This window comes from Beta vulgaris, chromosome 7 (assembly GCF_026745355.1).
Source record: "Beta vulgaris subsp. vulgaris cultivar EL10 chromosome 7, EL10.2, whole genome shotgun sequence".
NCBI classification, from domain to species: domain Eukaryota; kingdom Viridiplantae; phylum Streptophyta; class Magnoliopsida; order Caryophyllales; family Amaranthaceae; genus Beta; species Beta vulgaris.
Window position 1 is genome coordinate 43,728,785 of NC_079208.1, and position 52,496 is coordinate 43,781,280.

The 52,496-nt window shown below is 35.9% G+C and overlaps 2 protein-coding genes across 6 annotated transcripts; both read left to right on the top strand.

Moving 5' to 3' along the window:
* The first annotated feature begins 16,303 nt into the window (after positions 1-16,303).
* Positions 16,304-18,566, top strand: LOC104908923 (cell division control protein 45 homolog). The gene has a single exon (XM_010698093.4). It carries the CDS (start codon positions 16,558-16,560, stop codon positions 18,379-18,381), a length of 1,824 nt encoding a protein of 607 aa, XP_010696395.1. The 5' UTR covers positions 16,304-16,557; the 3' UTR covers positions 18,382-18,566.
* A 14,333-nt stretch (positions 18,567-32,899) lies between these two features.
* On the top strand, positions 32,900-40,242 carry LOC104908920 (hypothetical protein). 5 transcript variants are annotated; one of them, XM_010698091.4, is made up of 7 exons: positions 32,901-33,171; positions 33,265-33,316; positions 33,628-33,868; positions 33,974-34,034; positions 36,754-36,869; positions 37,784-38,045; positions 39,694-40,242. In XM_010698091.4, the coding sequence occupies exons 3-6, from the start codon at positions 33,629-33,631 to the stop codon at positions 38,036-38,038; spliced, it is 672 nt and encodes a 223-aa protein (XP_010696393.1). In that variant the 5' UTR covers positions 32,901-33,171; positions 33,265-33,316; position 33,628; the 3' UTR covers positions 38,039-38,045; positions 39,694-40,242. The 5 variants fall into 5 exon arrangements, with proteins under 5 accessions (XP_010696394.1, XP_010696393.1, XP_048503985.1 ...); XM_010698092.4 differs by lacking the exon at positions 33,265-33,316 and having other exon boundaries at positions 32,900-33,171; XM_048648028.2 differs by lacking the exons at positions 32,901-33,171; positions 33,265-33,316 and adding an exon at positions 33,323-33,496.
* The last annotated feature ends 12,254 nt before the right edge of the window (positions 40,243-52,496 follow it).

The following is a 52,496-nucleotide window of genomic DNA, read 5'->3' on the forward strand; positions in this document are numbered from 1 at the left end:
TCCCAAACGGTGAAAAATCTGATAGTTTGGGTCCTTAATGTACCCTTAACTCCACTTTTCTTTCACTTGCAACATTTTGACTTTTACTATTTATGCACTTAATTTGACTAGAATATTGGTAATATTATACATTACAAATTTTAGCGTGTAAAGTGTTACGTTGTTGGATTCATCTCAATAAATATTACAAGATTTCAACTTCTTATAACTTTACAAGTATATAATTAGAGATATTAATAGTCAAGTTTGTACATCGACAAGTGTGAAATTCAAAACGTTGCAAGTAAAAAAAACTTCTAATTTTCAAATGACCCAATTTGTTAAGAACCCTAATTTTCACAACAGGAACATAAATTGTACTTTGAGTTGTTAGAATTGGCAAACTTTCTTGAAATTACAATCAATAACAACCCTAAACGCCTAGTTTGGATTTGTGAAGATTGATTTGACAAAAGATTGACAAATTGTGTTTGAAGTTGGATGATAGGGATTATATGCAGAAAAAATCGAGAGACAAATGTGAAGCGATTAGGGAAAAAAAAATTGAAAGTAGTCCCAACTTAACAAAAAAAAAATGGACGGATGCCATTTAGAGGTAGCAAAACCAAGATTTTGGGACAAGAAAGGTAAAATTAGAAGAATTGTTTTTTTGAAGGTAGTTACTTCAAAAATGTGATATAACAAGAGTAGTAAAAACCAAAATTTCCTTGGAACTTCGTAAAGTGCATAATTCATGGGGAGATTTTAGATTATTTCCCTTAGTTTTCGAAAATTCTAGAGTGTGGAAAAAACAAGTTTGAATTACAAAGACCCCAAGATTGGGGCCTGGGGAAATGGAGAAAATGTTGGCCATTTAGCTTATTTTGTAATGTAACTCAGGAGATATTCCTCTCCTTGATGAGCTGGCATTTTCTGTTATAAGATTGTTAGTTTGTTATAGAAGTCGTTATAATTCAGTTAGCTAAGCAGTTAGTTTTCTTTAGCTTAGAACTTCTTGTATAAATAAATCTTTAGGCTGTAATTTTCTTTTGAGAGTTTATGAAATAAAGATTAAGAGTTTCTCTCTCTAATCTCATTGAGATAACTTTCTGTTATCTCTTCATGGTATCAGAGCCACACGCTCAAATATTGATCGAGTTCTTCGATTTTTTATTGTATTCAATCAATTCTTACAGAAATCAAGATAATTCTTGCTGAAATTCTTCAATTCCTTAATTCAAATCAACGTGTTAGTTGATTATTTTTCAATAGAATCAACAATTTGAGTTGATTTTCTCCAATTTTAATCTTCATTTGCAAGATTATTCAATTTCTTGATTCTGAAAATGACAGAAACTTCTCAAAATTCTGTTTCTCAACCTCAGACAACAATGCTAGGATATACAGACAAGTATTTCTTAGGATCAGGAGACCAACCTGATCAACACCTTGGTGCTCATAAGCTTAATGGTGATAATTTCCTTACTTGGAATCGTGGAATCAGATTAGCTTTGGGAGCTAAGAATAAACTGACATTTATTGATGGAAAAACTCCTAGACCTCCATCTAATTCTGAAGAACTGCAGAAATGGTTAAGGAATGATTACATGATTCAGTCATGGTTACTGAATTCCATGGACAAAGTGATTGCAGAAGGATTTATTCTTCAACAATCTGCCAATCAGTTGTATGAAGAAATTATTGAAAGGTATGGCCAATCTAACGCACCTCAATTGTTTGAATTACATAAACAATTGTCATCTATCTCTCAAGGTTCTGATTCTATTGTTCAATAATACTATTCTAAACTGAAAAGAATTTGGGATGAAATACAATTGTTAGATGGATTTCTTGATTGTGATTGTGGAGCATTAGAAAAATGTTCTTGTGGAATTTTAAAGAAAGTTTTAGCTGCTGATCAGAAACAAAAGCTAATTCAATTGCTGGTTGGATTAGATAAAGGATATGATACTGTTACAACAAACATATTAAGTATGGATCCTTTACCTAATGTGAATAGAGCATATTACATGCTTTTACAAGTTGAGAGACAGAATAGGCTTAATGTTCAGCAAGAATCTTCACTACAAACCAGTGCATTTGTGTCTATGAGACAACAAGCACCTCAGGGATCTATACTACATGCTAATCCTTCTCAGTATGACAGAAGAGATGGGAAGAGATTCAAGATTGATAAAACTAGTAGAAAATGTGATTATTGCAAGAAAACTGGTCACACTATGGATCAATGTTTCAAGTTGACTGGTGTGTATCCAGATTGGTTTCTTAATATGAAAAACAAGTCTACTGGTGTTATTATCACAAATAAATTGGCTGCACATGTTGGAGAACTTGGTAATAGCACTGAATTTGCTGGCAATACACCTTTAGATCTTTCTGAAGGAGGTGTTAATGGTTCTACTACAACACTCAAGTTGATTCTGCTCTTGTCCAAGCTGTTTACAAGAAATGATGAAGATGGTGAAAGGTCAAGCTTCTCAAAATGCTTCAGACTTCAATCATTCAGTAAACTTTGCAGGTATAATCACTGCTTCCAATGCTAATTCATTGCCATTTTTGCATGATAAAATAGCTTGGATTGTAGACACTGGAGCAACAGATCATATGATCTGGGATAGAAGCCTATTTGCTTCACATAATTTATTACATACACCTATTAAAGTTGGTCTACCTGATGGTACTACCAAGTTAGTGCATATAACTGGCACTGTTCAACTTACTGATAAAATCATCTTGAAAAATGTATTGTTAATACCTGATTTTACTCACAATCTTCTTTCTGTTAGTAAGCTTTTGTCTCAAAATCATTTGCTTGCTATATTCACATCTTCTTCATACCAATTTCAGGACCCTACAACTAAAGATATTCTGGCAATTGGCTATCAACAGGCTGGCTTATATAAGTTCAGTACTGTTTCTTCCTCTTCAAACTCATCTGCTGTTGATCTAGCTTTGTTTAATAAAAGTTTCCATGTTGGCATTTCTGTACCTAGTTTTAGTATTCTACATGCTAGACTAGGTCACTTATCAGTACAAAAAATGTCAAAGCTACCAATTTCTTTCAAACAGAATAATATGGCAGATTTTTGTTGTGAACCTTGTATATTTGCTAAGTCTCATAACTCATCTTTTCCTATTTCTACTTCTCATGCTGGTGCTATTTTTCACTTAGTTCATGTGGACCTTTGGGGTCCATATCGACACTCTTCTTTATCAGGTGCTACATACTTTTTAACAATACTTGATGATTTTTCAAAACTACTTGGACTCATTTGGTCCATTCTAAAACTCAAATACCTACTTTGCTCAAAGATTTCATTGCTTATGTTGAGAATCAATTTGATACTTCTATTAAAATCATTAGAAGTGACAATGGGACTGAGATTTTTCAGGAAGCTTGTTCTTCCTTGTTTGCTAGCAAAGGCATTATTCATCAAAGAAGTTTGCCTGGTAAACCTCAACAAAATGGCAGGGTTGAAAGGAAGCATAAGCATCTCCTTGAAACTGCCAGGGCTCTAAAATTTCATGCTGCTCTTCCAAATAGATTTTGGGGTGAATGTCTTTTGGCTTCTACTTACCTCATTAATCTCATGCCTTCCTCTGTGTTACAATGGCTTACACCATATGAATGCTTAATGAAACAACCACCTTCTTATGATCATTTGAAGGTTATTGGTTGTTTGTGCTATGCTTCTTGCAAATCTTCTGACAAGTTTGCTCCTAGGGCTAAGAAATGTGTTTTCTTAGGCTATCCCTATGGACAAAAAGGGTACAAACTATATGATTTACAATCTCACAATATCATTCTCAGTAGAGATGTTAAGTTTCAGGAAGATATTTTTCCTTTTAAAATATCTTCTTCTTCACACACTGATTCTTCTCCACCATCTACTTCTATGGTTAATCCTGCATTACATGATGATGATATTCCTCATTTTTTCTCACCTATTTCTTCTACATCTCCCCTACATACATCTTCTAACACATCTTCTCCTATCTCTCTTGATTTACCTACTGACCAATCATCTTCTTCTCTTAATTCTCCTGCACCACCTTCTACTGATATTGTTATTCCATCTTCTAGCACTCAGGTTACAGAACCTGTTTGTTCTCCTATAAGAAGGTCTTCTAGACAACCTATTCCTTCTACAAAATACACAGATTTTATTCTTGCTAAACCTCTTATTCCTCCTTCTCCTTCTTCTAATTCTTCTTCCTTTAATGTCTTTCAATGTCCTGAACTTTCTTCCTTATCTACTGACCATCTTGCTAGCTTAGCAAATGTTCTCTCTACTATTGAGCCTTCTTCTTATGCTCAAGCCAAGACTGATCCTAGATGGGTGGATGCTATGCATAAAGAGTTGGAGGCCCTTGAAAAAAATGGCACTTGGGATATTGTGGATCTTCCTAGTGGTGTTAAACCTATTGGTTGCAAGTGGGTCTATAAAACTAAGTTTAATCCTGATGGAACTGTGGAGAGATGTAAAGGAAGATTAGTTGCTCGTGGTGATAAACAGATTAAGGGCAAGGATTATAAGCATACTTTTAGTCCTGTGGCCAAGTTTACTACTGTTAGAACAATTCTTGCAGTTGCTGCTGCTTGTCACATGGAAATTCATCAACTGGATATTAATAATGCCTTCCTCCATGGCTTTATTGAGGAAGATTTGTATATGCAGCCTCCTTTGGGTTACACTAAGATCAAACTAGGTCAAGTTTGTAAACTGAAACGTGCCATTTATGGCCTGAAGCAAGCTTCCAGGCAATGGAATTTAGAATTGACTAAGTTCCTTCTTAGTCTTGGTTTTATTCAATCTGTGTATGATTACTCTATGTTCACTTCACATTAAGGTAATTCTTACACTATAGTTGTGGCCTATGTGGATGATCTCTTAATAGCTGGCACCCATCTTCCTCAGATTCAGCATTTGAAGGATAAGCTACATGCTGAATTCACTATTAAAGATTTAGGCCCTCTCAAGTACTTCTTAGGTATTGAAGTTACTAGAGATGCTGCTAGTATTCTTTTGAATCAAAGAAAATATATTTTGGATCTTCTTCATAACACTGGTATGTCAGATTGCAAGGCTGTAGCCTGTCCTTTTCCTCAAGTTCTCAAGCTCAGTAAACATGATGGTGACTTAATGACTGATCCTGAGCTTTATAGAAGAATCATTGGTAAGCTGTTATACTTGAACATGACCAGGCCCGATATTTCTTTTGTGGTTCAACAACTTAGCCAGTTTCTATGTACTCCAAGAGTTCCTCACTTCCTTGCTGCTCAACATGTTCTTAAATACTTAAAGGGTACCTTACATCATGGTCTGTTTTATTCAGCTGACTCTACATTACAAGTTCATGGCTATTGTGATGCAGATTGGGGTTCTTGTCTTGATTCAGCAAGATCTCTCACAGGTTATTGTATTTTTTTGGGTACTTCTCTCATATCTTGGAAAACTAAGAAACAAAAAGTGGTTTCTAAAAGTTCTACTGAAGCTGAATATCGCAGCATGAGTCACACCACAAGTGAACTCACTTGGATCAACAATTTACTCACTGATCTTCGAATTCATGTTCCTATTCCTGTGCCTTTGTTTTGTGATAACAAGGCTGCTCAACACATAGCTGCAAATCCTTGTTTTCATGAAAGAACCAAGCATTTGCACATTGATGTTCACTATGTCAGAGAGAATGTAGAATCTGGCTTCATAGCAACTCATCATGTTAGTTCACAGATGCAGCTAGCTGATTTGTTAACCAAGTCTCTTAGACCTGCTCATCATAAATTATTAAGTTTCAAGCTAGGCCTGTTTCTTCTATGCCTTCCCCAAGTCCTGCTTGAGAGGGGGCTGTAACTCAGGAGATATTCCTCTCCTTGATGAGCTGGCATTTTCTGTTATAAGATTGTTAGTTTGTTATAGAAGTTGTTATAATTCAGTTAGCTAAGCAGTTAGTTTTCTTTAGCTTAGAACTTCTTGTATAAATAAATCTTTAGGCTGTAATTTTCTTTTGAGAGTTTATGAAATAAAGATTAAGAGTTTCTCTCTCTAATCTCATTGAGATAACTTTCTGTTATCTCTTCATGTAAATATACAGAAAGCCAACCATGGTGAGCCAACAGCATCACAGAACAAGACCGAGAAGAACCCATATATGCATCGTCGTGAGGATCCTCCAGCTCAGGCTCGTCCTGCACCAGCTAAATCAGAACCACAACAAAAGGCACAGTCAAAGGTGCCTCATGGTGCTTGGAAGGATGTAGGTTACAATCGTCGCATCATGGGTTCTCTAAAAGGTTCTGATGCAGCTGGCGGGGCGAGGAGGGAGGTCGTCAACAGTTCAAGGTTTCCTCTACTAGGTAAGGATATGCTTGCTAGAAGAGATGGGGATTTAGCTAGTGCCCGTGATCCGCATGTTTATGGAGGAAGTACAAGTTTACCAGTTAGGCAAGGAAGTTTCAATGGAGATGTTGTTCAATTAGGCGAAGGCAAATATGATTTCGTCAATAGTGCAAGGTTTTCTCTACTAGATAGGGATATGCTTGCTAGAAGAGCTGGGGATTTAGCTAGGCCCGGTGATCCGCATGATGCTTATGGAGGAACTACAAGCTTAAAAGTTGGGCAAACGGGTGGCAATAATGGAAATGATGTTCTTATAACCATAAAAACCGAAATCCCACAGGTTGGTACTCGGTAGTATCTCCATCCAAGATAGTAAAAGTGTATAATCTTGCTGTCAAAAGAAACGAAAAAAAATTGAGTCAATCTTTCATCACGAAACAATTTAAATAAAGTAATTGTAATAAGTATTTATATAATTGATAGATTGAAATAACAAATTATGAAAAGGTTATATTTCTATATGAATAGTAGTATCATTTACGAGTATAAGATTCATATATACTATGTTTATATACAGTTACTATTATCATATATATATATATTATATAATTTTATAAATAAATAGAGACATTTGGCATTTGAAACACGTCATGTATTGATTTTTGGGTGAATTTAATTATTCACCTTTATATGTATATAGGGTCGGGGTTTCCACGTGAACACTTTTTTAACCAATATGTAATCTATTTTAACTAATTTATAAACTTTTTTTTTCCCTTGCAAGGTCAATTTTCCTGAAGGAATATTATGTAATATCTTAAAAATGGATTAGATCTTCACTAGAAATATAATTGCACAGTTCTCGCATTCTCATGTAGAAAGTATTCTCATTCTCATGTATATTATATATATATATATATACTCGGATAATTAGATTTGTTATTTGTAAACTTTTGAGTTCAATGTCGCGGCGGAAAATAGATTTTCTTGCATTGCTTTAGCCTTTCGCTTTGCTTCCCATACACTAAAACATATCCGCTGTTTTATATGTATTCAGTACTCTCATCAGTCTTCATTTTCTTTTTGGGTTTTGTTTACTATTACCAGCCAACCCCAACTGTCAGCATAAAAGAAGAGGAGAGTACCGGCGACAATGACACTATGTCACTATCGGATCACCTCACAAGCAAACTCTTCACTCCAACCAAAAGAAAAAAGGTTAGTCCTGTATTTTTTTTATTCATATAAGACATGAAAGAGGTACAAAGTACACAGAAGAGGAGGGAGAATTCGAACCTATGACATATCGTTCACAACACCTTAATTTTAACCACCAGGCCAAAACATCCTTGGTAGGTTGGTCTTGTATCTTATGCCATTATACATGCTCTAGAGACCCCAATATTGTAATCTAGCTAATTTGTATTTCCATTGTCTTTGTTGGCTGTTGTGTCCTTTTTCAGAAGGGAGGTTGCTTTATTTGGTTTGGATGGTAGTAAGCCAGTAAGAGCATCTACAATGGTAAGTTACAATCACTTGTAGTTTTGTGTGCCACATAAGATTTTCAAACTACAACATTTTCAAGCTACAACCTCTCCCACTGAAAAACTACAACCACTTGTAGTTTTTATAGGTCCCACATGTTATTTACTTATGGAAATTGAGAAGTAAGTAAGATGAAAAGGTATAAGTAAGGCCCACAAAAAATTAAACAAAGCTACTTGCTTTGTGGAGTTACATGATTTTGTCAAGCTACAACCTCTTTTCTACTCCAATAACAAAGCAAGTAGCTCCAACTTTTAACAAATTGCAAGCAAGGACCTAATATGAGCCGCTGGAGTTGCTCTAATGCATCACTGATACGGATCAAGACTCCCTACAAGGCTACAACTGTCTTTACCATTCTATAACCTACACACTTTTAAGGGGTCGTTTGGTTCGAATTAGGGAATGGAAACAGAGTGGAATGGAGATAAGGGGTGGAATGACAATGGAATATGTTATTTTTAACATTTGTTTGTTTTAACTCAGGAATGAAAACATTTTTCTACTACTCCCTTTCTCATTGTTTGGTTCACATTTCTAATGGATTCATATTTTTTAATATTATCATAATACCCAAAAAATTATAACTTTCTAGAACACGATAATTTCCTACCCACATCAAAATAATTCAATCTCACTTCATGAGTCAAACAAAATTGATATACCTAAAATAAATATTTTTCCGACATACATGAAAACTTAGGATCAGAAAAGGCAAAAAAAAAAAAAAAAAAAAAGGAGACAGCAGGCACTATGGGTATGTTGTAATATAATTTGTGTTGAATGTAAGGGCTACACCGTAAGGTCTGTTTGCGATGTAAAGGAGGACATTTATCTACATCTCATTTTTTGTTTTTCAGAGTGAGATTTATTCGATTACGGAGATAATATACACTATACATACGAAAAAACATCATCACTTGAGATATTGTCAAATATAGTTCATACATATTTTCGCCAATCTCTTCGATTATACCGCCGATTCGAACATCCGCCATTGTTGATTTAAGTGAAAGTGTTGAAATTTTAACAGAGAAATTCGTCAAATTTTTGTAAATTTGGAAACCCTATTTTTTTTTGGATTTGTTTTGAAGACATGGAGGAGAGAGGGGTGCGAATAGAGGAGAAAGAAAGAGGTGCGAACAGAGGAGAGAGAGAGGAGAGAGAGGGGGTGTGAACAGAAGAGAGAGAGGAGAGGGAGAGGTGTGGACAGAGGATAGATAGGAAGGTAACAGATTGTTTCCTTTGGTGAGAGGAGGGTTTCAAATTAATGGATTCAGAATTGGGCTAGTAAGGGAGTAAAATAAGTTAGCAACCCAACCAAACATATTAAAAGGGAGTCTATTACCTCAATCCGTTTCCAAGCCCAAAAAAACCTCCAACCAAACAGGCCCTAAAAGAGATCAAGACTCCTTACAACTATCTTTACTTAGGGGTGAATCTAGTATTTTAATTTTAGGGCTCCAAAAATACTTATTGAAGGTTCTAATTTAACATTGTATTATTTGTTTCTTGAATAATATACATAAACATCATAGATAAAAAATATCTATTAATGATTCTAACTTGAAATCCCTGTGAATGCGTTTTATAATCTATCTACACACTTTATTGGTTTTAGTTTAAAATAACGGTTTTACAATTGAGATATTATTATTATTTTTACTAGTTGTAGATCATGATCATTCTAGAAGAAAAAATATGTTGTTGAGCCAAAACAAATTAATAAGCAAAAGAACTTTGAGAAATATCAACTTTTTTTAGGAAAATTCCTAAAATGTTAATTTTTAAGTGGTGTCAATCGACCTTACTATCATAAATCTTATACTACCTCTGTGTTTTGAAGGTTTCAATATCGTGACTATTGTATCTATTATTCATGTATCAACTTTGATCGAACATTTATCAACTTTCGAGACTTTACACTTATTTTACTCAAAGATATGTGTTGACAAGCGTGCAAGTCAAATGTTACATCCTTTTAAAAATAGATGAAATCTTTCTAAAAGTTCTTTATGGTCGTGTTAAAAATTTACATGAAGTATATATTTAATTGCTCTTAAAATTTCAGAGTTAAAACCCATGCAATTTGTCATGCACCTATTGTTGGGGTGTAAATATAGGTCCAAACCCAATAATTGATCCTAAATCCTTTACCCTATAACCAAGCCCTATAACCCTACTTTTAGTAAGAATGGGCCCAAAAGGAGAAAGGATCAAGGCCTCTCATGTCCAAAGGACCTCCATGTTCAAGAGCCACTTGTGGTGGATTCGTCAAAATTGAGTTTAATATAGCCAAGTTGCAGATTTTTTTTGAGAGGAAAAGCTGGGAGGGGGAAATAATATTAGATCAATGTCCGCCAAAGTGCATATACTTTGAGGAAAGGAAATGTAACCACACACGTTTAAAATTACATTGAATCTCCCAATGAGCTAACAGATGGGCGAAAGTATTACCCGCTAGGGATGGCAATGTGGCGGGTCTTGGACGGGTCCACCTGGACCCAAACTCGTTTATTTTTCGCATATCCAGACCCGCCCCAGATCCGCTGGGTCTAGATTTTTCATACCCAGATCCGCTAGGTCAAGCGGGTCCATGGGTCTTAACTAGGTCCTAAATGGGTCCTTCTTAATTTTAAATTTTCATCACATTTTTTAATATATGTAATAATTAAAACTTTTCGCCCTAATATATATAGATTCCTGTATCCATGGTTAAAGCATTCTCTAAACAAAATTTTAAGAATTAACTCATAAAATATTAAAATGTTACAACTTACAAAGTTACAAGTCTTAGATGGAGTTACAACACTAACGAGTTCACAAAATCGCAACTCATAAAACCTTAGAGTGTAGGTAAAAAAAAAATCTAATATGTAAATGGGTCCGTGGGGAGGATCCAGATCTAGCATATGTGGACCCGAAACCGACCCATGCTATTCGGGACCCAGACCCGACCTGGACCCATTGGGTCTAAATTTTCTGGACCCAGAGTTCCATACCCTTATAAATGAGTCGGGTCCGGGACCCATTATCATCTCTATTACCCGCTCGTTTAACATGCAAAACAGAAAAGAAATTAAACTCCCTAGCCATCCTAACAACATCATTAAGAATACGGAACATGGGACACGAACCAACCTCATGTTTGCTTACATCCTTAACCACCAAAAGTGCATCATCTTCCAGCAATATATTATCATAACCGAGCCTCAGAGCCACGTCCACCGCATACCGAGCAGCTACACTCTCGGCCACCCCAACTTGCAGCCACCCTCTTCGTATTCAAAGAACCTATCGTGCCAGCATGGTCATGCAAAACCACCCCCATCCCCACTTCACCATTTGGACTAATATGGGCATCAAAGTTCACTTTAATGCACCCAACCTTTTAGGCGTTTGTTATGCGGGTGACTTTCCTATCTTTTAGGAAAGTGGTTGATCTTGTGTATACTTGATATACTTGTACTCATATCTTTTAGGAGTTAATATATCTTTTAGGGTTGTATATATATTCCTTGGATTTCACTTGATGAAAGTTAAGTCGTTTACTCCTAAACACTCTCTACTTAACATGGTATCAAGAGCCTTCTAAAATCTCTTAGAATTTTTTTCGATCCTGTTCCTCGATGTTCTTCCCGAGTTCGATATTGTTCATGTTTTTTTCTTTCACTTTCCGATGCGTATTGTTCGTGTTCTTCATCTTGTTCAATCTTGTTGCTCGTGTTGTTCGATCTCTCATGGGGGACTCCAAGTCTCCTCGTTACGAACCTTTTTCAGAGTACTACTTACATCCTAGTGAAGGGACTGGTGTTGTAATCACTCCGATTATGTTGACAGGTGATAATTACGAATCGTGGTCTCGTTCTCTTCGCAACAATCTCTGCGCAAAAAATAAATTAGGCTTCATTGACGGCACTATTGATGTTCCTGAGTCGAAATCTCCCGATTTTCCTCAATGGGGTATTGTTAATTCTATGCTTGTTGCCTGGATTTTTAATACCTTAGATGTTTTTGTGCGTTCTACTATGCGCTTTCCTGATAATGTAAAATATTTATAGGATGATTTACGCGATAGATATTCTCTTGGTAATGGACCACGTATTCTTAAATTAAAAAATAAAATCCATGATATTCGTCAGAATGGTTGTTCTGTGGCTGTATTTTTTGGTGAATTACGCCAATTGCAAGATGAACTTATGAGTTATTGTAAGTTACCTGTGTGTTCTTGTTTTGCTGCTTCCGATACTTGCGTTTACAGGAAACTGGCCTTCTCTTAATGTGGCTTATGCCAAGATTATCTCTGATGAACGGAAATAGTTGGTTTCTCGGGAACATGAATCTGCTCGTCCCGATGTTGTTAGTTTTGTGGCTATTTCTGATGAACCGAAACAAGGGGTTTCCGACCCACGTATGTGTTCTCATTGTGGGCGCACGGGACATGTTAAAGATCTCTGTTTTCAGCTTCATGGTTTCCCGGATAGGCGTGGTGGTCGTAATGGCCATGGTGGCCGCGGGGGTTCTGCCTTTGCTGCTACTACTAGTAGTGGTGCACGTGATTCTACCTCGGATTTGTGTGATACTGATAGGCGTAGTGCTCCGACACTCACTAATGATCAATGGCAGCAGCTTCTGGGTGCTCTCAAAGGGACTCATGTCTCTTAATTCCTCCTAATCTACTGTCAAATTGAGTTGTTGTACGTTCAATTATAATGACTGGCTTATTGATTCTGGTGCCTCCAATCATATGTCTGGTAACTTGCATTTATTCACCAATGTTCGTAGTATCTGTTTAGCAGTTGGCTTGATGGACTTGTTCTTGAGAATGTCCTTTACGTTCCCGCTCTCACATGTAGTTTGTTATTAGTTTCTCAATTGTTAATACCCAAAAGTTTGTTGTTTTCTTCACTAATAAGTTATGTATTATATAGGACCTCACTTTAAAGAACCTGATTGGAGCGGGAGTGCTGTTTAATGGGGTCTATGTTTTCAAGCTTGTGCGTTGTTCGTTAGTTCAAGCTCATAAAGTGACAAAGGTTGATGATGCAAGTCTGTTGTGGCATCGTCGTTTAGGTCACCCATCATTTTAAGTTCTTTCTCTTTTGCCTGGCCTAGCCAGTGTTCGTAGTTCTCAATGTGCTTTGGATTGTAGGATTTGCTTTATGGGTAAACAACCTAGAAACTCTTTTCCGTTGATCATAATAAAGCATCTGTTATTTTTGATTTAATTCATTGTGATATTTGGGATCCTAATAAAATTTCCGCTACTTGTGATGCCCGTTATTTTCTTACTATTATTGATGATCACTCTCGTGCTACTTGGGTTTATTTGATGACTTATAAATCTGAGGTTCCCTAACTTGTCCAAAATTTTTATGCCATGGTCAAAACTCAGTTTCAACAGAAAGTTAAGGTGTTGCGTAGTGATAATGGGCAAGAATTTCTGAGTTTAAAGATTTTTTTTTGCAAAAAAAAAGGGATTTTGCATCAAACTAGTTGTGTTGACACGGCTCAACAAAATGGACGTGTGGAGCGTAAGCATTGTCACCTCCTTAATGTGGTGCGTGCTCTGCGTTTCTAAGTTCGCCTGCCTAAGAGTTTTTGGGGTGAGTGTGTTATGTGTGTTGTTAATCTTATTAATCTTATATACCCCCACTTCTGTTTTACATGGAAAAACTTTGTATGAGTTCTTGTATGGTGTCCCTCCTTCATATGATAACATTCGAGTGTTTTGTTGTCTTTGTTATGATACTAATCACCCCGGTATAAAAGACAAGTTTGATTCCAAGTCTAGAAGTTGTGTGTTTAATTTGTTGGAGATCTGTTTGGCAAAAAAAGGTTGGCGTTTATATGATTTGGAGTCCCGTGATTTTTTTGTGAGTCGTGATGTACAAATCTTTGAGGATATTTTTCCATAATTTGAGTCGTTGAGTGCTGCTTCCCGGACCCAATAGGATGCTTATATTTCGCAACCTTCTATTTGGGATGATGATTTTGATGACAGTCTGTCTGGTTCGATTGTTGAGGATGGTTTATGTGCTGACATGGGTTGGGGTGATGTTGCTCCTGTTACTGCCCCTGACCATACGCCTGCTCGTCTGCAAGCTCCACCCGTGGCCACGGGTCTGGGCAAGGCCATCACCTCGTCTTCTGCTGACATTTCCTCGCCCTCCTCATCGGTTGTCCGTATTGGTGAGGTATGTTGTGATACTATGACCCCACTTCGGTTGAGGGGGATTCCCTCTTGAACTACAGATGGTGTTGGTGATGAGTCAGAGGTTTTAGGTCGTGGTCGTCGGGTTAAGCTTCCTTCTATAAGGCTTCATGATTTTTTGACTAATATCATTGTTCTAAAAAACATAGCCTCTGCTACTTCAGTAGCACAACCGCCCTCGTCCTGGTTATACTTTTTCTAAGCCAAGGAAAGTTTGTCGGCTTCGAAAGTTGTTGTATGGTTTGAAGCATGCCCCACGGCAATGGTTTGCCAAGCTTTCTGCTAGCTTGCACTCTTATGGTTTTTCTCAGTCCTATGCTGATTATTCTTTATTCAGCTACATTCAGGGAGATGTTGTCTTCATGTTTTGGCATATGTGGATGATTTGATTATTGCTGGCTCCTCTTCTATTGTTATCTCTAAGTTCAAAAGTTATTTGAACTCGTGTTTTCATATGAAAGATTTAGGTTTACTGAAATATTTTTTGGGCATTGAAGTTGCGTGAAACCCTGATGGTATTTTTCTTTCCCAATTCAAATATGCTTTGGATGTGTTGACTGAAGCAATGTTGGGTTGTAAGCCTATTGATACGCCGATGGAACAAAATCATTAGTTGGGTCTTGTTGAGGGTTCGCCCATGACCGATCCTGATGTCTATCAACGTCTCATGGGACGTCTTGTTTATCTCTTTGTTACACGCCAAGCTAAGAACTAAGCTATGCTGTTCATACTTTAGCTCAATTCCTCAGTGATCCGCAAGTAGCTTATTGGGATGCTGCTCTTCGTGTACTTCGTTATCTCAAATGTAGTCCTGGACAGGGTATCTTGTTATGTTCCAAGAGTTATTTGTTTTTGATGGCTTATTGTGATAGTGATTGGGATGCTTGTCCAACCACACTACGATCTTTGTCTGGTTATTTGGTGTTTTTGGGGGTGTTCTCTTGTTTCTCGGAAAACCAAGAAACAACCTATTGTTTCTCGTTCGTCTGCAGAGGCTGAGTACCGTTCCATGGATGTGACTACTTGTGAGTTGAAATGGTTGAAGTCCTTGTTAGCTTCACTTGGCGTTCTTCATACTTTTGCCATGCGTTTATTCTGTGATAGTCAGTCTGCTCTTCACATTGCTAAGAATCCGGTTTTTCATGATCGTACGAAACACATAAAAACATACTACCATTTTGTTCGCGATGAGTGATTAGCTGGTCGTCTTTCTACAGTTTACGTGCCTACTAGTCATCAGTTAGCTGATATTCTTACCAAGTCGCTTGGCAGACGACAGTTCAGTTTTCTACTCCCCAAGTTGGGCATCTGTGACTTACATACTCCAACTTAAGGGAGAGTATTAGGCGTTTGTTATGCGTGTGACTTTCATATTTTTTAGGAAAGTGGTTAATCTTGTGTATACTTGATATACTTGTACTTATATCTTTTAGGAGTTAATATATCTTTTAGGGTTGTATATATACCTCGGATAGCACTTAATGAAAGTTAAGCCGTTTACTCCTAAACACTCCTACTTCTTAACACAACCAATTTGCAGATTGTTAGTTTGAAAGTTATCTCGACTTTTTGCTTCTCATTTTAGGATGACATTTTTAACTCTGAAAAGATTGTTAAATTTATTCGTTCTTTAATACTCCCTCCTTCCCAAAATATAGTTCACATTTCATTTTACACAGTCTCCAAGACGTACCTTTGACCTATGATATCTTCTATTTCTTGTGAGTAAAAAATATTAAAAGTTAATATTACGAATTTATACATTGAGACGAATCTAACAAGACTCATCATGAATATGTGTTTTTGTATACATTAGTAAGAATATTTGGTCAAAGTTTTTAAAATTTGACTCCCAAAATAGAAATGAGTTCTATATTTTGGGACGGAGCCACGGAAGGAGTACTTCAAAAGAGAATGGTGACTTATTTAGCGAGAAAATATTATTTGTTTTAATAAGATACTTATTATTTATTTATTTATAACCAATAGTCAAGTGGTCGTTGTACTTGTGGCCTTGTAGCCTGTGGGCTGCGGGAGGGTCGGAATAAAATTCCGGGTTAATCATAAGTTCGAGAGAGAAGATTAACTCAAAATTCAAAAGGCTTATAAATTGTGAAACTTCATCACGTGACTCACTATCCCGCCAAACTTAACTTTTCGCGCTTCCCTTAAAATTTCAAAAAAATTCACTCCCACTTTCATTTTTCAATTTTCGAACTTAAGACAAAATCTCCAAAACCCTCTTTTTTTTTTCAATTCTCTCACATCCGCTCTTTCTTTCTCTCTCTCATCTGCAAATCTGGAGAACAATCAAGAAGACGAACGCATCTCCGTCAATTCAAATCCACACCCACCATTTTCAGGTACTTTTCCAGAAAAACCCTTCTCTGGAATTTCATATTATAGCTCAATTTCTTCAATTTCACTTCAAATTGTCCCACTTTATAAAAGAAAATCATGGTTAGAGAGCAAAGAGTGGAGACATTTTACTCCAAATTACGCGATTCTTCATTACGATCCTCGAATAATTCACCGGAATTCTCTGATTCTGCTTTAGCTTCTTCCCCTTTGTTAATCTTCCCTTCCACTTCAGATGTAGATTCTCTCTGTGCCCTTAAAATTATTTTTCATATCCTTGAGTCGGATTCAATACAATATGCTTGTTACCCGGTATCGTCTTTTAATGAGATTCACAAGTATTTGGAGCCTAGTTTGAGCTTATCACCTGATACCCCTCTCACTATGCTGCTTATAAATTGGGGAAGTCATAGAGATCTGAGGAAGTTGTTGAATTTGTCGCAATCGATGCGGGTTTTTGTCGTTGATAGCCACCGTCCTATCCATTTACATAACTTGAGTGAAGGGAACGATCAGGTGGTTGTGCTTTATACTAAAGATGATGAGGAACAAGCTGATTTGACCTATGATTTTGATATTTGGCAGTTGGCTAATGTGAGTGATTTGAACAGTGATGATGAGGGAGGTGAGGAGAGTGATGAAGAGGAGAGCGAAAGCGAGAGCGAGAGTGATGACGAGGGAGGAGATGGTGAGGGTAGGAAGAAAAGGAGGGTTTCAGATGAAGGAGAAGCTGATCCAGTTAAGCTTTTTAGGAGGTTGAAAAAGCAGTATTATGAGATGGGTACATTTCATGGTAAGCCATCTGGGTGTTTGATGTATGATTTATCGCATTCATTGAGGAAAAACACGAATGAGCAGCTCTGGTTATCCTGTGTTTCGATAACTGATCAGTTTGTTCATGAGAGGCTGACCACTGAGAGGTACCAAGCTGGGGTTATGGAGCTGGAGCAGCATATTAACAGTCTAGGGAATTTGGATGCTATTACCTCAATTACTCTGAAAGATGGGACTAAAATTCGTGCTCCTGATTCTTCTAGGATTGCGTATGAGGATGAGCCGAGGTTGATGTTGCTAAGGGAGTGGAATTTGTTTGATTCAATGCTGTGTTCTTCTTACATTGCAACAAAGTTGAAGACTTGGAGTGACAATGGGATGAAGAAGCTTAAGCTTCTTTTGGCTAGGATGGGATTTGCACTTATTGACTGTCAGCAGAAGTTTCAGTACATGAGTATTGAAGTTAAGCGGAAAATGAAGGATGAATTCGAGCGATTTCTGCCTGAATATGGGCTGACTGATTTCTATTACAGAAGTTTTTTGCGGCTTCATGGGTATAGCTCAAGAGTTTCTGCTGCAGATGTGGTATATGGGGTCACTGCCCTTTTGGAGTCTTTCATCAGGTTTGATGGCTCTTGTACTTCTAAGCAGTTTGGGGTAGCTTATGATGCATTGTCATTGAATAACTTAGATCAATTGAGGCTTGGAATGCAGAATGCAATAAAGGTACAGCGCGCTATTCTAAGACAAGGAAGCACAGCTATAACCAAAAGGGGTTCAATAAGAAGTGGGAGGAAATTTAGGTGGGTCAAACTTGAAGATTCAGCAGATACAAAGCTCTTAGGATATCCTCAAGCATTAACTAAGTTCTGCTATTTTGTGATGGATGCGTTGCGAGAGAAAGGGGCAAGAATGAAACCACTGCTGTGTGCTTGTTTAGCACAAGAACAAGGTAAAGTCCTGATTGTTGGGGTGACAGGGAAGCCTCGACTTGGAGCAGTACAAGGTAATGCATTTGGTATGGCTTTCAAGAATGCAGCCCAAGAGATAGGTGTCGAGTTTTTCCACGAGCTCTTCGAATCATCGTGGATAATATTAGATAAAGTTGCTGTCAATTCTTTCATGGTGAGGTTAACTGAAAAACTGTAGTTATACAATGATTCGAATCGTATTTCCTCATATATTGTACTACTACTAGTGAGTATCAAGTGTAAACATCAATTAACTCGGCCTTTCATTGCTGTGTTTAATAATATTGTTGCGTTTATGCCTTGAATGGTTGATTTTTGGGGTGACTTAGTAACAGTAAAAGGTAATAGAAGTATATTTCAGCATTTGGCATGCCCAAAAGATTGGTGCCGAGTTTTTCCATGAGCTATTTTCAGTTGTTGTACTAGTGGTCTTGTGGATAATCTTAGATCAAGTTGTGGTTAATTCTTACATGGTCAGGTTAATTGAAAAACTGTAGCTTAGAGATTATAACAGTCGGCGGTCAACAATGACTGTTCATCTTTCAAAAAGACAAAAGAAGAAAAGGAGGCAAACAAGGATTGAATCTCGATCTATTACTCCCTCCGTCCTAAAATATAGTTTCTATTTTGGGAGTCAAATTTTAAAAACTTTGACCAAATATTCTTATTAATATATACAAAAAAACATATTCATGAGGGGTCTTGTTAGATTCGTCTCAATGTGTAAAATCGTAATATCAACTTTTTATATTTTTTTCTAATAAGAAATAGAAGATATCTTAGGTCAAAGTTACGTCTTGGAGACTGTGCAAAATAAAACAAGAATTATATCTTGGGACGGAGCGAGTATAAAACTGGTAGGATTGTTCTATTTACTTTATTATCAATTATTAGAAAAAAAAAATTACAAATATATTGAAGATGTGTACACTTAGGCATGAAGATATTTCCTTCATTTAAAAATATCTTTTTTTCCTTTCTTCTAGTTTTCTGTTCCTAGTCTTTTTGTTTTGATCCCTAGGTGGATTCTAGTCGTTATTTTTGTCCTTTCTGTTTCTTGTCCTTATGTACAGCTTGCTTAGTCATCCTAGGTCAACAAGCATTCTCATATAAATAGAGGAAGCAGTAGGCTTTCTAGGCGCAGCTTTGTAAGGAGGTAACCTCCATTTTTTCTCAAAGAATATAGATGAAAGAAATACTGGAAAACTGATTTTCCAGATTAAATCGAAGTTAGAGTCACTGATTCTTTGTCAAAATATGTTTTGATAAGCTCTAATAATTTCATATAAGTTTAAATAAGGTCAGCGTAACAGAAAAAGAGGTTTATTAAGTACCATAAGCAAAATTTAAATTTGATAGTTATAAATCTTATAATAAACAAAAAAAGGTATAATAAGCTCTATTAAGCAACAATAAGTCTACATTTAGAGAGACAATTGAGGTATCATCCGAAAGAGTTTGAAGAAGGTGGCCAGCTAGAAGACATGTTAAAACACTTCAATTATCGACATTCTTCTTTGTGTTCTGAAAGATGTTTTGGATGTTTGAAGGTAAGATGGAAATTTTTGAAAATGATGCCACAAAAGGAGGATACATATCAATTGGCTATAATATTTGCTTGTTATACACTTCATGATTTTATTTCCTTGGATAAATTAGGGATAACAATGTGGCTAGATGTTGACTAAATGGAGCCAAGAGTTGATCTTCACATATATTAAAAAAACACGAAAAGAAGCTAGGAACAAAGTCCGAGATCTCATAAAGTCATAACCAAAGATATTTGGAGATCACTAGGCAACGAAACAGTGGAGGAAACAAATCAAGAGGGTGACATGCATTGTGACGGAGAGGATGAATAGTGTTGCGAATTATTGTCATTATTATTAGTACTATTCTTATTATTATTGGTGTTCTTGTTATTATAAAGTTAACTAGTTATTAGACTCGGGCTATGCTCCGGGTATAAAAAATTTCATTTATTAATATAGTACTTTATGATAATAACACTAAATACAACTTGGCCTAGTGGTTAAAACTTTAGTATAGTACTTGAGGTCTTGGGATCAAACCTTATACTATGCATTTTCTTATTTTTTTATTGTACATGATTACATGAATTAAAACCCCCTAAGGAGAGCGCCACGTGACATAGTTTTTTGTTTTCGCACGCCTTTTAATATATTTGTATAGATTATTATCAATTTCATTCTCACATATATATATATATATATATATATATATATATATATATATATATATATATATATATATATATATACATACATATATGTATGTACATATATATATATATATATATATATATATATATATATATATATATGGCTGGGATCCGGTGAGAATAGGTCCCTATGTGAGAACACTTTTTTATGTGAGAATGAATCTCATCCGTAGGTTACCAAGAGAATCAAGAAAACGACATTGAGCAACTAATTAAGCCTGCAAAACTATGAGAAAATATCATAGTGACCATGTATTATATCATAATAACCCATCTATCACATGTTTAAAGAAATTAGTCAAGAAAAAAAATAATATCTACCATTTCCATATCATGTGTATCAAGCAACCTTTTCTATGTAATCCCCCATAATTTTAAAGGATTTATAAATATATTTTAGTATTTATATATTTATATTTAAACACAATTTAGTTTTAAAATGATTTGACTATCTAAAAAGGTTGACTATTTTAAAAGTCAAATGAAATTATTTTTAATGATTTAAGAAAGGAGGAAAATATTTTAATTAAGCATGCTTTGATAAAAGTTTTAAATACTAATTTATATTGGAAAAGAAGTCTAATGGACTTGAGGAACCCAATAAGGAAAATGAGTTATACTGATGATGAAAGTTCTAATTTGTTTATCCTATTCATCATCAATTTTCATTAAGCCTTGTCTCTTTTTCCTAAGCCCAAAAGGGAAGCTCTTTATAAATATCCTAATACCCAATTATTTTACCCCATACAAGAATTATTTTCTCTCTCCTCACTTTCAATCCTCACGGTTTCTTTTTCCTCTCTTCACTCGTTTTTTTTCTCTCACCCGAATTTGATTGGCCAGATTTCTCATAGTTCCGTTTATTTTTAGCCAAAACTTCCTTCTTGAAAGTTGTAGATCTCGAAAAGTTATTGAATTTAGGCTCAAGAATCACTCATTCGATTCTTATTCTATTAGTTATGGCCTCTGCAAGTTTCCAATTCTGATGCCATATTTCACTCGCGATTTCGGTATTTCACTCTTTTTCTTCCTTTTTCCTTTTGATTCTTTTCCTCGTTTTCTTATATATTAATTTCATATATATTATATATTGAAAGAATAAAATTTCAAATTTGTTATTATTTTTAAATTGAAGTTTTAATTATCAAAGTATGGTTTTTTAGGGTGTTAATTATTAGAAAATTATAGTGTTATGTTGTACACTATGATATTGTCTTAAATTATGATTTTAATCATATTTACATATGTTTTAAGAGTTTTATTAATTTTTTAAGTTGCTGTAATTTCAGAAAAGGGTTATTTATAGAGTTTTTAAGAGTTTTTAATTACTTGAATAGTAGTACTATGCTAGGAATTAAAAATAATTCAAGTTTGATACTTAAAATCGATTTTAAAACGTATTTAAAGGGGGTTTTAAATTATTTGAAGCCGCTGTAATTTTTATTTAAAGTTATTAATTTTAGTTGCCTTGTTTTCTAGGCGGAGAATATCTTGTAGGGAACTTTTAACGGATTTAAAAGTGGCCTACAGGCTAGTATACACGAGGTACGTATATAATTACGTGCTATGTGATTTAGTATCATGTTTTAAGGAAGACTTAAATTTTAGTATCATGTATAGGAACCTATATATGTTGTTCATATATGTGATTTATAGTAATTATTTTACATGTTTTATGCCTGTGTGCAACATGTGATTTAAAATTTATTATGAATATCGGATTATATGTTTGTATGGAATAATTGATGCAAGCATGTCAAGAAAGTTTATTTATTAATTCGCATGGAGAATTAATATATGTTATAGAAGTTAAATCATGTTTTGCATGTATTCTTTGAGAAGTATTATTTTGATTATCTTATGAGGGTTGTGGACCTTATTTGGTAAGTTTACAAGTTATGTCTATATAAAGGTAAGATATTGTTGGCTAGGTTCGACAAGTAAATTGAGTTCAGATTAAAAAGGAATTAAAGTAGTCTTGGATTGTAAGTTGTGATCACTTGTTAAATCCAAAGATAAAAGAAGTTATGTTGTGACTGTCTGATTATTATTTATGTGTTACTTGTATGTGTGTGTCAACACAAGTGATAATATGTAAATAACGTAAAGTGTAACGAGAATAGTTATAGACTTTAGACTAGTGCACGTCTAGAGTTGGACATTAAGGATTGGGGTTATGGTGAGCGTGCCATAGCTTTTCTATGAATGGATTGATCACCATCCCTCTTTTATTTCAAAGGTTCCTCGATATCGCAGGTCAATCTGAAATGCGGAGTCGTGCCCGTATTTCACATTAGTAGGCAAGACAACTCGTTCCAATAACTATTCCATTTAAAGGAAGAAATGAGGTTTAGAGTCTAGTTCAGTAAAAGTTGTCTGCAGAATATTATATGTTTATATTATTATTTATCCCTGCATGTTAATTATGTAGTATCATGTTTAGGATTATTTATGTTTGATATGTAGTACGCAGCTTTGCTGATTACGTGCGTTGTATGTGTGTGTGATCATGGCATTGCCTTATTGATCCTGTGATGATCCTTCTGGTGAGCAGAGTTGGTATAGCATTGACATTACAGGTTCGTAGATGTGCATCATTGGTAATCTGGAGTGGAGAGTTGTGTAACTAGCTTAGTTTAATTCTTGTTTTACTTAGAACATATTTTATTTGAGTTGTGAGTTATTAAGTTGGTTGTTAAGACCTAAACATTTGTTATTCATTTTGAGTTATAATAAAGTTAAAGTTTAGTTAATGTTTTCCGCTGCAAAATTGATCTGAATAAGCCGATACCTTATCACATGGGCGATAATACTTGGGTAATTCTCTACTTGTGTATTTATAAAAGTATTTTCTAGAAAGAGAGAATTATCGGGGTGTTACATTCTCTCTCTCACGCGTTGAACTTGTTCTTTGGAAATCACGACATTCGAGGATTACATTAAAAACTATATTTGAAGGGTGACTATATATGTATAACCACTAGTAGAAAAATAAGGAAGGGTTGCGCTTAAAAAGGTCCTTAGGGCTGCGTATTCTGACAACAACCCTTTCCATAGCAGCCCTTCACTTTTAGTGAAGGGCTGCGTTTTTAAACCGCAGCCCTTCTTTGTACAAAGGGCTGCGATTTTGGCATAAAACCGTAGCCCTTCGACGCATAAAAAAATAAAAAAATATTTTTTTTTGACATTTTTTTACTCTTAAATATATCAAGAATTTATAGATCTTAAACTCAAAAACGAAAATGAAAATTAAAGGAACAAAAACGAAAAAAAAAAACTCATTCGTTGGTGGTTGTAATTTATACATTCCATTCACCAGGTAGATTATTTTCAGTTAACGAAAATGAAAAAAAAAGAACTTGACTAACAACAGTTAGATCTTCAATAAATAAAAAGATGAGAAAAGAAATTGAGAAAACAAGATCAGATCTGACATTATTAGTCCCATATTGAAATTTTAACAATGCTAGGAGGGATTCCAAGTTATAAAAGCATATGTAGGATGAATTTATTTATCTTAAACAAAACATGGATTCCCACGTTGAAATCTTAGCAATACTAAGAGGGAAACCAAGTTATAAAGCATGGGGATAGTGAGTTTGTTTTTCTTTAACAAACCATGGAGTCCCACATTGAAATCTTAGCAATGCTAAGAGGGAAATCAAGTTATAAAAGCATATGATGGGTGAGTGAACAAGCTCACCTACTTTGGGCCTACACAGTTGGGCTTCGAGCCGAGCCGAGCTCACTAGTCGAGCTTAAACGAGCTCACTAATCGAGCCTAAACGAGCTCACGAGCCGAGCTCGGCTCCCCCAAGCTCGGCGAGCTCACGAGCCGAGCCCATGAAAAGTTAAACGAGCTCGAGCCGAGCCCAGTACTATTCGGCCTCGGCTCACTCGATAAGCACCCCTAACAAAGCCGTTGGTGGTTGACGACGACGAAGCCGTTGGTGGTGTCGTGCGTTGGTGGTGTCGTGCATTGGTGGTTGACGACGACGAAGCCGTTGGTGGTATCGTTCGTTGGTGGTGTCATGCGAATTGAAACCGGTGATGTGAGGAACGACGAGACAGAAGGTGTGAGAGAAACGAGGGTGAGAGAGAAACGTCTCATGGTTGAGCGGGTTTTTTTTGTGAGTTGAGGAGAAGAAGAAAAGGAGATGAAATGGGAGGAGAGAGATGGGGTGTTTCAACAGCGACATAATGAAAGAATTGGAGGGAGTTTAGGGGCTAGGGAAAATAGAATAAATAAAGAATTTAAGGCCCAATAGGGTTGCGCTTGACTAAAAAACGCATCCCTTCTTACAATTAGAAGGGCTGCGTTTTTTTAGTCAAGCGCAACCCTTATCTAAAGGGTTGCGCTTTTCTTTAAAAACGCAGCCCTTCTGTAAAGAAGGGCTGCGTTTTATTTAAAACCGCAGCCCTACAATAAAGAAGGGCTGCGTTTTGAAGAATACGCTGCCCTTTCAGCTCAGTCCTTCCTTTTTTTTTCCCTAGTGAACGGTCACTATATGTCATATGTGTTCGAGCTTTTCTTTTTTTTTGGTCCATTAGAGCTAAAATTGAAGAAAATTACCAAGAGAATAATCAAGAAAATGACATTGAGCAACTAAGCCTGCAAAATTATGAGAAAATATCATAGTGACCATGTGTTATATCATAATAACTCATTTATCACATGTTTAAAGAAATTAGTCAAGAAAAAATAATATTTACTATTTTCATATCATGGTGACCCTCTGCTATATCATAGTGACCATCTGCTGTATCATAGTAGCCAACACAACCCTCTGCTATATCATAGTGACCCTTTGCTGTATCATAGTAACCAACACAGTTTATGAAAAAATTAGTGTGGAATTCGCAAATAATGGAACTAAAACTTTGAAGAACTAAAACTCCATGAACGACGATACAGAGGAGAGAGAAAGAGAAGATATATAGAGAGAAAAAAGTAGCATGAAAGGGGTAGGGAAGAAGGGGGTAAGGGTTAAACTAAATTACGAAAATACCATTACTCATAACACTACAAAAAAAAGTCCATTTAGAGACGGACAAAATCCGTCCCTAAATAGGTCAAATCCGTCGCTATATGGGCTTAGAGACGGATTTAGAGACAGATATTGTCCCTCTCTAAAACCCTTGTCGCTAATTCGAGTTAGAGACGGATTTTAAAAATCCGTCTCTAAGTTTAGAGACGGATTTGCAAAATCCGTCTCTAAGCTTAGAGACGGATTTCCAAAATCCGTCTCTAAACTTTAGAGACGGATTTTTAAAATCCGTCTCTAAATTCGCTGAAAATATAAAAAATATATAAACGAAATTAACAACATGATAGTTCCTAATATTATCATGATTATATTTAATCACCTATTATTACCTACCTAGTTCAAGTTGATCTCATTACCATTTAGGAATATCCCTTAAGTAAACCCGGTTCAGCTCTACAAGGGAAAGGATAAGAAGACTCCACAGTCGCAAGAATTGCCGTTCGTAGGAATCGAACTTGTAACCTCAAAGAAACGAGAAGAAGCTCCAACCAACTACACCAAATACAACTTGTATACTTTTCTACATAATATTGGTAATATGTAGAAGAAATATTAGAGACGGATTTTAAAATCCGTCCCTAATTTAGAGACTGATTTTCAAATCCGTCCCTAAATTAGAGACGGATTTTAAAATCCGTCTCTAAATTAGAGACGGATTTTTAAAATCCGTCCCTAAATTAAAGAAGCGCAATAAAATATTCATATTAGAATTTAGAGACGGACTTTTAGAATCTGTCTCTAAATTTAGAGACGGATTTAAAAAATCCGTCCCTAAATTAGAGACGGACTCTAAAAATCCGTCCCTAAATTAGAGACGGATTCTAAAAATCCGTCCCTAAATTAGAGACGGATTTTGAAAATCCGTCTCTAATTTAGGGACGGATTTTTAAAATCCGTCCCTAAAGTTAGAGACGGATTTTAAAATCCGTCTCTAATTTAGAGATGGATTTAAAAATTCCGTCTCTAAATTAGTTAGAGACGGATTATCAATATTCCGTCTCTAAATTAGAAACGGATATATATCCGTCTCCAAAAATCCGTCGCTATATAAGCTTCTTTTTGTAGTGTAAGTGTATTTAGAATGGTTAGATTAGATTAGATCCAAAGGTCCAGGTTTGTTCTCACATAAAAAAGTGTTCTCACATAGAGGAGGTGTTCTTCACAAGAGCCCTCCTCTCTCTCTCTCTCTCTCTCTCTCTCTCTCTCTCTCTCTCTCTATATATATATATATATATATATATATATATATATATATATATATATATATATATATATATATATATATATATATAACTCAAGACAAACAAATGTCATGCTGCCACATGTACTCTCTCCTCCCCAACACAATTAAAAAAGACATTAAGCAATAAAAATATTTGTTTCATACTAATGCACTAACCAATTATACTACAATATGCATGTTGGTCATTGTGAGGGAAAAAAATCATTTAAAGACAAGATACTATTTCTATTTTTGAAGACTTCAAATACAAGTTGGTAAATAATTCGAGGTGGATCGTCCGGAACAAGAACTAGTTAAGGTATAATAAAGTGAAATAACTTCTAACAAGGTGAAATAACTTTGGATAAGTTTAGATAAATTTAGAAAAGTTCAAATAAGCAAAAATAAATTGAATAAACATATCCCTAGTGATTGGTGAATTCCGAGAGTAATCATGAGTGGAATCAACTTTTGTTTGCTAATTCTATTATTGTTGAGTACTTCATATGTAATCCGTAATTTTAAAGGATTTTATAAATATATTTTGGTATTTATATATTTATATTTAAACATAATCTAGTTTTAAAATGATTTGACTATTTAAAAAGGTTGACTATTTTAAAAGTCAAATGAATTTATTTTAAGAATTAAGAAAGGTGAAAATATTTTAATTAAGCATGCTTTGATAAAAGTTTCAAATACTAATTTATTGGAAAAGAAGTCTAATGGACTTGAGTAACCTAAAATCCTAAAAGGATAAGAGAAAAAGAGTCATATTGATGATTAAAGTTCCAAATTATTTATCTTGTTCATCATCAATTTTCATTAAACTTTATCTCTTTTTCCTAAGCCCAAAAAGGAAGCCTTTATAAATATCCTAATACCCAATTATTTTACCCCACACAAGATTTATTTTTCTCTCTCTCCTTCACACGCCATTCCTCTCTCTCGGTTTTCTCTCTCCTCTTCCCACGTTTTTTTCGTTCCTTCTCTCAAACCTTTTCTTCTTGTTCAAGTAACGTTTCTTCTTCAACAAGAAACGTCACAAAGTGTTCGAAACCACCAAGCAACCACCGCCGGGCTGCTGCTGTGGCCTTTCCTTTTCGGCGCCTTCCTTGCTCTCCTCCTTGTTGGTTGTTTTCTATTCTTCTTCCTCAAGATTCCATTAAAGACTATGTTTTATGCTTTCTTTTAATGTTAATCATGATTATTGGCTTTAATTTACTGTTTTAATAAGTAATCTTGATTCATATATATTTTATATTATAAGAATAAAAATTCAGATTTGTTTATTATGATTAGATTGTAATTTCAATCATTAAAGCATGAATTTTTAGGGTTTTAATTACTAGAAAACCATAGTAGCATATTAGATACTATGAGATTGATTTAGATTATGATTTTGAACATGTTTATATATGTTTAAAGAAGGTTTATTCATTTTTAAAGTTGCTGGAATTTCAGAAAGGTTTTTATTAATGGAGTTTTAAGAATTTTAATTACTAGTATGGTGGTACTATGCTAGGAACTGGAAGTAATTGAAGGTAATTAACGTAAAGTGTGACGAGAATAGTTGTAGACTAGACTAGTGCACTTCTAAAGTTGGACATTGGGAGTTGGAGTTATGGTGAGCGTGCCATAGCTTTTCTAGGAATGGATTGATCACTATCCCTCTTTTGTTTCAAAGGTTCCTCGACATCGCATATCATTCTGGAATACGGAGTCACGCCCGTATTTTGTCTTCTTAATGAAGACATTGTTGGTAGGACAGCTCGGTCCAATACCGATTCCATTTGAATAATAAAAAGATGTTTAGAGTTTAGCTCAGTAAAAGTTGTCCGCAGAATGTTATATGATTATATTATTATTTATCCCTGCATGTTATTATTAGTATCATGTTAGGAATGCTCATATTTTAGTATGTAGTACTCAGCTTTGCTGATTACGTGCTTTGTTTGTGTGTGTGATCATGGCTTTGCCTTATTGATCCTGTGATGATCCATTTTGGTGAGCATATTCAGTATAGCATCGACATTACAGGTTCGCAGATGTGCATCATTGGGAATCTTAAGTGGAGAAAATGTGTAACTAGTATATTTTAGTTTCTGCAGTTATAAGAACATATTTTATTAAGCTTGTTTGAGTAGACTCATTTAGATTGTTTGAGTTCTAAGTACTTATTCATTTGTTTATTTATTTATTTAGAATAAAGTTTAAAGATCAGTTAATTGTTTTCCGCTGCAAAATTCTGAATAAGCCAATACGTTATCACACGGGCGATAATGCTTTGGTAATTCTCTAAGTTTTATATTATATTATGAAAATAGAGAATTATCGGGGTGTTACATCATATATTCCTCTCGGTTGCTAATTATAATTATATGGTCCTAACACGTACAAATATCAACAAACTTTCAATAAGTTTAGATAATCTTAAGTTTGATAAGTTTAATAAAATTCAGGTAAAGAGATGCATTCATAGTCTCAAGTCTCAACATATCACATACCACCACTCAATAGTAGTAATACTATCTCCTTAATTTAGTATCTTACACATAATTTATTTGTTAATCCATTTAAAGGTTTTCGTCTGCCCACTCTCTCGTTTTGTACATTAATGATTATTAATTAATGTAACAATCAACTATGAAATTTCGAAAGAAGTGTTTTCTGTATAATAACTTGCTAACTTTGTAATATCCATTTCATCGGGAATTTAGTAGTGTCATTCTTTTTGTTGATGCTGACACTTGGACATTAACTAATTAACCTAGTTACCCTTACCATGTTACGTGCACTGCAACATATGTGTGTTTGCGTTAATTTTCAGATAATATGAAATGGGTTTGGGTAACCCAATAAAGAGGAGGAGAGTTTATCCCCACTTACAAGCCCAAGGAGGTTCCATCCTAAAACCAATTGGCGATACGTGGATAACTCCTAATTTCGTAAAGTAGTTTAGTCTCTTCTCTTTCTCCAATGTGGGACACTCACATGTGGTGATCAATGAGACTCAACACTCCCCCTCACATGTGACTATCTTTAGAATTCAGAGCTAACGGGAAAGATAATAAAAAATAATCCTCTTAGGGACTAGACATCCTATCGAGGTTAACCCTTATCCAGTTGCTTGATTAAAGTCCTAGTTTAGAAGAGATCCACAACTCGGGCTCTGATACCATGTTAATTTTCAGATTATATGAAATTGACCTGGATAACCCAATAAGAAGGAGGAGATTTTTAGCCCACTTACAATATTGACAATTTGTATAGAGCTTTTTTTTTGTATAATATCTAGTTGGTATAATTTGTATATAGAAATCTAAATTAGTAATCAAATAGTATATATCCTCATAGCCAATAAAAAGCACCAGCTGTAATAATAGTAGACCGTATTATATTTTATTAGTTACACAGTTGGATTGAATGAAAGATCAATAACACTTGTATTATAGTTAGACTACTCTCATATGCACGCGAGACGTGCGAAGACATATTAACATTAATATTGACATTAAAAGCACTAAATGCACTTATACTGTTTTATTGTAGTTTAATTTGATCATTCACAACATTTTTTTAATGTGATAAATGAACGTGTACCATAAAGTATTGTAAGTTGATATTATTGGATGATATATGTTGTTTCTACCTAGAAACTAGTCAAAAAAGTAATGTGTTTATGGTGAGAGTCAAATCCCGAGTTAGGTTACAATCCCAAGTCTCGTAACTGCCAATCCTGCAAAACAAGGAAAAATTGGCCCAGGGGTGCTCCAGGAAAGGCCCTCCGACACTCAAGTCATTGAGATTGAGGTAGAGAGAGAAAGTAAGTAAGTCTAGAGAGAGATGCTCTAGTTTTGTTAGGTGAGAAGTGAATACATGTTCATTGATGAGATGATTGATATTTATAGTGCTGGGGATTTCCCAGACAGGAAACCCTTTTGGGGAGCATCCCAATACCCAGAGGAGCCACCACCCTTTTTGAGGTAAAGTTGCTTTATTCCCTAAAAGCTGGTGAATCTCCTTTGACATATAAGACCTGGGCCTTGAATGAAGTGTCTCTAGATGTTTATTTGGCCAGACTAAGGGCCCAAATATATGCTAATATCTTTAATATCTGTCATTAATTGCGTAACATTGCATTGAGAAATTGAATGATATAAGCCTATTTCTTTGATATATTTGGATTACGAACATATTTTTAAATAATGATGAGATGGATTATTCCAACTAACACAAATGACCACTATGAGCCTATAAATAAATAAAGTGATAAATTATCCTAATCGACACATAGGACAATTATAAAAGGCAAAAAATGAAAAGATGAGATTGTCCCTTTTTTTTGGGTATGTTTATGTTAATGTATATTCTTTGCAATTGTGATTGCAATTGGAAGTTTAATTAGAAAGAAACTTTGTAAGTTCTTACTGTTTAATTGTTCGGAGATTGTTTTAGTTAGATTAGTTTAATTTTCAATCAAAAATATCTCTTTTTAAGTATATTTTTTTGGGAAATATATTATGTGTACATTACAATCTTATTATAAGTTAGGCAACCTTAAGTTTCTTTATTAGTTATTGCACATAAATATAGATTAAGAAGGAGTTGAATATTTTATAATTAGTATTTTTTGATAAGTGAAGGGTATAAAAGTAATCTTACAAGAGGACACCGTAGCTCACCTATTGGCTTATATAATAGAGATTTGAATGATGCTCTAACATTGGAAAAATCTTTCTAGTTATCGACAATAAAAAATTCAAGACACTAACAACAAAGCTAGTTAATCCAATTAGAAAAAAAAATAGACATAAATCTTTGGAAATAAAAAGAATAATATCGCTCTATGATTAATATCAAATTATTGAATAATAATGATTCATGAGCAATATCAAAACTATTGTAACAAAGGAATTATTTCGGAGAATAGGGTCTATGAGGATGGCCACTTGCAGAATGGTCTGGAAATGTCACATTGCAACTTGGAGAACTATTATAAATCCCTAGTCCCTCATCCCTAAAAATGATATTTTTTCACCCTTTCAATAAAATTGATTGATGTTTGTTGAACTATGGAACTATACTTTAGTTCAATCTAGTTATCTAATTTTGATTTGGTCCGTCAAGCACACACATGGTTTAGAGAATTAGAAATTGAAACTGAAATCGAAACCAGTTATGACCAGTTATAAATTTTCATATCAGATTACTGTATTAGCAAGATCCATTTCAGTTTTGGATCCACCAAATATCACCAATTTCAGGATCAAGTACACAAACGTTTTGCTCACCCGTAAGGCCCTAATCAGTAGTAAACAACAATAAGGTCAAATCATTATGGTCGACAAGGATATGTTCTCTTCACCTTATTTATATTTATTTTTTAGCAAAAATTAAAAAAGGTAACAAAAGTTCAAAAATGTTTAGGAAAAAAGTAAAATTAAGAAAATAAGAAAAGTTCAAGAAAAAAAAGTTCTGAAAAAAGAAGATTTTTTTCTTTAAAAAGAAAAATTAAGAAAAATATAAGTTTATAAAGCTTTTAAAAAAATAGTAAAAAGTTTAGAAAACATAAGGAAAGTTCAGAGAAAAAAGATAAGTTCAAATAAAGTAAGAAAAATCGAAAAAGAAAAGTTAAAAAAGGTAACAAAAAAAAAAAATTAAGCAAAGTTCAAAAAAGTTCATAAAAAATAAGGTAAAAGAGAACATCAAAGTTTCGAATTTGACTACATCTAAATTTTTTTATGGTTTTTTCCACCATCATGTCTAACATAATCAAATAAAGGTCTTTCTTTAAATTATTTTTTTTTCTAGGAGAGGGCTTTAGGAAATAAACCTTTTTCTTTCTTTAATAATGCTTATATAATTGTGGAGACCTTAAAAGATTTTAACAGTCAAAGAGTATTTATTTCATTCAATTTTCAAAAGATCTCATTCAAATTATCAAGGATCTATTTATGTACCAGCCTTAGTTACAGTGACTACTCCAATCAAAAGCAAAACACAAATATGAACTCTTCAAGTCTTCAACTAATCAAATCCATCCATTTTTGATACACAACCAAAAAAAACACCAACCAATATCATTAGTAAATCGTACCAATACGTGGCTAAACCGTATTCCTCCACGTATACATGCTAATTTACCAACAATTAGCGTAAGCCCACTAGTCATCTCTTCCACCTTTCTCCAAAATTTAAATTTCCTTTTTTTTTAAATTCTTATTTTTCCTTAACTTTCTTTGAAATTTTGCAGAATTCGCCATTTTCTCTCTCCTCCTCATTTTACACCATAAATTACATTAAAACCCCCTCTTTGCTTACTCCTGCCTTCTTTCTCTCTCCTCCTACTCTTTCCCTCTCCTCAAACTTGAGTTGTTTTTGTATATGAATTTAAGTTTTTATTTATTTATTGTATAATTAGGTTTTTTTCGCCGAATCTTGGTGCATCATCAGGTACAATTTTGTCTCTACACTTTCAATTTAGGTTAATTTTTTATTTAATTTCGATCGAATAACGTTAATTTGTTGTTTGATTTTGTTTTATAGGTTACTCGAATTAGTTGATTGTGCGAAAGTCTTGATCTTTAGGGTTTTCTAGGTTTGTAATCAATTTCTTAAGAATTGGGTGTCTCTTGAATTCATTTCTTTAAATTGGCGTTTTCTTTGTTGGTTTCCTTTAAGGGAGTGAAGTGTAGTATGAGTTAGTTGTTTCACAAGCTTAAAATGATGCCAATCTTGTGCCTAATTTAGGAAACGTTACAGTTGTTGATTAATCATGGTAATTTGTCGGACTTCATTCATTCTTGATGATAGTAAACAGATGAAAAATTGTATGCTTTGATCACTGTTCCTCATGTTTTGGGGGTCGTTAAGCTGCAGCATTATATGGGTGACTCTTATTTTTTGTAGCATGAGCGCCAGGGTACCGAAGGGTGTTCCTCCAAAGGCTGCTGTCCGCTGCTCCCAACGGAGGAAAATGGGATTAGATGTTGATCTCAATGTCCCGCTTTCTGATCATTGTGATGAAGTTGGGACGTCGAGCCATGTGCCTGCGGTTCCACAAGTCCAAGCTGCTCCGCTAGTGGTACCGATTGATGTTGATTCACTTGAGGAGGATGTCGTTTTATCCTCTCCAAGGGCCTTTGCAGCGGTAATGATTGTTGTTCATTTGTTCAATACAGTTGGTGGATTGTTCATGTGGACATATTTTAAACTTTTGAGTGAGAATTTGTTTATTGTTGTCTTCTGACTGCAGGCTAAAAATAATTCGAGAAGGAATCAGACTAGAAGCAGTAATGTCGCTGACGTTGAAATTCGTAAGGATTTTCTCTTTCTCATTTCTTATTATTGCTTATATCACTTTCTTAGTGTACAAGCATTGACATCTCCTTTCTTTCACTTACCTTTGATGCAAAGCACAACTTTTTTGCTTGAGTTTACTGTCCATATTATGTTCTAGGTTATTCTTGTGTAATGTAGTGTAACTGTAATGCTTTAAATAACTAAACTGTGGTGAGTCTGCCACTGTTGTCTGCATTACTTATAATCTCTTTCTTCATGAACTTATTTGGCTATACTTTCTAAGATTAAATTCTTGTTGTAGTTTAGGAGGTATTTGGGTTATCTAAAGGTGGGTACTTTGAGTTGGGGTTAAACACTCGGTCTTGTCGGCCTGTCTAGATTGAATGCACTCCTGTGTCAATTATACTAACATAGGATGTTGGAGATCTTGAGTGATTCTCATGGTTAGGACTTCTGCTATAAGTCCTTAATCATAGAGCTTGAAGGACTACGAAGAACAGCGTTGCATACTCACCCTAACACTCAAAGAGTAGACCAACCACCAACCATTAACCACATAAACTCAACCGTCTTCACAACCAGACTCCCACCACCCGGTATTTTGACAAGGCCAAGCTGTAGGCTTGCACTAGCCCCACCAAAATCCAAGCACACGTCATTTTGAATTACCAAAGAGCGGAGAGAGAAAATTCCAGGCATTGCTCATTTATAGCACAGAGATGAAAGACCAGCTTAACAAGAGCGGAGTCGTTTACAGCTATCTTCTCTACCTAATCTACTGCTGATCGAGTCAAGCGCAGGGCTTATTCCAGATCCGGAGAACAGAGCTGCAGCAAGACCCATGGGTTCAAGAGTCTCGGATTTTGTATCAGAAATACAGTCCTAGGAAGGATAGGATCTTTTTCCTAATAACTTCACTTAGCTCTTAGCAAACTTGCCAAAAGAAAGATAGGCTTGATTTGCAAAATCTGTTATGGCAGTGGCAGTGAATGTGGTCGAGGTGGCCGATGAAGGTAGAAATGAGCTTCTGTGGCCGGCGTTCGCCTGCAGTGGTTAATTTATAGTTCAAGAGAGAAGGGAGGGGGATCCGTGGTGAGGAAAGAGAGACAACAATGAGTTGAAGAGGGGAAGTTTAGTTGCTCAACCATACACACTAGTGAATTGGGGGAAGGGGTTTGCTTATAGGCAACAACCCTTTCATTTCTTTTTTTGAATTATCCCTCGTAGTTAACCAAATGCCCTTATTGGATAAATATCTTGTCTATACATGTATTGAGTTAATTGATGTGACTATATGCACAATTCTCTCCTTTAAACTTATTAGATATAGTGATGGTTCAACCCATACATCCAATGACGGATCTAGGATTTTTACGGATGTTGGGTCATCACCGTCCACCGACCATATATCAGTCAATAATCAATGCGTTCTTTTAGTCAAAAGAAGGATTTGGTTCAGTTTCTTGGATAGGAGTATGATTTGTGGAGGAGGATCTCGAGTACATATTCTTCTAGTAGTGAAATTTGGCATAATTATACAATTTTCATTATACTCTAGCTCTCTCAATAAAAAAAGAAAATCAAAACAGAATAACACTTGTTTTGAGATAGTGGGAATTACACAAAAAGATGCGGGATAAACACAAAAAACTCAGAGTAGTTGCTCCCATATCTTCAAACCGACAACTTCAGCTCTAATATTATACCTCTTGGTTCATTTATTTTGGAAAGACGAATCATTTCAGTTCATTATGTTTTCTTACTGTTGCAGCATAAACACATAAACTACTGGATACAGTCATACAGCAAAGACCCAACTTTGCAATCATACATGCATACTGACCAAACTTGATATACATCAAGGAGCAACTCCATCGAACAGTGGACCAACACAAACCCAGTTTTGAGATTTTCAAGACCAGGTGAAAGACACAGGGATCAAAGTAAACCGAACAATTGATAGAAAACCAGAAACAACAAATAATAAGTAGCATTTATTTGTCAAAATTCAAAAGACATAAACAACTTAAAGCATCTTATAAGCAAGAAGATGGGTATGAAATCAAATGTGGAACTTTTCAGGTGACATCATTGAAAAAAGAAAAGAAAACACAAATCTAATAAACATTTTAAGAGTTTATAATCAAATAGAGGAACTGAAAATTTATAGAGCTACCTAATTTAAAATAATTCATCAATGTATTCCTCTGCTTTGAACCCACCAGCAAGTCAATTTTAGCAATTTTAACCAATTTCCCCAATTCACATGATTTGAAATTAGTTCTTTTTATTTTTGAAAAGAAGAGGATTATTCTTTTTCCTAAATAATTGTGGGTGACGTGACCCACCATGACCACGAGTGGCTCCGTGACATACCTGATAATTCTGGGGTAGCATAGAGGCTATTCATGAGAGACCCATATGAAAAATGTATTTGAAGAAAAGTCATGGAACAAAATAATAATGACCAGTGAAGGTGAAAGTATCAGTATTGTGTATTGGTGTCTGTAATATTCTGAAGGAATTTGGGTAAACATTTGGGTAGTGTGCAGCTTGTAGACAGTTTGTGGATTTAATATAATGACCCAAATGATAACATGGTAACTTTTTGTGTTTTTGCATCTCCAAAAGTGTTGTATCTGCTTCATACATCACCACTACATTTGTAGTCTAGCTTTCTTTCTCCAAATGGCATTGAACGTACTTTAATTTTGTTCTTTACTTTTGGAATAGTATCTGCAAGTAGACCTGCTGCTAACAACCGTTGCAAACGGCAAAGAGTCCCTACAAATCAACCTATTATCAACTGTGAATTATATGTAATTCCGGACAGGAACGACAGTGATGTGGTAAGCCCATCATATATTTTTGAGTCTATGTTTTCCTAGGTATGCTTCTTTGCGTAGTTGGCTTCTGTTACTGCATCTCACAATTTTTTGATCAAGTAACTAAAAAGTATCGAGTGTAAGATTTTTAAAGGGGGAGGTCATCCTTTTATTTATCTGGAGTTCTGACATGTGGTAATGTTAATTGTTATGCCCAAGCCTTTTGTACCAATTGGTACTTGGTACATTAAGTAAAGTTTAGATTCTCTCTTCTTTAGGCTATTTGAAGTGATGGTTTTGTATTTTTGGATGTCACAAAATTGTGGTGCAATGTTATTTGAATAATGTAAACCATTGATCAACTTGACTTGGCATTGTATGTTAGGATTATCTTAACTGGTTGTTTATGTATTAATTTTATCATGTGCAAAAGCTTTGTAACATACTGAGTGGCCAATGATTATTTGTCACTTTTAAAATAGCTACTTCATAATAATAAGATTTAGTATCTCCTTTGGAAGCCAATATTATATTGGTCGCAGAGCTCTTTGATGGACACAATGAGGATATAATTTTGACCTTTTACCATAATAGAGCATAAATGTCGATTTGAGAAAGGTGCTTTTCATTTTCAATATATGCTTGGTCTTTTTATTGTAAAGTTAATATACGCTTGGTCTGTTTATTGTAAAGTAGCAGGTTATGATACTCTCTATCAAAATTTTAGCAGAAACTATGTCTTTATTAAGTGCTGGAGTAACTTCCTACGATACCTGTTGTTAGACAGCTTTATGAGAGGCATTGGGGGTAAGGACAAGGGAGACAGTTTTACTTGTGTGAAACATGATAGATACTCGGTGTTTTTGTAGAGCTTAATGTTATTGCTCATTAATCTTAGTTCTTGTTGGTTTGATTGTTTCTGTTCTTGCTATTATCAGAGTGGAACTGGTGAGAGTTTTCCAGGGAAGACAAGAAGTGTGGCCCCACCACCACCTCCTCCTCCTCCAGAGCCTGTATTTAATTGTCCCGTTTGCATGGGTCCATTGGTTGAAGAAATGACAACAAAGTGTGGTCACATATTCTGTAAGGCATGCATTAAGAAAGCAATATCTTCTCAGCACAGATGTCCTACTTGCAGGAGAAAGGTGACGATGAAAGATACAATAAGGATCTACCTTCCTGCTTCAAGTTAAACTTGAGGTTTGTTCTTGTTTATTTGTCTCTCTGGATACATTTCTTGTTATTGGTGAATGCGTTAAATGACGGGCCCTTACAAAAATGAATGTGGATTCTGGGCATCTGGTGTATAATCATGCAATCATCACTAACTCACAGTTGATTTTGTGTCTGTGATTCGGTATTCTGACTATCCAGCATTATCAATGATGAGGTGTTTGAACATCAACATCCATATTTGGCCTTCAGGGCCAGACTAAGGTTCTAACTTTTAGCAGCTTTAGTCACCATTTTGCCTCTTTGTGTGGGAGCTGTAGCCTGTGGGAATTTAGATTGCCAACTCTGATGACATCATTTAAGGATTCAATTCACAAACTATTTGAAAAACAGAAGTGATATATTAACTATTAAAGATTTAGCATGTATCAATTAAGGACTGAGTTCTAGTCGATTGTTGAAATGTGGTTATACACTTTACACTGTATGTTCTCGAAATATGATGTCTTTCTATGTCATTAATCTTGAGTAGAGTGTGCTGCCTTTTTAAAAGCCTTTTAAGTTAGATAGTATTTTAGTTTTAGGTATCAAATTTAACACTTGACTATTTTCTGTAAAATAGCCGAGTCGGACACCTGGATATCCGAGCAGACACTTATTCTGTGTTTGAGTAACAACTGTCATATGTTCGACTATTCGTACGTGATTTAGTTTAAATGTGTGCAAGGTTTAGACTTCTTGAACTCTCGTAGAAGTCTACATTGGCCAAATTATGATGCTTTTGATTTATGGGACCGTTACTGGCTCATAGTGGATGTTCTTTGCACTTTTTTTTTTTTTTTTTTTTCAAATCTTGTTGGATGATATTCCTACATTCAAGTGTTCCCATCTCCTGGTCTTCTTTTCATTTCACTTGATTGTGTGGCTGTTGGGGTCTGGTGGTGGCTTGACATGCTCCCATGCAAGGCTTTTGTCTGCTAGTTTGATGGGATCCACAGAGCTTTGCGTGCATGAAACTGAATTGTAAGAGCCTGTTTGGTTCAAGTGTTTTGAAGAACTGGAAAGAAATTAATTATGAAATACCAGGACTTCTGTGGTTTTATCTCTCTCTAACGTATACCGTTATAATCTATTAGTTTTCCTTTCCTTCCTCCATATTGCCTAAATATCGCCCGCTTTCTTGTCTATCTATTGAAATAACAAGACCCATATTGACTGCCTTGTTCAGGTATTTTTGTCAGCCAATGATGGTTAAGGACAGCTGAGGGTGATTATTATGATGCTTTTAGAGCCTATATTATGATCTATTTCCGATGCTAATTGTTTGAAAGTGGTCTTGTATTGGACGGAAGTGGGCTTAATTGTAATGATGTGATTTGTTATATTGCTCCCTATGGATAGAATAGCTCTCTTCAGAAAGTTATAGTGATCTTGCGGCTGCACAATTTGCCCTTTCCTCCTCTTGCCTGCAAAGCCCGTCCTAGTGTCTGCGTCGACTAATTTTGATTGTAGCATAGCTGGTTTTTTCAAGGGACAATTCTTCTGTGATTTACATATCAGATTTTGGTTCTTCATTTAACATTAGAGTATATGAACTTGTTAAGTATGTCCTGTCTTTAGCAGTGATCAGTGAAATTCATTATTTTTCTCGTCTTTGGTCTCATTGGTTTAACAGGCGTATATTGAATGATGTCGAGGGGATTCCTGGAGTCTTTTTAGTTCGAAGAGGTGAAGAAAGAAGTCACTGATCGTCTGCACATTGCTATTGATTTAAGCCTTATATTTGAAAGAAAAGGTGGGGGAGTTAACCCCTGTGCTAATGTCTGGGAGTCTGTAAATTGATGGGATGTCCTTTATTATATTGGTGGAACATTTTGATGCCTCAAATTAGATTTTTCCATTCTTATACTCCTTTCTTTTTCCTTTTAGTGTCAGTTTTGGGGCTTCAAGATGAACCCATCTCATCGGGTCATTTCATTCAAATGTTGTACCCACTAGAAAGTGGCCTTTGAAAGAGATACGCTACTCACTCACTGATATCGTCAACTAGTTTTAGATGAGCTTATCAACCTGGAATTTCAAAGCATCTAATAGATGATTAGTTGGATTGGCTAAAAAATTCCTTTTTCATTTTCTGCTTCTTTTACTAGCTCTTGTATGTAAATTACCGTTTTCATTTTTTGTTGCTGGGAAGGTAAAATATATTTTGAGTTTTTGGTTGGCATATTTTTCTCGAGAAGTGGGTTTTCCATTTTTCTTTGCTAAACTTCTATACATCGTTCCACAATTACTTAAAATCGCCTCAAAAAAAATTAAAATTGCATTTATAACCCCTCTTTTTTTATTCTTAAATCACCACCACCATCCCCCTCTTGCCAAACTGCCACCACCACCCACCCACTTCACTCCACCACCTTTACCTCCATTAATACCCCTCCCTCTCCTTCAACACTATGCATACCACCACCACCCACACACCTCACTCCACCACCTTTACCTCCATTAATACCCCTCCCTCCCCTTCAACACTATGCATACCACCACCACCCACACACCTCACTCCACCACCCTCAACTCCACTTCTTTCGTCGCACACAACCACCACCACCTTCGCGAAGCCGACGATCTTTTTTAAAACCGAGAACATTCGGCCAGGACGATCTCCCCATGGTATGAACGTTCGTCCAGGACGTTCTGACCATGAGAACGTCCTAGCCGGACGTTCGCGGTTTTAAAAAAATTTCGATGGCTTTTTGCGCAGGTGGCTGCGGTGAAGTCGTCGCGAGAGGTAGGTGATGGTGGTGGAGGATGTCGCGGGAGGTCGCAGGTGATGGTGGTGGGGGTAGTGGGTGATGTGGAAAAGAGGAGAGGGAATGACTGTGGGAAGGTAGGTGATTGTGGTGGGGGTGGTCAGTGTTGGGTGGTGTGGAAAAGAGGAGAGGGAATGGCAATGGGAAGGTAGGTGGTGGTGGTGGGGTGGTTAGTGGTGGGTGGTGTGGAAAAGAGGAGAGGGAATGGCACTGGCAAGGTAGGTGGTGGTGGGGGTGGTGTGGAAAAGAGGAGAGGGTGAAAGGGCAGTGGGGAGGTAGGTGGTGGTGGGGGTAGTGGGAAAAAGAAAAGGGTAAAATGGTCTATAAAAATAAATTTGGGGCGATTTTAAGTAATTTGTAGTCTATTCTACTACCTGTTCATGGTTTTTTTTTCGATTATTTCACCAAATACCCCCGACAAATCAAAAAATTCACAATATACCCTCAATGTTTCAACAATTCACCATATACCCCTGACTTTTCATTTTTGTGCACCAAATACCCTTTTTTTAACTGCCGTTAACTCCCCGTTAACTTTATTTACCATTTTGCCACAATTGACTCCTAACCCTATAATCTAAACCTAATCCCTAACCCTAATCTAATTACTAATCCTAAAATCTAAAACCTAACCCTTAATCCTAAGCCCAACCCAGCCCCCTCCCCCTCCACCATCCCTCCACCATCCCCCCACCCCCCTCCTCTGCCGCAACTCCCACCCCCTCCCCCTCCTCCCGTCGCAATCTCCCACCCCTCCCCCTCGCAACTTCAGACACTCTTCGTTTTACGAAGGTTCGTCGCCCGATGTCTCCGTCGCTGTCGGAAATTTTTCGTTTGTTCTCTCTCCTATGCGCCGATGTCTCCGTCGCTGTCGGAAATTTGCCGCTGATTTGTCTCTCACTTTCGCTCCTGCTCACTGGCGTCGTACAATAAAACGGAGGGCTCAAAGGTTCGTCGCCCATGAAACAAGTTCGATTTTTCGAAGGTCGCCGGCGTTCGAAGGGGAGGGGAATTGGTTTGGCGTTCGAGGGGGAGGGGTGGGGGTTTGGCGTTTGAGGGGGAAGGGTTGGGGTTTGGTGTTCGAAGGGTTGTGAAGTCGGGGCTAGGAATTCGGCGGGGCTGGGAAGTCGGCGGCTGGGAAATCAGCGGTGAGCGGTAGAGGCGTAGGGAGTGGGGGAGGCCGGCGGTGGGGTGGGTTGCTATGATAGCCCTGTTTTTAAGCGCGTTTAATTAAACGTTAAATATATTAATTAAATTAATTATGTTCCGAAAATCTTATTTTATTTGAGTTATGGAGTATGAATTTCATTTGTCTTTGTATATATATTTGTTGTATTAATTTTATGAAATTATTATATTATTTTATATACTGTGCTTAATGAGAAATATATTATATTATTATTTACCCGATTAGGAAACCAAAGTCGGGTTCCCTTCCTTCCTTTATATTGTCGGTTAATGAGTAAACCCCCCCAATCCTTTTGGTCGGCAATTTCATTCACAACCCAAAACCCTTTCTTTTCTCCTTCCTCGTAAAAACTCATTTCACGAAAAACCCCAAACCCCAAATTTTCTTCTCCCGTGTTCTGCTCGACGCCCCACCGATGAACGACCGTCGGATTTATGCGCCGTCGTCGTCGCGTTGCTGCTGCTTGGAATTTCGTTGCTGACGAACGCTGCTGCCACTACCTGGTCGCTTAATCAGTTCGGTCTTTCGCCGAAGACTCGTGCACACGTCGCAGCCCTGTTTCTCTCTCTTCTCTCGCTGGTTGTTGTTGCTGTTGTGTTGTGGAGGTGGTGTCGTCGTTCTGCTTTGGCCACCGCGAGTCATAGCTCGCCGGAGCTTCGATTCTCCGCCTTTGTGTTCTCTGCGCTCGTGGTTGGTGGTGGTGCTGCCACTGGCCCTCTTGTTGGTACTAATCCTTTTTCATCTCTTGGTTGTGTACTATTTCGAGTTTAGAATTCTGATTAGTGAATTGGGTATGATATTGTGGTTGATTGAATTATTTTGTTTTTGATAATTGTTGTTGCTGTGTGTTTGTTTTTGTTGTTGTTGATGGTGATGGTGGTGTTATTCTTACATTAATATTGCGGCTGGCGGTGGTCGTGGTTCTTCAGTTATTATAGTTGTTATTACTAGTGTTGTGATAATTTGTTTAATTAGATTGTTAATTCCACTAAAGGAGTTTACATTATACGTTAGTAATTGGTTGATATAATATATTACAGAGGTGTTCTCTTCTGTAATTGTGTCAATATGAGTTTAGCTTCGGCTTGTTGATAATTTAGTTTTTTTTAATTTATCATACCAATCGAGGGAGACTAGTTAAGAAGATATAGTTAAATTACTCTTTTTGTTTTGAAAGTTAGTGTGAATAGCTATTAATTGTGCATATTATAACTTATGAATTTTTGAAGTAGTTATGGAAGTTAAAGATTGACAATCAAGTTTCACTCATCTTAGGAGTCTATTAATTAAATATGAAGAGAGTAGTAGATAGTCTAATCACTTATAAATTAAAGTAATGTTCTTCTACTTGGAAAGCAAATCTAGTTAATATAATAATAATAAATGGTTCCTAAATTGTTTAAGGTAATTAGATTAGTGGTTAATATTAATGAAAATCAGTTGATGTGGAAGTTTAAATCCCTAGGATGAATAGAATGGTTAATTATGTTACAGAAGTCTTAATTCTGACTTAAATGGTCTTTATTAGTGTTTGAAGGCGACTTGAGTATCAGATTAATATAGTAATGAAATCATGTTATTGGTTTTGTTTATGCAATCTATGGAAGTCGTTTGAATGTTATTGATATTAGTAACCAATTATGGATTAAATTATTAAGGTTGTACTCAATAAAGGATTTCAGTTCAATGACTATAGATGGAGTAAAGTAATAAAGTCGGATTATCAGATTAGTATCTACTAGTTTATATTAGTGCTTGAGTTCAACTACGTAATAAATATAAGTTGTGACATACCTTAAAGAGGCCTCAAATATATGTTTGAGTAGTACTCTAAGGACATGAATTGGACTTGGCCTATGTGATTATGAGTACACTATTGTGAGTGGACACATCGTTGATTTTGTAATTAGTATTTAGCTAATAGTAACTACTTCATATCAATATTGTCTTAGAACCTCAAGTTGGGATGTGTAAGTTACTCTCCCTAGTTAATTCTAGGTGAGAGACCTATTGCCAGTTTGGTTGATGCTTGATAATCATTATTATCATTATTGAGATGAGTCCACATAGATTTGGTGAAGTGAAAAAGAATATGAACTATCTATACGCAAAAGTATGGTTGTATGAATTGGTTTAGTAACTTTTGTTAGTTAATTCTAGTGAGAGACCATTTGCTATTGTTGTTGGTATTGACCAGATATGATTGCTTATGAGTTGTTAATTTATAAGTTCTATGATTGAAATTGAGTTGAACCTAGTTACATAACTACGCTGACTTAAATTCATAAGAAAGCACGATAGCATGTGATTATAGTTTTCTAGAGTGAAGTATTCTAGTGTGGTTGGTTATGCAACAATCATTTATAATTAATAAAGCTAGCGGATGAGTTCCGAGAATGATTGGTTACTTGTATGGTAAGTATGTTTTGTAATTGTAAGTGAGTTGAATCGAAATGCATAACTATATTTGCCTTGAAATACTTAAGTGATTATAACTCTCTAAGAAGAAGTCTTGCTTGTTGTCCAATGATTGTCAAGGATTACTATAACTAAGGAATATCTAAGAATGGCGATTGATTATGAACGATAATCGAAAGGAATCTGAAAGGGGAAAGTAGCCTCGTCTGAGTCGACGGATGAGGTGACATGAACAGTGCCCCATGGACTGTGAACCTTGGGGGCCCCACAGGGAAACCTGCCCATTGCTCTGTGGGGCGATAATCGGGCGTATATCAGGTAATGTGAAACCTGTGGATGGCTGATGAAATCAGCGGAAAAATGTACTCCGGACTAGTCGCGGTTATTGGCCAAAAGTAAAGCGAATGGTTGGGTGACGACCCCCACTGTCGGAGTGTAAGCTTTGTCTCCTCCGCCGCGTTCTCTTTCCCCCTGGTTAAAAGGAATGTTATTTCAAAGTATGAAAGTTATATCGATAATGGATTCCCGATAAGGAATCGTATCGTGGTAATTGTTTCGATATCGGATTCCCGATAAGGAATCATATCAGGTAAGTAATGAATGTTTATTCAGTATATGAATATGAATATCGATATTGGTTTCCTGATAAGGAGGCATATCATGGTAAGTGATACTAACGTTAGATTCCGATAAGGAATCGTATCTTGTTATGTGGATTCCGATAAGGAATCATATCTCTTATTGGATTCCCGATAAGGAATCGTTATGATGAAAGTTATATTCATTATTGCCTGATAAGGGTTTATGCGACATATAAGGAGATGATTGATAGAGTATGAAAACATAAGTTTGGATTTCTGATAAGAAATCAATTAAAGGAAGTAAAGTATATTACTTATTCAAAGTTGGTGACCTCATTTCCTACTATGGAATCGTGGTAAGTTAAAAGGTTCAAATGAGAATATATGAAACGTATCATTGTTAGGAGTCACCTTAGCGTGTTTGCTACTATGTGATTAATGATGTATTATGAAATGTGGAACTAAAATATAATATGTATGTTCAACAAGAATTATTGCTGCTAAGCATGCTATGATGATGTGATTGTTGAACTTTATTGATGCTGAGTCTTTTCAAGTAAAAGCCACCAAAGCATGTGTTATCTTGTTTATGGGTTAGTACTCAGCTTTGCTGATGTGTGTACTTGTTTTGTCATTTCTGTGGCCTGTCACTTGGTGGGTGGCAGTATCTTATATGTTTCAGGTTGAAGCCGTGAGTTATTCTTTTGCAAGCTGAAGCGGATACGAGATGGTGCAGTATTATATTTGTTATTGAAGTGAGGACGCTCCACTTGTAATAGTTAATCGTTTATTTTCTATAATCTATTTCTTCATTAAAGTCGTTAGTGCTCCTGATTCTCTGTTGTTTGTCTCCGCGAAAGCGTTGAGATTGTGAGCTTTGGGATTTAAAATTTTTATTTATTGAAATTGTAACAGGTTCATTTTATTTCTCGCTTTAGCGTTGTCCTATTTTCAAAGAAAACTATGTCGGATTTTCTGTAGAAATTTATGGGAATAGAGTATGAGAATCAGAGCGTAGTTGCAATAGTTTATCAAGTTGAATAGAATTGGGAATCGAGTCCCACACTCTCCGATGTAGTTCGGTGAGTGTGATGGTAATAGTTCGGGTTATCCCGACCAAAGTCTCTTTCGCTATGCTTAATCCTCTCTAAGCTGGTCGGGAGAATTCGGGCTGTTACAGTGGGGGAGGGGGGGTAGGGGCTGGGGTGGGGTGGAGGGGAGGGGTGGGGGCTGCCAAAGAGTTAGGGTTAGGGTTTAGGGGTAGGATTAGAGTAAGGGTTAGGATTGGATCAGGGTTAGGGTTAGGTTAGATTAGGGTTTAGGGTTAATGATGGCAAAATTGTAAATAAAGCTAACTGTGGGTTAACGGCAGTTAGGCAAATGGGTATCTGGTGCGCGTTTTCGAAAACTCAAGGGTATACAGTGCATTTCTGAAACATTGAGGGTATATGGTGAATTTTTTTATTTGTCGGGGGTATTTGGTGAAAAAACCGTTTTTCTTTTATATTTTTCTCTATGATTTCACATTTTTTTGATTAGTTTGTTACTTGGGGGATCATTAAAAGTGATTTCAGCTAGAAGAATTGTACGTCTATAGTCTACTCTCTGTTTGTTCATGTGCACCTTCTTAGGTGTTTCCGGGGAGCATGTTGATGTATATGCTTCCAAGCACATTTCTTATGCACATTTGTCGCATACTTGTGTCATGTGAGTAACATATAAAATGTGCAAGTACAAAACGTGCTTCCGATTCTTTACTTTCCTCCTTTTCTTCCATCTATCATTTTCCCCTTTATTTTTATTTTTTGTTTTTCTTTAACCTTCTTTTGTAAGAAACCAAACAAAGTATAACTGATATAGTTTTGCTTGTTCTTGAAAATTGTTTATATGGACAACCATAATATACAATTTTCACCAAGTTTGAAATTTTTGTTCTTGGGTGAGGTGAACCTACAACTCTACAAGAAAGACGTTAGAAGTCATTTCTGACTTTCTAAGGGGTCACCTCTTAAAATACATTGATCTTTCATATTTTAGAGTAGATCATTGTAAAGTGGCCTTTTTTTTTCTAGTTGTTTCATTTAATTTGGACACGCAATTTAAAGGTAAACCATTAGATAATTTATACAAATATATTAAAAGGCATTTCTATCAAAGTAATGGTACCACATGGCAATCTACTCAAGCTTCTAATACATGTTTTTGATCTTATTAAAAAATATTAACAATGTGAAGCTATTAGGATTCAAACACATGACCTTTCAAATAAAATGTATGAGTTTAACCACCAATTTACTACGATTTCAATGTTAATATTTTGAAGTAAAACATAATAAAGTCTTATAATTATATGTAACTATTATGACATAGACAAAACCTTTTGATCTTTAATACTTTTATCAAGGTAATAACATTCTCTTATCCCAATTCCATTGATATTGTTATTTCGGTTATTTCACCAAATACCCCCGACAAATCACGAAATTCACAATATACCCTCAATGTTTCAAAAATTCACCATATACCCCTGAGTTTTCAAAATTGTGCACCAGATGCCCTTTTTCTGATGGATGTTAAGTGGCCGTTAGCTTTATTTACGATATTCCCACCATTAACTACTAACCCTAAGATCCTAATACCCTAAACATAATTCTAACCCTAATTATAACCGTAACCCTAAACCCTAACACACCCATAACCCTAAGCCCATGACAGCCCATGACAGCTCAACCTTCCCCCTCCCATCCACCTAAGCCCCCACCCCTCCCCCTCCACTCCACTCCACCGCCACAGCCCCCACCCCTCCCCTCCCCGTAGATTTCCTACTCCACCGCCGTTGCCCCTCCCCCACCCCTCTCGTCGATTTCGTCCTCCTCCTTCCCGTTGATTTCCTCCTCCTCATCCCCGTCAATTTCCTCCTCCTCCTTCCCGACGATTTCCTCAGCCACCATTCTTCCCCTTCAATTTCTCGCGAAACGGTTCACGCGCCTTTCCCCAGTCCCCTTCTATAGCTTCGATCTTCATCTTCCTCCTTTGAAGTTCTCAACAATGGCGGAAGGTCCCGAAAAACACCACCTCGTAACCCAAAAATTTGAAGAACCACCCCCCCTGAAAAACACCACTCGTCTGTTTGGTCTGCATTTTTTCGGCATCGAAGGGGAGGGTGGTGGGGGGGCTTTCAAATTTCTGGGCTACAAGGGAGGGGGAGGGGGAGGGGAAGGGTGGTGGCTTTAGAATTTTTGGGCTACGGGGTTGCGGGGTTGGGGGAGGGAGGGGGAGGGGCTGCGACGTAGGGGAGAGGAAGGGGGAGGGGAAGAGGGGATGCGGGCATGCGGCGGTGGAAGGAAGGGGGATGCGGTGGTGGGGGGGGAGGGGTTGGGGGTTGGGCCTGGGGGTGGGGGTGGGGGTTGGGCCTGGGGCTGGAGGGGTGGTGGGCTGGGTGGGTTAGGGTTTGGGGTGAGGGTTTAGGTTTAAGATTAGGGTAAGGATAAGGGTTAGATTAGGGTTAGTGTTAGATTAGAATTAGGGTTTAGGATTAATAATGGCAAAATCGTAAATAAAGCTAACGAAGAAATAACGGACGTTAAAAAAGGGTATTTGGTGCGCAAAAATGAAATGTCAGGGGTATATGGTGAATCGTTGAAACATTGAGGGTATATTGTGAATTTCTTGATTTGTCAGGGGTATTTGGTGAAAAAACCGTTGTTATTTTTATCCTCAATTTCTTGAAAGTTTTTTAAAAATAATTTAGAATTCATATTGTGTCGAACTCGTCCGACACAATATTCTCGTCAGACGACTTCAGGTAGTCTTCATTTTTTTTCAGTTAGTCTTCTTTTTTTTCCAGTTGGTTTCAATTTTTTTCAGTAAGTCTTAATTTTTTTTCAGTTAGTCTTCATTTTTTTTTTCAGTTAGTCTAAATGAAAGTAACTTAGGTCTAAATGAAAGTAACTTAGGTCTAACTGAAAGTAACTTAGGTCTAACTGAAAGTAAATTAGGTCTAAATGAAAGTAAGTTACCTTTAAATGAAAGTAACTTCGGTCTAAATGAAAGTAACTTAGGTCTAACTGACAGTAACTTAGGTCTAACTGAAAGTAAGTTAGGTCTAAATGAAAGTAAGTTAGGTCTAAATGAAAGTAACTTGGATTCTTAGTTTTATTATTCTTTCATTTAACAACTAACTAATATTAAAAAAAAAAACACTAACCTCTTCCTCTCACTTTCTCCTTCTTCTTCATTCCTCTTATAGCTGATTTTTTCCTCACTTCATATGAGAAATCATCTAAGTAGAACTAATATGAAATCACCACATGTATCTAGTTGGGGTTGGAGAAGACCATGGTGGTGTTTGTGTATTATTTTTTCTCAAAACATATATTAGTCTTCGTCGGCGAAGTAAGAAGGACAATCATCATCTTCTGCTAAAACAAACACTGAGAAATCGTCATCTTCTGCTGAGCTTGGTCTTCAACCTCGCCATAGTCGACGTTGTTGATGTCGGCGAAGTAAGAAGCACAATCAGAACTTGCCGTCCGACGGAAGGTATTGAGTCAGACGGTATGACCCAATACTTTCACAATAATTTATCATGTCGTAACGCTCATTTTTCATTTTGTGCTAGAAAGAAAATTATAAAAAACTAATAAAATCAATTACGAAACTTATGAGTAATAATATATTTTGATTATTTTAATACACGGGGCATCGTCGGGCTAAAAATACTAGTTTTAATCATAGACTGAACATGTGTATATTGAAGTTAGAGAGGTAGGGACTAGGGAGGATATATTCTGAATCAAATGATGTATGGATTGGATAATGACAATTTGGAATAAAAAATATTACCTTAAGTGCTTTATTGACCTAACGATTTAGGGTCTGTTTACCCCATCTTATTTTTAGTTCAGTTCAGTTCAATTCAATTCAGTTCAATTCAGTTCAGATCAGTTCGGTTCAGCTCTTGACAATACTCTTACTCTCACATATCAGTATATCACTATTCATTTCAGTTCAGTTCAATTCAATTCAGTTCAGTTCAGTTCAATTCAGTTCAGTTTAGTTCAGTTCACATCAGTTCCGTTCAGTTCAACTGTTTTATGCCGAAGAGAACCGGCCCTTAGCCCGTAAAAAAAATTAACAATTTAAGAAGGAATTTTTTTTTTATTTAAACGAAAAAGTCACTACAAAGAAAATCGAATCCCGCAAAGGATGAGTTAAGCATAAACTCAGGCCCTAAGTTTTGGTGTTTTTCACCAATTGGGGACTCTAAGTTATTTTTTCACTAATTGGGACCTCTGGTTGGTTTTCCGACTATTTAACCATCCATAAACTCACCTGAGTTTAAATAAAAACTTAGTACCTGACATTTAAAAACTGAAAATGCAAAACATAGTACCTTAAATATTAAATGTCCTAATTTCATGCAAAAACAAGGATATTGTTTTAGTATTTCTTTTGACCAAAAATTTCCAAAAAGAAAATAGCACAGCATCATACTTCAACTTCATCACAGTTCAGTTGTATAAAGCACTTAAACATCTTCAGAAGAATTCAGCCGTACTGCTCTTCAAAGTGCAGTATTCTTGCATTACATTCCACAACTACTTCGCATCCGGACACCTAAAATACAAAGCTGGCATCATAAAAGGAAATTGGACTTGATTTACATAATGAACCTAATAAGCCCATTTCGCAATTATATATAACAACTAACTGATGTAAGAGAAAAATTACAAAAGGGAAATAAATTTGAATTTCATAACATGCATCTTTTCAAAAACCCATTAACTACCCCTTCCCCTGTTATACTAATGTCAACCATTATTAGAGCAATGCCAAGCACAAATTTTACCATAGAACAAAAATCGAAAATCAGTAGCAACAATTAGTATTTGATCAACAATAAACTAGCAACAAAAACAAAGAATTATGAAGAAAAAAATTCAACATTTAAAAAAAATCATGAACCAAACCCTAAAGCCCCTCGATATATAGACATTGACTGAATCAATAATTCGAGTAAAAATCGAATGGATCATGAAATCTAGATAACTTACCTTAATTATAATCATAAAAATGAAGTAAATTCTCTTTGAATTGCCGAATTTTTTTTTGCAAGGAGAGTTATGGTGTGAGAATGAAGAACCTTCTTCAACAGAGGAAAGGAAAATGAAGTGCCGCCAATACTGAAGTAATGAGACTTGATAATTGGTTTTTTTTTCTGTTTTTTTCTTAAAAAAATAATAATTGGGCTTATTTCATCAGTTTTCAAGGCAAATACAACCCATAGTAATCATGACAAAAGGAAGGGACTAAAGTTTTTTTTAACCAAAGGGACTAAGTTTTTTTTTAACCAAAAGGACTATGTTTTTTGACTGAAAATTGGTTTTAGACTCTTAGTACTTAAACGGTGAAAAATTAACTTAGAGTCCCTAATTGGTGAAAAACACCAAAACTTAGGGCCTAAGTTTATGCTTAACTCCGCAAAGGATTGTTCATGGAACGAATTACAAGAAAAAGGGGGAGTAACTATGTCTTACAAACTAATTTGATATTATTTTTCATCATTTTAAAACTCATCTCTTTTACATTTTAATGTTTACAGCATGATAATCTGGCACTCGTACTCTTTAAATGCCATTTTTTTATATAGAGTTAGATTAGATTTTTAAGAAAAAAATCCTGCATCTTTCTGCAAGCTACTTTTTTTTTTTTTGAAAGACAAATTCTGCAAGCTACTCAACATGGAGAAAGACATTGAATATTTGAAATTTCATAAAGAGATTTCTCTTAAATTCTAATAGATCACACAAAGGGAATGATTATATCTTAATACATAAAGATTTTTCCCTCAAATTCTAATGAAAATGCAGTAACACTGCAAACTTCACCAAACACGTAAATGTCATTATTCATACAATCATACATATATATATTACTACAAGATACTTAACTTCCTAATATAGGCAGATCATGGTGCTCTTGCTCCTGCTTCAGCATTGAGCATACCATTGTATTTGTCAGTTTTTTTGAATCCCGGAAAGAAACCAAAACCACCTAAAGGACCAAAAGGACCGAAAGGGAATGCAGGCCGTCCGAGTGGTAGTAACCCAAGGAGTGGGTGCAAGAGCCACAAAAGACCTTGAGGCCTGTAGACTGTGTCTGGTGGCATGTCTCTTCCAGCCACAGCACCAGCAAAGATTGCGCTGAGAACAAGGATCATTATCAGCAATGTTGTTGACACTTTCTTCATTCTTAGCTTTGTCTCGCTCTCCCTTGCTCTTTTCTGTTGTGTAGACGTGCTGAAGGGAACTGGTATTTATACAGGATTGGATGAAAGCGAAGCTTGAAGCTACAACTTTTATGAGGTACATATGTGGTAGTGCTGTTTAATCTTCTCTGCTCTGACATCATGGAAAAAATGGGGGTGGTTCTTATATTGGGTATACATTTGGTACGTTCTTTAGATTTTACACTGATT

Bases quoted from the DNA above. Each gene is read 5' to 3' on its own strand.
- LOC104908923 (XM_010698093.4), top strand. From the start codon at position 16,558: ATGGTTAGAGAGCAAAGAGTGGAGACATTTTACTCCAAATTACGCGAT.
- LOC104908920 (XM_048648027.2), top strand. From the start codon at position 33,572: ATGTTTTGGGGGTCGTTAAGCTGCAGCATTATATGGGTGACTCTTATT. The intron at 33,869-33,973 runs GTAATGATTGTT...TTCTGACTGCAG, and splicing joins CTCCAAGGGCCTTTGCAGCG to GCTAAAAATAATTCGAGAAG. The intron at 36,870-37,783 runs GTAAGCCCATCA...TGCTATTATCAG, and splicing joins ACAGGAACGACAGTGATGTG to AGTGGAACTGGTGAGAGTTT.